This window comes from Heteronotia binoei, chromosome 18, assembly GCF_032191835.1.
Source record: "Heteronotia binoei isolate CCM8104 ecotype False Entrance Well chromosome 18, APGP_CSIRO_Hbin_v1, whole genome shotgun sequence".
Lineage (NCBI taxonomy): Eukaryota > Metazoa > Chordata > Lepidosauria > Squamata > Gekkonidae > Heteronotia > Heteronotia binoei.
This window is the reverse complement of record NC_083240.1, coordinates 27,968,276-28,038,159: the sequence shown is the minus strand read 5'-3', so window position 1 is coordinate 28,038,159 and position 69,884 is coordinate 27,968,276. Positions and strand designations below refer to the sequence as shown.

The window sequence follows — 69,884 nt, the reverse complement described above, 5'->3', positions numbered from 1 at the left end:
AAAGCAAACCACATCAGCCTGTAATTGCAGGTAATAGCAGCCCAGAATTAGTGGCACTCTGGAGGAGTTTGCTTTTGTCAGCTACCATTCAACCAAAGGCTCCCCCACCGCTCCGAAAGGCCGGTTTGAATTGCAGCTTCCCGGTAAAGAGAAGGTCACAAAATGGAACAGGCATCCCGGCAAAGGCATAAAAAGCACCATTTGGCGGAGGGGATTTAATTAAGCGCAGGGTGGCTCGCTGCGCACATGCTTGCGCTCACCTGCTGGCATGTGACTCACCGCATCAGTGGCTTTGGTGAGTCAGGGCCGATCCAGACTGTATTCTCTCAGCATTGGGACAGATTCAGGGCCAATTGTAGAATAACTCATCCATGCCTAATGGGAAAAACGGGGAGCAGATCAGAGTGAACATGACGTGTTTCCAAAGGCCTGCACGGTGCTAACTTTTCAAGTCTGATGCTCCAACTTTGTGAAATCTCAACAATTACTGGTTTATTTTATTTTTTTAGCATGAGCTTTTCCCACTCCCGAATTCACAATAATAATGAGAATAATAGAGTTGGAAGGGACCTCCAGGGTCATCTAGTCCAACCCTCTGCACAATGCAGGAAATCCACAAACACCTCTCCCACACACACATACACATCCCCAGTGACCCCTCTTCCATGCCCAGAAGATGGCAAACACTTCCAAGATCCCTTGCCGATCTGGCCTGGAGAAAAATTTCTGACCAACCCCAAAGTGGCAATCAGCATTTCCCTGGATGTGTAAGAAAGGGCCACATGAACTAAGCACTGACGCAACCCTTCCTGCCCTCCTTCCCATGATCTGCCTAAATTCACAGAATCAGCATTGTTGCCAGATGGCCATCTAGCCTCTGCTTAAAAACCTCCAAGGAAGGACAGCCCACCTCCTCCTGAAGAAGCCTGTTCCACTGAGGAACTGCTCTAACTGCCAAAAAGTTCTTGTGTGCTGTAAAGGCTATGACAGGAGACCCCAGGACAATGGGGTAGGAGGCTGAACAGAGGTGGTTTACGATGGCCTTCCTTTGCATAGTAACCCATCTTCCTCAGTGGTCTCCCATTCAAGTACCAATCAGGACTGACCCAACTTAGCTTCCAAGATCTGACGAGATCAGGTTGGCCTGGGCTATATAGCTGCGGGAGCAAGTCCAAGGAATGTGGAAAGCACTGTCCAGTTTCAGCTAACTTATGGCAACCCCGTAGGGTTTGCAGAGCAAGAGACAAACAGAGATGGTTTGCCATTGCCTGCCTCTGCATAGCAACTTCAGTCTTCCTTGGTGGTCTCCCACGAAGTGCTAACCCTGATCTACCATGCTATGCCGACCTATCAGGATGCTTTAAAACTGATTGGGGCAGATGCCAAAGCAGCAATATCCACCAGGCATCAGCCAGCTACCAAAGGCCAGATGTTCTCCTGCTTCAAAGATGGATTCACACCGAAGAGCCATTGCCTGAGGAGGGGCTTCGCAGAGAAGGTGGAGGAGGAGGTTTGGATTTATACCCCTCCCTTCACTTAGCGCCTCAGAGCAGTTTACAGTCTCCTTCCCTTCCTCTCTGCACAACAGACACCCTGTGGGGCAGGTGGGGCTGAGAGAGCTCTAAGAGAACTGCTCTTGAGAGAACTATGACTGACCCAAGGTCACCCAGCAACTGCATGTGAAGGAGTGGGGAATCAAACCCAGTTCTCCAGCTTGGAGTCTGCTGCACCAAACCAGTACACCAAACCTTAACCTCCATCAATACATGAGTTCTGGGGGGGCGGAAGGCAGTGCTGGTGAACACAGAGAGGCAATCATGAGCCCGCGGGTCTGAGTTACATGAATAATCCAAGCAGGGCTGGAACCAAGGCGGATGTTCTGGAGCAGGAAGTTCTGGTAATAAACAGCACTTCAAATCCACCCTTCAGAAAAATTAGAGTAGTCCATGCCCCCCGTACTCGAATATCACAATCAAATGTCAAATACAGCTATCCAATATTTGGGGACTGCTCAGCACCTACATTTGCAGCAGGGGATTCAGGAAAACCAATGGATTTCAGTTCTAAATGACACCTGCTAAAGGGTACACTTCTATCCTGACCTGAATAGCCCAGGATAACCCCTTCTTGTCAGATCTCAGAAGCTAAGCAAGGTCTACCCTGGCCAGTATTTGGAGGAAGACCACCAAGGGATACCAGGGTTGTGATGTGGAGGCAGCCAATGACAAACCACCTCTGAACATCTCTTGCTTTGAAAACTCCACTAGGGGTCGCCATATGCTAGACGGCCATCTGACAGCAACGAAGATCCCGTGAATTTTTGTTGTTGTTGTTCAGTCGCACAGTCGAGTCCGACTCTTTGAGACCCCATGGAGGTATTTGTGAGTTTCCTGCATTGTGCGGGGGGCTGGACTAGATGACCTTGGAGGTCCCTTCCAACTCTATGATTCTAAGTCAGCTAGGACTTGATGGCACCTTCCACCCCCCGAAGGAGCACCCAATTCGGAGCCCCTGGAGGCCAGCGCCCTAGGCAATTGCCTAGTGGCAGGGCCGGTCCTGCTTTGTGTAAGACACAATCTCAAACCATAGCCCTGAAGACGTAAGGCAAACAAGAACCCACCCTCCCGGACATATAGGCCGGAATGAAATCTCTCCATTGATTTGTCACTCTGAAAGACAATGAGGTCAAACGCTTCCCCACTGTGATGAACAATACTGGAGAAACACAAAGCCGGAGAGAGAACTCTCTGCAACGGGCACCAAGCTGCTCTTTAAATCATGTTTTCAGCCAGCATCCTCATTCCTTTAAAAAAGAAAAGGGGGGGAAAAAGACTAGCTTCTTAGCAAGCAAAAAATAAAAAGGAGAAAAGCTCAACACAGGGACGTTCAAAGGACGGCCGCTTAATCTGTGGGCTTTAAATCTCTAAAAGGGGGAGGGGTGGGCAGAACGAAGCTATATTTGGAAATAGGGGAAAAAAATAAGGCCTGTTCTGTAAATTCTTTAAAAACTGTTCCATTCCCCAGGCAACCATTTTCAAAAGCAGCACTCTCCTGAAATTTCTTGGCTAACAATTCTGGCCAGGGCTGCAAACAGCCGCTGTAGGGCCCCAGGTATAGATTTGCTGTAGTCTACCCCATACGATTCCGACCCAACTCAAATATTATTGAGAAGGCGCCTCATGAACTTGCTCACCTTTAACCCTTCCCCTTCCAGCTTTTTTTTTAAACCCGGGAAGCTGTCTGGTGAAAAAGACACTCCGGGGTTTACCTTCTCCCCACCTCAACCTTCCCTCTTGGCACCATTCAAAAGACTTAGACTAGTCTTCTCCCGCACCCCTCTAAGCCCAGGATAATTACACTTTTGTTCCTTTTACTTCCTGGGAGTTATAAGAGCTGCTTTCATAATTCCCCATGTGTGCTCAGCTTGGACCTGAAGCGAATTCTGCACCCTGGGATCTGCCTTGCTTGCCAAACCCTGGTTGGTATCACATAGGGATGATTCCCCATGGAGCAGAAACGTTCGCAGCAGTAACTGGAGAGCCCCCACACGGTGGTTTTACCTGCTCTTTTCTTGAGTCAGCCTCCTGTGGCTGCCATTCCTTTCCCCACCACTGGAGGGCTCTTGGAGTTTTTAAAAAAACATACCGTAATTGACAAATTGCTGTATCAGTGTGCCAATTACCCGTTTTAAACTGTAGCTATGTCAATTACATTTGGTAATTGATATAGTGCTATAGTTTAGCACAGGGGTGGCCAAACTTTGCTTAATGTAAGAGCCACACAGAATAAATGCCAGATGCTTGAGAACTGCAAGATATTCAACGTCAGAAGTTTGAGGAAGGCAAACAGATGGGGGAGAGGTGGAAAGAAAGTAACTTTAAATGCATTCCCCAAGCTGCTGCTGGCTTGACTCCAGCCCAGGAATCCCCGGCATGGTGCCCATGAGCTCCGTAGCACCTGCCAATGCTTTCTCATGGTGTCCATTGAGTGATTTTATAAAGTGGGTGGGGTCGGGGGGGGGGAATCTTGTTCATCTTGGCCAGGAGGGCTTCTGATTGGCCACTGGAGATCAGATGGGGTGTGCTGGTTAAAACCATTTTAGTGGCAGCTGCCACCACAGCACTGATTTTATTTTCTCACTCCTCTTTCCCAGTGTATTTTGTAAACCACCCCTCTTCTCCCCCGCAGGTGGGCTTCTTCTGTGTGGTTGGCTCCGCCTCCCACAGCAGCCATTTTGTGACTGTGCTCACCACCTGGCTCCAGAACTCCAAAGGTGCCCATGGACTCAAAAAGGTTGGGGGCCCTTGTTCCAGCCCTGATACCACGCTCCCTCTAGAACGCTGTATTCATACAACAAACAGCTTGAACACAAAATGTGTGTGGCTCTTTTGTTCAAAAAGAAGGGAGGGGAGGGAGGTAAATAACAGGCCATGCCTGATGAATCACACACAAAGGTTTCCCTTTTCTTCTCCAGGTGGGATCTCTGCAAATGGGTTATTTATCTTCGAGCTGAAAATGAGATGCGTGGGCAGGGTAACCATGAAGCTCTGGGAACTGTATTCATAGCCTCTCAGGTGAGAAAAACAGCATGAATATGATTTACGGTGCCTCCGCCTGGGCGATGCATTTGGATCGAAGGGGCAGTGCAGAGGAGAATGGGACTCGGTGCGACGGCTCAGGCGAGTCAATCTGGATCACAGCAGGAACAGATTTGGGCCGCTGGCGTCCCCGTTGCTCTCCCAGTGGCACCACAAATGCACAGCCATTCACAGTGGCCAAGAAGACTCCGCACAGGGGTGTTCTCTGTACTGTCACCTCATTCTGCCCCCTTCCACCACTAGGGTGCTTTTGGCCAGCTTTTGCAAAAAATCAGGACTGTGCATATGCATTCCTATAACCATCTATTTCCAACCATTTTTCAAAAAGCTGGTTTAAGAAGGCAGTGTGTGTTGAATACGGCATACAGTTCTCGTCGTCTGGTCACTGTATTTCCAAAAGACCATTGCAGAGCTGGGAAAGGTACAGAGGAGGGCAACGAAGAGGATGAGAGGGCTGGTTCACCTTCCCTACAAAGAAAAGTTGAAGAGTCTGGGACTTGAGAAAAGAGATAACTAAGGGGGGGGACATGAAAGAGGTTAATAAAATTATGCGTGGAGTGGAGAGAGCTGATAAACAGACATTTTTCTCCCTCTTCCAAAATACTAGAACTTGAGGGAATCCAATGAAACTGATGGGGAGTAGATCCAAGAGGGACAAAAGGAAATACTACTTCACACAGTGACTCAAATTTGGAATTCGCTGCCAGAGAACTGACTGATGGTCCCAGCAACAAACAGCTTTAAAAGGGCATTAGATAGATCAGGGCCTTTTTTGAGCAGGAACGCGCAGGAACACAGTTCCGGCTGGCCTGGTGTCAGGGGGTGTGGCTTAATATGCAAATGGGTTCCTGCTGGGCTTTTTCTGGAAAAAAAAGCTCTGAGATAGATCCATGTTGGATAAGTCTATCAGTGCCTACTAGCCATGATGGCTGAGGGGAACCTCCACATTCAGAGGCACTAAACCTCTGAATCCCAGAGCCAGGAGGCAGCATCAACCTCTCTGCCCCTTTGTTGGTCCTCCAGAGGAACTGGTTGGCCACTGTGTGAGACAGGAGGCTGGACTAGATGGACCCTCACTGCTCTGATCCCTCAGGGGTCTTCTGAGGTTCTTCTCTGGGGAAGGCCTTGGTCTCTCTGCTGTGTTGTTGGCCCTCCAGAGGAACTGGTTGGCCACTGTGTGAGACAGGATGCTGGGCTAGATGGACCACAGGTCTGATCCAGCAGGGCTCTTCTGATGTTTTTCTCAGAGGAAGGCCTTGGCCTCTCTGCCCTGTTGTTGGCCCTCCAGAGGAGCTGGTTGGCCACTGTGTGAGACAGGATGCTGGGCTAGATGGACCACATGTCTGATCCAGCAGGGCTCTTCTTATGTTAGGGTCACCAGCTCTGGGTTGGGAAATACCTGCAGATTTTGGGGGTGAAGCCAAGAGCGGGCTGGGTTTGTGGAAGAGAGGAACTTCAGCATATTCCCATGACATAGAGTCCACCTTCCAAAGCAGCCTTTTTCTGCAGGGGAAGTGATCCTGGTTGGAAATCAATGGGGGATCTCCTGGGGGCTGGCAACCCTAGTTGTGTGTATGTATGGGGGGGCAGATGCAAGGCAAAAAGGCACTGAGATGGGCAGGGAGATCTGGAAATCTGCACCATCCCATCCATGTGGTGACCAAACATGTTTTGACCATGATCTTTCCAAAGGAAGAGGAAAAACCCAGAGACTGTACAAAGATAGAGGAAACACCCAGGAGGAGGAGAATTGAACAATAAGATTTTGTGGAAACAATCCCCCCACAAAAAATTCTCAATGAAGTGGGGAGAGGGAGGAGAATGCTGAGCTAAAGAGCGGCATGGAAGAAACTGTAGACTCACAAGAGCTGGACTAGAAGTTCCAGAACTGTGTTTTTCTAAGGTTACTAACAAACTGGAGTGTGTGTGTGTGGGGGGGGGGAATGTCCTGTCACTTTAACAGAGGCTTAACATCAGGAAATGGATAGGTGAAGCTTTTTCCTGGCATGGAGATAAACAACATCACATAAGGAGGCAGGACAATGAGTTTCTCCAGGTTGTCAACATTCCCATTCTTGACCCAAAACTCCAGAGACAAAGTCTGCACTTTTCTCTTAGCAGCAAGGGCCCAGCCTAGCTCCTCTCATCCACCTAGCCCTTCAATTTCTCTACAAAAATGAGCCACACCAATGCAGAGAAAAGTTGTGTATGTAGGAGGGAGGGACAGAAAATACACAAAGGAACAGTGCACAATCAGTCAATATATTAGAGAAATTTCTTAGCAGGCTTTGAGGCAGCTCTCTTCCCAAAGGGGTACTAAAAGAAAAAAAAATCTACATCCATAAGCTTTCAGTGCCTCATGTGCAGACAGGACAGTTAACATCCAACATACCAAAAGAACCATTTACTGTACAGCTTTAGGTTGAAAAGAAATTGCTCAGAAACTGTGGATAATTGCCGTAACAAGATTAAATGTGATACAAAGACCAACTTCTGCCCATATCAGGGATAAAAGCAGCAAGCGGCTCATTGTAATTAGGAGGAAGAGATCAACACCACAAACACTGTGGCCAGGGTACCGTGGTAACAAAAATACACTGGGAGTTCCAGTGACATTTCACAGGAAATTAGACTCATAAGAGTCCTGCCGGATCAAGCCAGTGGTCCATCTCAGACAGTGGCCAGCCAGTTGCTCTGGAGGGCCAACAACAGGGCAGAGAGGCCGAGGCCTTCCCCTGATGTTGCCTCCTGACTCTGGGATTCAGAGGGTGACTGCCAAGTTAGCAGCTCTGGGACAGCCTGTGCATTGCCCACCTGCTCACCTACTGTGACAGCAGTGGCTAACATAGCCAACAGTCTAGAAGGGGGAAAAAAATCTGTCCCTTTAACAGAGACTCAATTGAATGTTAGTTCCCAGGTGATGATCTTGATCTCCATGTCATGAAAAGCTTCACCTGCTCCTTTCCACAAGTTGCATCTCTCTTAAAGGAAAAAAACCCAACATTTCCCAGGTCTGTTGGCAGGGCCTAAGGCAGAGGCAACATCCCGCCCCCTTGGTGTCACTGAGTGAGCCCACCCACGCCCACCCACCAACAGTAGCTATAACAAGAGAGGAGTCACTCTGGAAATACATAAATGAACACAGCCCTACGGTTATAGTGACAAAATAACTAACGTATTGTGACAAACATCGATATAATAAGCAAAACAAGTCCCTAATAGAAGTCCTTGTGAAAGACATCTGTGTCTCATTCTTTAAATGACTCAGCGAGGATGTCTTCTTCTTCATGCAAATAGTTCCTTCAACATATACAGAGCAAAGACTTCCTGGAATTCTCCAGGATTCAACCTGCCCAGGGAATTGCAGGGTGTCTTTGCTCTTTATATGTTGAAGGAACTATTTGCATTAAGAAGACATCCTCACTGAGTCATTTCAAGAACAAGACACAGACGTCTTTCACAAGGCCTTTTATTAGAGACTTGTTTTGCTTATTATATCGATGTTTGTCACAATATATTAGTTATTTTGTCACTATAACCTTAGGGTTGTGTTCATTTATGTACACCCACCAACAGTGGCAACTCACTCATGTATCCACATCTGCCTTCCTCTTCTGTGGTCATGATGAGCATGGCAGCTCAAATGCCAAAAACCTGGAAAGAAAAAAATGTCCTGCCTCTTTAATTGAGGCTTAATGCGTGGAAATAGGCAGATGAAATTTTTCATGGCAGAGAAGTAAATTACAGCATCTGCTAACTAACATGGCAGGAAGACCCTGTTGAAGAGACAGGGAGGCTGAGGAAACGAAAATGGATGGAACTTGTCAAAAGCGACAGCTTGAAGAAGATATTGGATTTATATCCCGCCCTCCACTCCGAAGAGTCTCAGAGCGGCTCACAATCTCCTTTACCTTCCTCCCCCACAACAGACACCCTGTGAGGTGGGTGGGGCTGGAGAGGGCTCTCACAGCAGCTGCCCTTTCAAGGACAACCTCTGCCAGAGCTCTGGCTGACCCAAGGCCATGCTAGCAGGTGCAAGTGGAGGAGTGGGGAATCAAACCCGGTACTCCCAGATAAGAGTACGCACACTTAACCACTACACCGAACTTGCCATCCACACAACACAGAAATATGGTTGGATTGTTCTCTTAGTAAACGCAGGCCTCAGATTCAGCAGGAGCTCACAAGACAGCTCCTGAACCTTTCTGAAGGTTCCCCCTCTTCCTCCCCTCCTCCCTTGTCCATTGAATAGTAGGTGCAGCTGCATAACAATCCCTGGATTAGGAGAGCGGGCAGCCAGCCAGCCACCAGGAGCTTTGCCACACCCCCAGCAGCCCTCATTAACCCCTGGAGAAGCCTGTACCACCTTCTCCACTTCTTATTTGATTTTGGGTGGCGGGTGGCTTGCTAGCCTTTGGGGGGGGGGGTGACCCAGGAGAGTCCTAGGCGAGCGAGGCCTGCTTGGGCTGGCTGGATCTCTAGCCAGCCCAAGCAGGCCTCGTTCGCCCGGGGCTATTTTTTCTTGTGTTGGGTTGCTTTTGGCTGGTGTGGTGTGGTGGTGGCATATGCTAATGAGTTATGCTAATAAGCTCCATCACCTATTTTTGTACAAAACAACCCCCAAGTAAGGGGATCACTCGTGCTTAACCAGGCTTGGGAAAGACAGCAGCGAAACAGCCAAAAACAGAGCAAGTGGACAATTAGGGGACAGTGTTGCATAGCCGCTTCCAAGAAACTTGTTCCCGTTTGGTTGCCAAACTGGAGCAAAACCACTAAGAGGAAGCAGCCAGTTCCCTGAAGGGACAGAACCAGAAGATTTCTTAAAAGGGCTGAATGTCAATGAAGAAAATCTGAACATGCGCACCAGTCCTTGTCCAGTTAAGTAATGAGTGTGCAGAAACCCACTTCAGGTCTAAACCTCTTTCTGGACTGAGTAAGGTTGCCAGCTCCAAGTTGGGAAATAATGGGAGATTTGGGGGGGTGGAGTCTGGGAAGGGCAGAATTCAGGGAGAGGCTTCAATGAGGTATAATGAGCCCACCTTCCAAAGCGGCCATTTTCTCCTGGTGAACTGATTTCTGTCGCCTGCAGGTTAGTTGTAATCCCAGGAAGTCTCCAGCCACCACCTGGAAACTGACAGCCTTAGGACTGAGGGGACTTCTTGTTCCTTAAAAAATTTTGCTTCTCAGGAACATAAAGGAAGAGTGAGACAAATAGTTGGGAAAGACCGCCACCTAGTGGTGAATGTATACCACTTCATCCTTTGTCACTTTTTGCTTTCTTCTCACCGGCGTAACTTCTGCCCCAATCATCGGGGATGAACTAAGGGCGGACGCGGCCTCTCCACGACCCGGTTTTCCTGCCTCCGTGCAGGGGTCACAGCAGGGCTTAACCCGAGCCCAGCCTAAGGAAGGGTGCGCTTCTCTTTACAATCAAAAGCCGTGCTGCTCTGCTTTAAGGAATGCAACGGAATGCTGTCACTTAATGCTCTTTTTAATGTCGTTGTACATTTCAGCTCTTTGTTTTTAAGTTTCATTTATTTTTTCAAAAAGAGAGAAACGAAAAACCCGTGCTGCTCTGTTCTGCTGGCAGCAGAGCCTCCGCAAGGCGGAGCGGTGCCCCTCTCTTGGTCATCGGAAGTTCTCCGTTGCATAACCGCAGCAAAGGCTTCCCTCCCTCCCTCCCTTCTGGAGCCCTCAGATCTGCCCCTCCCCCGCCGGGCATCAGCAGTGCCAACCCGGTGCTGCCATCTAGGGAGGGCGAGGCAAGCAGCAAGTCTGGAATTTACCCAGTGCAAAGGTCGAAAACTTCAATAATCAAAAAAGAGCCACCCACCCCCGCCCCGATAATAAGGCTCTCGCCCAAACGCCGGGCTGGCTGGCGGCTGCAGCGCAATCAGGCCTTGAAGATGGCCGCGCGTTTGTTCGAAGGGAAGGCTCACGCCTCCGTCTACCACCGGTACCGGTTCTCGCCCCCCGAGAAACTCCAAGAGGTGATCTGGGCTTACCTGGAAAACAAGGTAAAAAAAAAAAAAAAAGGCAGGCTCCGCCCGGGCCCTGGAGGCTGCAAAGCAGAGTGAGGGGGAAGTTCCAATGAGAGGGAGCCCCTGGGGCAGAGCTCCCTCCCCCTTCAGATGGTTTGGCTTAAGTGCTAAAGTCGAGGGTTTTCGTTTCCGTTTCGTGGTGTGATTCTATAGTGGTTGATTGGGAGGAAAAAGTATTTGTAGTTGCTTGAGGGGAAGCTGCTTTTTAAAATTATACACCCGCACAGAGTTGTACAATTTGCAGGGGAAGTTGCTGAAGGGATAGACTAGGTTTTAGCTTAAGTTTTTTTTTGTGTGCAAATGCAGAGAGGGCAGAGTTAGGGTTGCCAGATCCCCCTTCTCCACCGGCGGGGGATGGTTTAGGGTTGCCAACTCCAGGTTAGGAAACTCCTGGAGATTTAGGGATGGAGTCAGGGGGGCAGGGACCTCAGTGGGGTACAATGCTGTAGAGTCCACTCCAAAGCAGCCATTTTCTCCTTGGTAACTGATTGATCTCTGTAGTCTGGAGATGAGCTATCATTCCAGGGGACCCCGAGGTCCCACCTGGAGATTGGCATCACTATTTGCACCTGCTCCTTTCCCATGGAGGCCATCCTGTCTGCTGACCTTGTTTTGGGAGGGGGAGCACACTGACCCCAGTGCTGGCTCCAGGATTTGGAGGGTCCCCCAGGGAAGGTCTTTGCAGTGGACGGTCTTAGCCTGGATTCTGGAAGAGGCCTGGTGTGCAAATAAATAAATCAGTAAGTTTCTTACAAACTGCTGCTGGCCAATGCCAAGTGAAAACAGCAAAGCTTAAGTGGCAATGGATCCATTGCCAGTCTTGAGAAATCCAGTGAAGGCCCGATTCTGCCACCTTGTGGAGCTGACATCAATTGGGATAGAGGGTCGGACTGAATGGATCTGACCCTCAGCAGGGCTGGTAGATACAGCAGGACTGGAGGAAGTGAGATGTGTGCAGGAGAAAGCGACTAGGCATCGGACTCCAGCCTTCCCACTCGACCAGGGGGTCCCCAACCTTTTGGAGCCTGTGGACATCTTTGGAATTCTGGCATAGGATGGTGGCTGCAGACACAAAACGGCTGCTGTAGGAGGCGGAGCCAAGCACAAAATGGTTACCACAGGAGGCGGAGCCAACCTCAAAATATTAGGGGGTGAGATTATGCATAAATTGAACAGCAACTCATCATCATTTGAGGCAGAAACTTTGTTTAGCAGGATGCTGTTTAGTTTTAATTAATTCTGATCAAAACAGAAGCCCAGCTGAGCAAAAGTTCTGCCTGCTTTCTATAGACTGGGCACCAAGAGGGTATTGGTGGGCACCAAGGTGCCTGCAGGCCCCATGTTGGGGACCTCTGCACTAAACAATTAAAATGTCTTTGAGCATTCTATGATGTCACAACAACTTAACCAATGGCTGGGGACTCCGTGGGAAGTTTTGGCCTGTTCTTAACAAGAAAGAAATGCTTGCATGTAGAACACAGAGGATTGTGTATGTGAATGGCAGGTGTCCTGCTTTTTCCTCAGAAAGTGAGCTCCTTTCAGCTGGCGGTGGACGTGGGCAGTGGCTCAGGCCAAAGTACGCTGTGGCTGGCAAAGCGCTTTGAGAAGGTGGTTGGAACGGACATAAGTGAAGCTCAGATTGAGGAGGCCAAGCAAGCGGCCCATCCTCCAAATGTCTCTTACCTGTAAGTAAGAGTGGACGACTCACACACACACACCCTGCATATGTGCACCAACTCCAGTGATTCCTTATTGCCTCTCACACCCAGTTGCAAGAATGGAATCTGGAAACGTACCCCATGTCCTACTGAATCAAACCAATGAGGATTAGCTTTTAACAATAACTGCAACACGCTCTCAAGAAGTACGTGTGTGCAGCCCGCTTGCTCCCTGCATAAGCACTGGCTGGCACAGTAATTTCTATGATGACATTCAATCCCCGCCCCTCATGTCAGCATTTCTGGTTAACATAATTGGAAACAGCTGGGTAGGGACATGCCGGTCCTAAGGTGTGTGGTGCCTCAGGCAGGCTCCCAGAACATCACCTTCCCCCGCCTGCACTCTGCAGTGCCGCAACACGGTGTCGTGCTCTGTCACCCGCCCCTCGGTGTGATCAGAGGAACGCCACAACAAGGCTCGGCCCTACCCACTTCGACAGGGCCCAGGCTTCTTCTAAGTTGTTTGAACAGCGTGCTGGAGGAGGCTTCTCCCCCCTCACTTCAGGAACTGGAAGTGAAAGAGGAGCAAAACTCCTCCAGCATGTTCTTCAAATAACTTAGAAGAAGCCTGGGCCCTGTCAAAGCTGATAGGGCTGAGCCTCATTGATCCTCTGATCCAAGGGGGGAGCGCGGCACTGTGCTGTGGAAGGAAAGGGATGGGGTGGGCAGTGGCGGCGGGGGGGGGGGGGGGGAAACAAACAGGCAATTGTATTGGGCATGGTGGGGAGCCCAATTTGGCAAACCCCCTCCTGGCGCCCTAGGCTGTTGCTTAGTTTGCCTAGTGGGCAAGCCGGCCCTGGGTAGAGAATCACTAGACTTGAGGAGCCCCCATGGAAAAGTTCCTGACTCTGGTAGCCTCCCACCTCTTTTCAGAAGAACCCTGTAAGGCAACTCACACATATTGGATTTGGGGTAGAAAAAGTCGCTATGGTATGGCCAAGAGCATGTTCCAGAATCCTCTGCAATTTGCAGAGGCTCTGTTGCAGATGCACCTAAGTTCCTCGGCATCCAGATCAATACAGAAAGTGTTTCCCAAAGGCAGAAAGTTTGCAGACATCTGCTGTAGGTTCTCAAGATGTAGACGGCCTGCACTTAGGCACCGTCTCAGTGAATAATAATTAGCGATACAAGTTGTTTTCCTGCTTCCTCACCCAGCGTGTGCCCTGCGGAAGACCTCCCATTCAAGGATAACTCTGTGGACTTCGTCTTTTCTTTTGCTGCCGTCCACTGGTTTGACATCCCACGCTTCATGAAGGAAGTGCAGAGAGTCCTCAAGCCTTCGGGCTGCGTGGTATTGGCCACCAATTGCATGGACATGCAAGTGCATTACAAAGATTGTACGGGGAAGCTGACCGAGATCTTCAAAGAGGTGAGCCAACAAGTCAGCCTTGCAAAAGAGAATCCAGAATGCTCTGCTTTGCAGGGACTAGAGAAAAAGGTACCAGAGAGGAGATCCAGGCCTGAATCCACATCATAGCAGCTTTGCACGCAGAAGCCTCTGGTCCAGTTCCCAGCAACTCCAGTTCAAAGAATCAAAAAGTAGGTGATGGCAGGGATCGTTTTGTAGAAAAATAGGTGGCAAAGCTCATTAGCATAACTCATTAGCATATGCCGCCCTCCCAGCAGCCAAAAGCAACCCGATGCAAGAAAAGAGAGTCCCAGGTGAGCGAGGCCTGCTTGGGCTGGCTAGAGATCCAGCCAGCCCAAGCAGGCCTCGCTCGCCTGTGGCTCTCTTAGGCCGCCCCCCCCCTTGTCAAAAGGCCAGCAAGCCGCAAAACCACATAAGAAGTGGAGAAAGGGTGGTGCAGGCTTCTCCAGGGGTTAATGAGGGCTGCTGGAGGTGTGGCAAAGCCCCTGGTGGCTGCCTGGCTGCCCGCTCTCCTAATCCAGGGATTGTTATGCGGCTGCATCTACTATTCAATGGACAAGGCAGGTGGGGAGGAAAAGGGGGGGACCGTCAGAAAGGTTCAGGAGCTGTGCTCCTGTGAGCTCCTGCTGAATTCAAGGCCTGGGTAATAGGAAAGACCTTTTCCCTCTTCAGCAGATTCCTGTGCCTTGGCATTCATGTGCATTGACTTTTCAGCATTCACATTTTCACAAACGAGAGCCATCTGTCACCCCTTGAAGGTTTAACTTTAGAAGGGAGGGGGTTGGATTGCAAAGAATGGAAATAGTAGCGGAACACAAGTAAGATTATTGGAACGATTCAGGAGGTAGCTGTATTGCTCTGAAGCAACAGAACAAAGTTTGAGTCCTTTAAGACTAACAAAGGTGAATTCTGGGCACATGCCCAAATCTTATACGCAGAATTAAACTTTGTTGGTTGTAAAGGGGCCTCTGGACTCAGACTTTGTTGTAAGATTTTGGAAAGGCAGCCCCAAAATCTGCTCCACAGAAAAGTTGAGAACAAAGGTTATGATCCAGGAGAGATGGGTTTTGGAATATACTATAGTGTATATAATGGGGACCAAAAATGTATACAATGGTTCTTTTGTGGGGAGAGTCTTACAAATAGGGGGGGGGGGCATCCAGATGTTCAGCTTGGTTTCCATTACCTTTTTTTCCTTCTCAGTTTCGAGCAGAGATCTTCAAATATGCCAATGAAAAAGTTTCTCGTGTAGAAGATGATTACAAAATGGTATTTGACACTCTGCCATTTCAGGACAAGCAGAGGTGAGTCAGGGCTACCGTTTGGGATGGCTGCACACACAGCCCGAGCATTTTTTTTTTTTTTGAGAAGGAACGCACAAGAACACAGTTTCTGCTGGCTTAGTCTCGGGGGCTGGCTTAGTGTCGGGGGTGTATGCAAATTAGTCCCTGCTGGGCTTTTTCTACAAAAATCCCTATGTAAAACAATGGGGCCTGATTCGGCCCCCAAACTGCATGTTCCAACACCCCTGCTCTAAGCTGAGTTAGCATGAGCTAGCTCACAGATTGTTAGCCTCCAGCTCACACATTTTTGTCTTAGCTCAGGAAGGATGACCCCAGAGCGCAATAATTGATGCAACAGCTCATAGCTTTAATGCCAGTAGCTCGCAACTTTAATACCAGTAGCTCACAAAGTAGAATTTTTGCTCACGAGACTCTGCAGCTTAGAGGGAACATTGGCTCATGGGTGCAACCTCAAAATGGCTGTCACAGGAGGTGGAGCCAAACACAGAGGAAACCTGAGTGTAGGAGAGAAGAGGGTAATTTTTAAAATACAATGGGAAAGAGGAGTGAGAGAATAAAACCAATAAAGTGGCAGTGGCTACTGAAACAACCTTACTTTAATCTGCCCAACTAATTGGTTCTCCAGTAGCCAATCAGCAGCCCCACCAGGCCCCACCCTCTTTCTAAAATTACTTGGTGGGTGCCAGGAAAAGTGTTGGCAGATGCCCAAGCAGTCAGGGGCATCATGTTGGGCATTCCTGTTCTGTGCAGAAAACGGCAATCAATCTTTCTACCCACATGCTGATTCTTTTCCGGGATTTGGTATTTGAGTGATCTCTTTCATTCTGCTATTTCTGTGCTTGAGGGCTTTGTTGGGGGTTTTTTGGTGATTTATGGCAACCCCTCATGGGTTAGTATTTGGAAGGGAGACCGCTAAGGAAGTCCAGGGTTGCTGGGCAGAGGCAGGCAATGGCAAACCTCTGAATGTCTCTTGCCTTGAAAACCCCCACTAGGGGTTGCCATAAGTTGCAGTGACATGAGGGGGTGGGGGGGAAGAACTGTGAAAGAAATCCAGGATCCCCCCCTCCCCGCTTATGATTCTGTCTACTATGTTTTATTAAATCTATCAGACCTTTCCCTCCAGTATTGCACAGGTAAGAAGAGGGAGGCCTTTGCAATTTTTCCGATTCTCACATCAAACCTTGGTCTCACACACCATTCCATGTTGTTAAAGGCTTGTCTTCCATAGCTGTGCTCATTTATTCTGCAAGTGCTTCTCCTCCCCAGATTGGAGCACCAAGAGAGCCCGTGTTCTTTGGGTGACAAAGATGTACTAGAAAAACACCGTCTCCCGATAACAGATTATCAGCTACAGTGCGTGAAAGGTCAGCCTGCACACTGTGCATGTTACCATGTCTCACACATGCCTTTACGCAGGAATGTGCTAGAGGTGCAATGAATGCGGACAAGCTTGGAGATTAAAGTGCTGGAGAATGAGGGAACCTTTAAGGGCAACCTTGGCAACTCATACAAACACCATTTTAACAAAGGTGCCCCCTCTTCAAGGGATTTACCAGGGATCGGAAAATAAAGGATAGTTGGAGCATATGGCCTTCACAAGACTGCAGTGATAGGGGCCTACTTGCATGTGGGTAAATCCCGCCAAATACAGCCAGGTCCGAATTCTGAATAAACACACATAGGTTCAGGCTACGAGTTGCCATTCCATCAGTCTTTCATGCAGAAGGCTATCAAATTCTCTGCACGGTTCTTCCCATCCTCAACTGTTCATATTTCTTTTCAGGATCACGGATATCTTTGGCACAGTGCCTTTTACTGTGGCTGGAGCCCTGGGATATTTCCAGTCCTTTTCTATGTACCAAACCTGTCTAAAAGCTGAGCCTGAGGTAGCCAAGTCCCTTATCCAAAACATTGAAAAAAGGTAATTCAAATAATAGAATAAACCTATGTAGGAAGGCCTTAAAGAAAATGTGTTGGTGTTCTTTGATCAGAGATGGTACCCTGTACATATTTTTCTCTTCATGCAGAAGCAAAGAGGGAAGAGGCAATTGTGTCAAGGGAATGAGTGAAACAGAGCCCTCCCCCCCCTTGTACTTTAAATCACAACTCTCACGGTTGCAATCTAAAACAGAAAAATCATGGATCCTCTTGTAGCTTTAGCCACTTTGAAAGTTTGGCCCAAACTCTTCTCGTTTTCCCTTGCCTTGTAAGGACTGATCCCTGGAATCATCCCCTAAGGAGAAAAATGCGGTACCGAATGCCATGTGGAAAGTGGATTCCCCTCAACACAGAGCAACTGCAGCCGAAAGTAGTTAGCTCTCCTGTCTCCAGTTCTCAAAGTCCCCCTGCTAGTGTTAGTGTCAAATGTTTTCTGAATGTTTTAAAATTTGAGAACTGAACTTTTGACATTCTCTGGCTGATGCTAAATCTTGAAGATTTGACATTATCTGCTGATGCAGTAGTGTTTAGAATTTGATATTTGGCATGCAGTCATTATGTAGACTTGCACAGCATATGAGACTTCTGAAGGATTCAAAATTCAATGCTTTGAGAGATTTCACGTTGGCGCTGTGGATGTTGCTGGATGTTGCGGTTCCACAGTTTCGGTCTGAAATGCCCTGTTTCATTTTTGGTTTTCCTCTTTGCAAACTGAGCCTGTGAATCTTTATTGTTGTGCTTTGATTTTTTTTCACAAAATATTTTCCAATTAAATTTTATTTCTGTTCCAGTTGCTTGAAAGGAACAAAATTAATCGGCAAAACCCCCAAAAACAAATTAGAGGAGGCGAAAGGCTTGCAGGAAAGCTTGTGCAAAACTTCTAATCCAAAATTTCCTGGGACGAACGTGGCAAAGTTGGAAGTGTTGCCAGATATCAAATATAAATTGTGACTTGACCAATGACACGTGCCATGTGGCATAGAGTTGCCAACCTCCAGGTGACAGCTGGAGATTTCCTGGGATTACAACGGATCTCCAGGTGACAAAGATCAGTTCACCTGGAGAAACAGGCTGCTGAGGAAAGCGATGGCATTACACCCTGCTGAAGTCCAGGCCTCAGATTCAGTGGCAGCTCACAGAAGCGCAGCTCCTGAACCTTTCTGAGAGTTCCACCTCCTTGTCCATTGAATAGTATGTGCAGCTGTGTAACAATCCCTGGATGAGCTTCACCACCTATTTTTCTACAAAATGACCGCTGCTGAAGTCCTTGCCCTCTCCAGACTCCACCCCTGGAATCTCCAGGAATTTCCCCACCTGGAGCTGGCAACCCTACATCCAGGAGCCAGGTTGGCCAATATAGACATGGCAGCCCTACATTTGGGAGCTAGGCTGGCCAATGTAGACAGTGATGATGAGGATACTGGATTTATATCCCGCCCTATACTCTGAATCTCAGAGTCTCAGAGCAGTCACAATCTCCTTTACGTCCCGTCCCCCCCATAACAGACACCCTGTGAGGTAGGTGGGGCTGAGAGAGCTCTCCCAGAACTGCCCTTTCAAGGGCAACTCCTGTGAGAGCTATGGGCTCACCCAAGGCCATTCCAGCAGCTGCAAGTAGAGAAGTGGGGAATCAAACCCGGTTCTCTCAGATAAGATAACCACTACACCAAATTGGCAGAATCCTCCAGGCACAATTCAGAATTCCTACTTCTTAAAGTCCTATTTTAGCACCCTAAATGGTTTGTGGCCAGGGTACCCAAAGGACCCCCTCCTCCATTATCACTCTGCCTGCCAGTCAAGACCTATTCCTGATGTTCTCTTTTCTGAGGCCCTGCTTTCAAAGGGGAGGCAAACAGTGGCCAGAGATTGAACTTTTTGTGTGGCAGTGCCTCACATTTGAGCTTCTCCTGAAGCCTTTCTTTTAGTCACCAGGCTAAAACATCCCTTTTTACCCAGGCTCTTAACTGAGGAGTTTTTTCTTTTTAATGTTGTATGGTCTGCTTTTGGCCAGGGGATGTTTTATTTAAATCTCTCTTTATGGCCGCTCTGTGTGTATTTTATGCTGTTGCTATCAGTGTTCCCTCTAAGCTGAGTTAGTGTGAGCTAGCTCACAGTTTTTTAGCCTCTAGCTCACACATTGTTGTCTCAGCTCAGGAAAAACAGCCCCAGAGCACACTAATTTATGCAGCAGCTCACAATTTTAATGCCAGTAGCTCAGAAAGTAGAATTTTTGCTCACAAGACTCCACAGCTTAGAGGGAGTATTAGCATAGGCCAGGGGTGGCCAACGGTAGCTCTCCAGATGTTTTTTGCCTACAACTCCCATCAGCCCCAGCCAGCATGGCCAATGGCTGGGGCTGATGGCAGTTGTAGGGAAAAAACATCTGGAGAGCCACTGTTGGCCACCCCTGGCATAGGCCTTTGTTTTAATGGGTGTTTCTTAATGGCTTTGTTAGCCATTTGTTAGAAGTTTTAGCCTTTGTAGGTATCAAAAGATTTCACTTAATGCCTCGTTAACATCTGGATCCTGTTACTACCCAGAACCATTTAGCTACACTGAAGGAGCAAAAATCCAGCTCTTACTAGCTGTGATGCAAATAGAACTTGCCGCTGCTCCCACATTTAAAGCTAATACAGGAGACAATTCATCTGTAGGTTCTCATGTCTCTTTGGAAGTGCCCTGGTTGTTACAGTGGTCAAGGGAGAGGGCCAGCAAGGAGATGAGACAGGGCAGGAGAAGTCATGGCTGTTGCTTCCCTCAGCCTTGTAACTATTAATGGGACATGCCAGCCTGCAATCCAGAGATTCTGCAGCCCTAGCAAATTCATTCCCCCTCATGAAATCTCCATGTTCAGAAGCAGCATATCTTTGATAATCAAACAGCCAGAGGCCGAGCAGTGCAAGATGTCCATTAGACTAGCCTCTCTCAGATAGCTGGCTTCAAGAGGGGATTAGATAACCATATGGAGCAGAGGTCCATCAGTGGCTATTAGTGACAGGTATAGATGGAACTCTCTGTCTGGGGCAGTGATGCTCTGTATGCTTGGTGTGGGGGGGCAACAGTGGGAAGGCTTCTAGTGTCGTGGGCCACTGGTGGACCTCCTGATGGCACCTGGGGTTTTTTTGGCCACTATGTGACAGAGTGTTGGACTGGATGGGCCATTGGCCTGATCTAACATGGCTTCTCTTATATTCTTATGAGTCTGGCGTGGTGATTATTATTTACTATACAGATGAGTTTGAATGCAGGTTTTCTTCTCATTTAACCTTCCCATCTTTTTAGGTTCCTGGAGGTGATGGAAGTTTCCTCACTTGAGACTCCAGTGGAGATCAGGTTTCGGCATGCTACAGTCCTGGGGTGCAAGAAGTCCTGAAAGGAACACAGATCCAGGCAGGAGGTCTGTGCACATGGGGCATGAGTTTTCCCAGTGTTGAAAAACACCTGATTACAATTTGAAGGGAAGGAAAATATTATTCCAAGACGAACAGAAAACAAGTGTCAGAGGCGATCGGAGGACCAGGGGCTGCCGGATGGCTTGTTTATCTTCCAAAGCAATATCGTTTCCCAGTTTTAAAGTTAAAAGTGCCAGTGTGGTTGGAACAGGTTGTAAACCTCCCTCCACTCACCCTTAGAGCTCACGTGGGCCAGCTGCGTGCACTTGGCCTAGCCTCCCTTACCGCGTGTCTCTTAGGATGACACTGGAGAAGCCTCTCCTGATATGTTATTTGGAGGTCTTTGTATAACTAACAGCCACAGTTTCATCCTGCAAACTGGGATTATAGCACCTACCACCACCAAGAGGCCTGTAACAGGAGCTCACCTGTCATATTTTCATATTAATCTCTGCTTTGATTCTACTTATTAAATCTTCCAATTTTCTCATTTTTGGTGGATGATTTTGAGTTATGGTTTTTCTGTCTCAAAAACCAATGCAACAAAAAGATTAAAGAATCTGTAAAAACGCTAAAAAGCTCTTCTGTTGTGTGCTTAGTTTCTTTTCCCTTAAATGGATATGTTGTCTTATTTCCCAGACTGTGCTCAAATCAGCTTTCAGCATCAAATTGAGGGAGGCAGTGGGGGAAAACCAGTATTAAGATAAGAAGATATTACATTTATATCTCGCTGCATACTCTGAATCTCAGAGTGGTCACAATCTCCTTTACCTTCCCCCCTTCCCACAACAGACACCCTGTGAGGTCAGTGGAGCTGAGAGAGCTCTGATAGACAGCTGCCCTTTCAAGGACAACTCTGCAAGAGCTATGGCTGACCCAAGGCCATTCCAGCAGCTGCAAGTGGAGGAGGGGGGAATCACATCCAGTTCTCCCAGATAAGAGTCTGCTCACTTAACCACTACACCAAACTGGCTCTCAAGCACAGTCATACATTCATTTTCTATATAGTGCATATTCAGTATTCTAATAGCCAAGTATACTCCCCCTACAGATCAAAAAACCCACAAGAGGCCATTCGGGAAAGCCCTTTTGGGAAAGGGCAGGCTATAAATCAAAAATAATAAATGTACGTCTAAGGCAGTGATCCAGGGGCTGGGAAGCCATCAGTAGCTCCTCTGAGCTCCATTCCCCAGTGCAGCCCTGCCTTGAAACATTTGGAGGGACTGAAGATGGGTAAGCTGTGAGCCTCCCTGAATTGTGGGCCAAGGACGTCAAGGGCCCATCCTCTCAACTCCTTGGAGTCTCTGCAGCTCTACATCCCAGAACTCAGGCAGCTGCCAGGCGGAAAGCGAGCTGGCCACAGAGAAGAGAGACTCAAATCACCACGGCAGCAACTACCTAGGAAAAGGTTCACCTGGCCACCAGGTGTTAGTGATTTTCTCCACAGCCAGCTTGCTCTTCTGCAGGTGCTTTGGCAAACTCACTTGCTTACCTGAACTACTGTGCCTTACGCTAAGAGGAGAGCAAGGAGGCAGAGAGGGAATTCGCTGCAGATACACAAGAGGTGGCTAAGGTGGGGGGAGACAATTCCTACATGCTCTGCGATCACACACACACTAAGTAATGCACTAACAACCCACTTTTGATGCACTTTCCAACTAGATTTTACTGTGTGAACTGGCAAAATCCAGTTTGAAAGTGCACTGAATGTGGATTGAAAGTACATTATTTAGTGCGTGTGATCGCAGGGTGAGTCTAGTGATCTCATAGAATCATAGAGTTGGAAGAGACCTCCAGGGTCATCTAGTCCAACCCCCTGCACAATGTAGGAAATTCACCCTCCCCCCCCCCCCACACACCCAGTGACCCCAGCTCCATGCCCAGAAGATGGCAAAAACCTCCAGGATCCCTTGCCAATCTGGCCTGGAGAGAAATTTCTGACTGACCGCAAAGTGAAGAGGAAATTATTATTGCCAAGCAAAGAAAACCCCCTGTGCATGAGAAAATATTGCACAGGGGAGAAAAATCCTTTCAGGTAGTAATTTGGCAACAGGGGGATCTAACTTCCCCAGCGGAAGGCTGGGGGAGATAGAGAGGAAAGGAGAAGGACCAACAACTAAAGGATGAGATTGACGGAGACAAATGGGATGCTCAGACAAAGCCCTCTCTGCAAGCAGAAAGCCGGCATGTCAGGGAGAAAGCCATTCAGATCAGTCTTCTTTGAACATGCCGGTTTCTCCAGATATTCTGAAATAGAAAGCCACTAAGAAACAATTTTTATAGTTTTAGAGTTAATACATTCAATTTCAACATAACGTTCTATCACAAGCCAGTGTATATAATCAGAGGGTCAACCTTTTTCTCTTACAGCCTTCCCAAAAAAAAAATTAAGGCCCATAACACAGTCAATTCATGTGCAATCACTGCAAAATAACTGCCGAGTTGTGAAATCACTGTAAAATAACTGCCCAGTTATTCAGTCATTTAGGGAATGAAGTAAATGCTCATACCAATTTTGTATTACAAGATTCATTTATCCTAGAGGGTGTGTATGTCTTTAAACTACCTGTCTCCTGTAGACAAACTGATGGTCAAAGAAAATGGACCCTCCATGACCTTAATTGTTGCTAAAAGACTTGCATCGCAGCACTGGCAAGATAAAAGCTCACCTCCTGTAATCCGATTTTTACAACTTTATCAGCATTTGAGCATATTGATGACAATTGCACAGACATATTTTTAGATATTTGGAAACCTTTTATAGGGGCTTATTTATAAACCTGCCTCTGTTGCTGTTTGGAGTAATTAAAATTTTTTAAAATGCATTTTAAAATCTAGCCTTGTAAAATTTAAACATTTGGGTGTATACATACATTGCATCCTTAGATGGCACTGTGGGGTGGCTTCTTGAATTTTGTCTAGTCATTTCAGACATCCGTTCTTTTTGTCCCTGGGAACCGTCTTTTATCAACGCACGCCTTGATTGATTTGTTTACTTCATTTATACCCTGCCTTTCTCCCTAGTGAGAACCCAAAGTACTTTACACCATTCTGCTCTCTTCCACTCTATCTTCATCACACCCCTGTGAAAGACAGGCACTGCTGAGAGTGTGTGACTGGTCCAAGGTCAACCAGCAAGCTTCCATGCCAGTGTGGGGATCAGGGCCGGTGCTAGGTTTTCTGGCATCCTAGCCGAATCGCCCACTAACTCCCTTCCCATTATTAAAAAAAATATAGGGAAAATGAAGAGCGCCAAACTTGAAACTTTTTACATTTTTAATTTACTGATTTTTAATTTTTTTTTTTAATGTGATATGTTATAAATTGTGAGACTAAGTGCTTGCTGGCCACACCAGGAAAGAGGGAGGCGGGATAGGATGAGGTGGGAGACCAAGTCACACATCAGGGAGAGGGGAGCGGCTTGGCTTTGTTGAGGGCAGCTTGGTGATGGGAGAAGACAAGGTGACAGTGGTCAGGAGCCAGAGTCATGCGTCTAGGCCAGGTGGCGCCCTAGACGACTGCCTACTTTGCCTATTCCCACGCACGAGCCCTGGTGGGGATTCAAACCTGGCTCTCTGAGGTTGCAGCCCAGTACTTTATAACCGCTACATCACACTGGATCCTTCTACAGAGAGCAACAGAAAGACCTCGGGCTTTCCTGGGGCTAGGTACTCCCTCAAAGAGTTTTCCCACTGCACCATGATCCCAGTGAGAATGAAGAAAGTTTTGAGAGGATAGAATCTGGGCCTGGGCAGGGCTTTTTCTAGGAAAAGAGTGCCAGAACTCAAGAGGGAAATGAAGGATAAACACACGGGTGCCCCTTATGGCTTTTAAACATTTTTTTGAGAATTTTGTTTCCACAAAGAGGTTCAGAAACTCCGTTCTGCCGCATTCCCCCAGAAAAAAAGTCCTAGACCTGGATATAAAAAGGTAGTCCCCTGTGCAAGCACCAGTCGTTTCCGACTCTGGGGTGATGTTGCTTTCTCATGGCAGACTTTTTACAGGGTGGTTTGCCATTGCCTTCCCCAGTTATCTACACTTTCCCCCCAGCAAGCTGGGTACTCATTTTACTGATCTCGGAAGGATGGAAGGCTGAGTCAACCTCGAGCTGGCTACCTGAACCCAGCTTCCGCTGGGATCGAACTCAGGTGGTGAGCAGAGCTTAGGACTTCAGTACTGAAGCTTTGAGCCACGGGGTCTGGGTATAAACCTGTCCAAACTGAGGAGGCTAAGGTAAAACCAACAGGTGTAGCAATAAATGATTCCTTCGTTTGTCTTGCTGATTTTCTATGTCAAACAAGCCTTTGTGTATGTGCGTGCTTAAAGTTACATTAATCTTTGACAGTTAATTGAAATACAGAAAAATTAGATTGCTTTTTCTTAGCGGTTAGGAGGCGTTAAGGTTGGTCTTCTTATCTTGCTTTAGCAGCTGCAACTCAGATTCACCTGCTCATTTGCACTTGTGTTGATTGCCTCATATTTAGTTAAGAATGACTTATCTAAGTAGTGATCACATGATTGTGATAGAAGGATTTGGAAAAAGATAAGACTGATATTTTTTCTATAAATATGCTGTACTACTGTGATAAGCAAATCATGTCTCTGTGAATTGAAGTCTCAGAAGATTGAGATTTCTAGATATGTTAGCCCTAAAAGCAATGAGACAAAAACCTCAAACTTATTTGCTTTTAAAGATTACTAAAATGTGATTAAGCTATGTTAGGAACTTTGATAATTTTAGCACATCATTTACAGTAATTGTAGGGTTAATTTTCATATGTCTATACTTCTTACTGTGTTGCCTAATAAAGAGAACTATTTTTTTTTTCAGCAATAGACACAAGTCTCTGCTAGTTTTCAATCAGGTTTGCTAGTTCAAAGACCTGAACTCACACCTTACTTGTTTGTATTATCAGATTTAAAGGTTGATAAAGACGCTTTAAGAAATAAACCCCGCAGAACTTGGCCACTAAACGGTTTGAATTGGGAAAGTCCTTTTTAAAATGGGTTAGTCCAGATTCTCTAATGGGATGTGGGAGTGATAGTATCTCCTTACACGGGGACAAGATGATTTACAACATTTTAAAGAAACAAGAATGATGCATTGATGTCAATACTAAGAACAAGGAGATTGTGTGGTGTCAGGTTTTAAACAGCATGTGCCCAAGGGGGGTGGAATCTATCTTGGGCAAGTTTATTATATTTAAATATAGCACACAGCTACACTTTAGTTACGCATTGGATTTAGCAGACACTGCCGGAATACTGGATCACCTTTTCCTATTACCAGGACAGGGAGACGTAAACAAAGCTCTGATATCTCTACAGATCTTTAATCCACACTCCAGTTAAAACGAATAGCCTTTCAATAACTTTTCAGACACGCCTGCAACCGTCAAAGCCAACCACCAGATCTTAATTTATATCTCTGCTCTCATTGGCTCCCATGTTGCTGGGGGAGATTTCTCTGCTCCCAACGTGTCACAAGCCTTGAACCACAACGGATTTAAAATCTATTCTTTCCCATGTTTCTTAATTCCTCAAAATAACATTATTCAAAACTGGGTGTGCTTTCTCGAGTTAAGAAGGAGAACGAAAGCTGCTTCCAAGGTACCAGAACATCTTCAGTTCCCTCTTTGAGTTTTACAAATCTGGTTTCCTGCAGAAGTTAAAACAATTGTCTTGCTTACAAAACACAGGCTGGATAACACACAAATCCTCATTTCCTTATTGTACAGTTACTGACAAATCGAGGCCAGAGGCAATGAGATCAACTTCTAATAATCCTCCAGAACTGTGTACGAACTATATAGGCCAGCAGGGCGTTATTGGGGGGGGGGGGTTGTAGAAAAAGCCCAGCAGGAATTCATTTGCATATTATGCCACACCCCCTGACACCAAGCCTGCTGGAATTGCATTCCTGCTCAAAAAAAGCCCTGTAGGCCACATTTATATATTCCATTGACGGAGCAGAGGATTACAGCTTCCTCTGCAGCATTTTCAATCAGTTTAGCAATCTGTCATACAAAAAGGTAGCTATGATGTTTGATAGGCTGCTATCTAGGGTTGCCAGCTCCAGCTTGGGAAATCCCTGGAGATTTGGGGGGCTGTAGTTGGAAAGGGGGAGGGAGTTCAGTGGTGTTAGATGACATAACAAGTCTGCTGACACACACACACAACACATGTCCCATCCAGAGGCTGGCAAGCCTAGCAGTAGCAATGGAGTGCATTATAAGTTCTGTTAATTGTCTCAGCTTCAAATGCCAGCACAGTCCCCTTGCCATGCAGGGCTAATAACACCAGGCTACACTGCAGGGTTATTGTCTGCTTCCCTCTCTTAGTTGCAGCCCATTCCAGCAACGGGGGGGGGGGGGGGGCAGCAGGGCTGCAGCCAGCAGGGGGGGCACATGAAGAAGAAGATATTGGATTTATATCCCGCCCTCCACTCTGAAGAGTCTCACAGCGGCTCACAATCTCCTTTACCTTCCTCCCCCACAACAAACACCCTGTGAGGTGGGTGGGGCTGGAGAGGGCTCTTACAGCAGCTGCCTTTTCAAGGACAACTTCTGCCAGAGCTATGACTGACCCAAGGCCATGCTAGCAGGTGCAAGTGGAGGAGTGGGGAATCAAACCCGGTTCTCCCAGATAAGAGTCCGCACACTTAACCACTACACCAAACTGGCTCTCCACACCAAACTGGCATGGGAAAGAAGGTTGGGTGGGGGTGCTGCAGATTATATAGGGGGCACTGCCCCATCCCCCACTGTAGGCTATGGTCCTGGGGGGCAGTGACTTGCTGGGCAGTTTTTTTTAAGTGTGTGGGTGTGTGGGGCAGATCAAATACACACGGAAAAAAGGTGGGAGTTTCAAAAAGGTCGAACACCCGCCTTTGTTCCTACTGTTTCTTGAAAGGGCTGTCCAACCGCTGCTGCCCAAATCTATGCAAACTAAATTAAGAGCATATACACCTGCTGCTTTACATATACTTTTATTGAGGGGAGGGAGGGAGAGAGAGATCTGTTGCAACCTGCCTAATCACCCCCTTGACTTCAAATCCTGGATTTTGGCCATGGTTTCTTAACCCGGTTGCGATCCAGAAACAAACAGCATTCTATGATTGCTGTAGACAAACTTTAATCAAATGCAAGTAACTTAACTCAAAGATATTCCAGAAAGTATAATAGTAAGCTAAATATAGATCAGAAACTAATTAAGAGTCAAACTACTTATTTAAATATATTAAATATATTATATTTCACCATTATGGTGTTATGTTATGCTGTTAGCCATCAGCCGCATGCTGTTTACCATCTATGTCTGTAAGATTGTTTATTGCGCTGCTCCTGTTTCGTAACGTCTGTTTTTATGATATTTTTTTTAACTCTGTTGTTTTATTGTTGTAAGCCGCCCTGAGCCCGCTTGCGGGATAGGGCGGGATATTAATCTAAAAATTAAATTAAATTAAACAACAAAAAGCGTTCCAAATAACCCAAGACTCCCGGCGGCATCCAAACAAAGGAACTGGCAGATCAAATTCGGTTTGGTGGTGCGTAGGTGGCAGCAGAACATCCATTTGCCTTCAATCCTGGCGCGCTTCACCGTCCGGGCCAATCTGGAGTGGGAAAAGGCCCCACCTGTGGACTCCCGCATCCTCCGGCTGGGTGGGAGGCACGTGGATGGGGAAAGACTACAATTCCCAAGAGCCTTTTCGGTAGGGCTCGCAGAAGCCCCAGGTATAAGAGAGACGCTGAGCCGGCTCCCTCTGATAGGTAGAAGGGTTCAGCCGTCTGTCTTTTTAGCGGGGCTTTTGGTTTGAGTAGCTGCTGCACCTGATTGTATCTTCTGTTCCTTTTCTTTGCTGCGGTTACTCAAAGATTACTACAAGCTACTGTCTGACCCCGTTTGTGAATTGCTTGCTTAGCTAAGTAGAGCGGCTGCGGTGAGTGCATTTCATTACTGCCCAGCGGTAGACCCCCAAACCGCTAACTTTTCCTTGCAGGGATGCGCGAGGTCGGGTTTCCTTTTTTTGATACAAACAGATGTAAAGTGCCAAATGAGACGCTTGTGAAGCGTACGTTAGAAGTACAGTATAGGCTGTGCCTTTAATGTTTAATGCATTGTAATAAGTATGTGTGCAATGTGCATGCTTTTTTTCTTTATAGCTGCCGTGTATGGCGTATTTATGAAATGGAACAGCTTGTTTTCCCCTCTAATGTTGGTGTGTTGAACGGAGTTTTGAGTCCAGTGGCACCTTTAATACCATCAAAGTTTTATTCTGGGGATAAGCTTTTTGTGGGTAGGCACACTTCTTCAGATATGTTGAAACCGAAGCCACATATATATGGCTGGCTTGGTGTTAGTAGGTGTGGCCTAATATGCAAATGAGCTCCTGAGCTTTTTCTACAAAAAGCCCTGCCTCCTCCTTCCTCTGTCTTTCCCTTTCCCTCTGCCTTCCTGCTTTTTTAAAAAAAGCCCTGGTAATGGGGAAACATGCACACGAAAGCTTAACCCATGAAAAACCTTTAGACTTAAGTGCCGCTGGGCGCAAACTTTGTTCCGCTACTTCAGGTCAACATGTTGGCTTAATGCTTGTAGGCAGAGTCCCTGCCCAGTTAGTTCAGTTTGTGAATTAAACAGGTTGTATTACCTCCCTTGCCCTGAAACTGGTTGGTCCCCGCCCTAGGTTGCCAACTCTGGGTTTGGAAATACCCTGAGGAGTTGAGGGTGGAGCCTGGAGAGGGGGGTTTGGAGAGAGGAGGAACCTCAGTAGGCTGTAGTGTTACACAGTCTACCTTCCAAGGCAGCCATTTTCTTGCCTGGAGGGCAGTTGTAAATCTGGGAAATATAATAACTTTTTTTTATTTGTATCTTCAGCTCCCACTTGGCGGGTGGTAAGCCTACTCCCACCCCTGTATTTTTTTTTTACTAACAAATGGATGTTGTTTTGAACGGAGCCATTTCTGTGTGAACCTAAAAGCAGGAAGCTACGCAAGTATCCTATTCCTGGCCTATAAGCAAAAGGGAACATCCCCCAAGTGCATATCTCTATCCTGTTTGGTTACATGTATATTTTCATTTTATTTGTATTGTATTTGTTTACTTCATTTATATTCTACCTTTTCCCCCTAGTGGGAACCCAAAGCACCTTCTCTTTATCCTCACAACAACCCTCCGGGGGAGGTTAGCTAGAAAGTGTGGGAGGTGGCCCATGGTCACTCAGCAAGTTTCCACGGCAGAGTAGGGACTTGAAACTGGGTCTGAAACTCTGACCACTGTGGCATGCCCAGACTACAAGATGGTGTATTTGGGTGAGGATGTGGGGTGGGGGGAACGTTTCAGAAAATCTGTACACGCTCTGATTGGGTTTTACTTCGCTTTGGCAGGGCTGGCTTGTGTGTCCTGCAAATGTATGTGGGATTAGTATTATTTGCCAGCAGATATAATTTTCTGCACTTGAGGAATTGGGCTCTTATCTCTAAAGCCCCTTGCGGCAGTAACTCCCATGTTCCTGAATGCCTCTATTGCCCTTTCACAGCCCTCCAAGGCAAGGCCGCTGTCCCAAAAATGAGTGGGTTGGCTGGGGGGACCTTTCTTTGAAGCTCTCTTTGGGGGAGGTTAAAGACCAAATCACTTTTCCTGGAGGGGTGGAGATCATATCCTCAGAACTGGCAGTGTAGTACTGAGTCTTATGCACCTTGTGCACAGGCCTTATTTTTCTTGGCTCTCATTAGAGGAGATTCCTAACTGTCTGGCTCCATGATGCTTTCACAAAACAACCACGATGCGTCTCTTCCTCTGGGGAGCTTATTGTCCAGCGTTTAACCCTTAGGAAGATGAAGGGAGAGACACAGTTAGATTTGCATGTAGCAGCACAAAGTTTTCACCCTGTGGCACTCTGAAGACAAGTTTTATTCAAGATATAAGCTTTCACATGTGTGCACATGAAAGCTTATATCCCGAGTAAAGCTTTGTTGGTCTTCAAAAGTGCTACTGGACTCAACCTTTGTTTTGCTGCTTCAGACCAACGCAGCTGCCCACCTGGATCTATTTGCATGTAGCATTCACAAGAGGAGCTGTGGCTCAGTGGAAGCGCACTGGCTTGGCATGCAGAACGTCCCCAGTTCAACCCTCTGTGTCTCCATTTAAAAGATCTCTAGAAGCAGACGACAGAAAGACCTTTCCTTGCCTGAGATTCCAGACAGATTGTACCTTTTGAGCAGAGGGCGGTGAAGTTGATGTACTGCCACCTGCTCAAAGGTCTGATGGAGGATAGGCTGAGATGGTATGTTTGGGCCACAGCTTTGCACACAGGAATTCCTGGATTCTACCTGCAGTTTAAAAGGCTTTCAGGCACCAACAGTTAGGAAGGACCTTTGTCTGAAACCCTGGGGAGCTGCTGCTAGTGAGAAGAGACAGCTTTGGGCTTATGGGATGTATCTTGGGCATGCAGACCTCTGTCTACCGACAGACAGAGGTCCAGGGCCCTTCAGTAGGAGGCAGTACTTTCTGCAGCATCATCTTCAACCAGTAGTACCTCAGTTGTGACCAGTGTTCCCTCTATGCGGTGTTAATGTGAGCTAGTTCACAGTTTTTAAGTCTCCAGCATTTTTGTCTTAGCTCGGGAAAAATGGCCACAGAACAAACTTAATTTCTGCAGTAGCTCACAATTTTAATGCCAGTAGCTCACAAAGTAGAATTTTTGCTCACAAGACTCCACAGTTTAGAGGGAGCATTGATTGTGACATTAACCTTAAGAAGTGAGATCTGACCGCAGGTAATCACGGTTCTGATAACATCCAGGTTTGGCTACTGTAATGAGTTCTGCACAGGGTGGGGAGGCTTGCCTTTGAAGACTGTGAGGAGGCATCAGTTGGTCTGAAATGCGGCTACCGATGAAGATCTGTGCTTGGAGCACATCTTGCTAGTCTTTTAAGAACTCCCTGGATGGATCTGACATAAATGGGCGAGGCCATGCGTGTCATAAAATGTAATGCCAGAAAGTGGATATATAAATGTTATAAAAGACACTGACAAACACAAATGTTTTTTTTAAAAAACCCTTAAGATATGCTTAAAATAGTAGCGCATTCATTGGTCTTAAGGGTACTTTCTTTGTATCTCTCCCATGTGATCCAGGGAACTGGATAAAGGAGGCTCTGGCTCTTTCCTTCCTTCCCCAGGGGAACAGGAGGGGGTGTAGCCTCAGCCAATAGAAGGAACAGAAGCTTGGATGAGTAGCTGTGCTGTGCAATTGAGAGAGCCTGGCAAAGCAAGCTACCCCTCCCCATTCTTCCTCTCCAAGGGAGGAGCCTCAGCCAATGGAGAAAATAGAGGCTTTGTAGCTCCTGTGCAATTGAGCAAGCCTGGCAAAGCAAGCTGTGATGCAGAAGGAAGCAAGAGAGGGAGAAGGAAGCAGATGACAGCCAGTTGTTTGGGCGGCTGATTTGACCCCCCCCGGGGCCAAATGTTTGACACAACTGGCTTTATTTGACTGAGCAGCATACCTTTGTGTATATCCTGTCTACCCCTCTCCACTTTTCTCTGCTTTGATGTGGCTCTTATTAATTAAAAAATAGTAATTTTTGTAGAGAAACTGAAGAGCTGGGTAGATTGGGAAGACCTATGCTGGGCCCTGGTTGATAGGAAAACAGTTCAAACTTTCAGTCTGGAGTTTTGAGGTGAGAATAGGATTCCCAACAACCTGGAGAAAAACACAGCCCTACTCCCTTCTGCAGTGTTGTTGCAGTGAGCAGTGACTCTCAAAAGCTCATACCCTGCCAGACAATTTTGTTAGTCTTTGAGATGCTACTGGATGCTTACCCTTTTCTACAGTTCAGGTTGGGTGCAGTTCAAGGTGTAGCTGCTTGCCCTGAATGGGCTGGGACCTTGGGATCTGAAGGTCCATGTTCTTGATCCCAACCTATCGCCAATGAAAATCAGTGTCTTTTGTCTTAGTTTACGTGGTGCCATCTTCCAAAGATGAGGTGGGTGGGGGTGATCGGAGACAGAGTCTTCTCTGTGGTGTCAGCTTAGGGCATGCCGTTCTGTATGCAACTGAAGTAGCAAAGTCTTAGGGGCCAGGAGAAACATGTGGCTGTTTGCCCAAGGGATCTGCTAATTATGTAACTTGAATTCTGCTGGGGTGTAATTTAGTTTTTGAATAGCTTACCGAAATAATTTCATTGGGCCCTTTAAATCAGGGGTGCCAAACTCATTTGTTATGAGCGTCGGATCTGACATAAATGAGACCTTGTTGGGCTGGGCCATGTCAGGTTGGGCCAGGCCATGTGTGTACCTATTTAAGATTAGGGAACAGAGATACAAATTTTATAAAGAACACAAACACAAATATATATATTTTAAAAACATTAGCACTCATTGGCCTTCAAGATGCTTTCTTTGTATTTCTCCCATGGGATCCAGGGAATTGGGCAAAGGAAGCTCTGGCCAGCTCTTTCCTTCCTTCCCCAGGGGACCAGGAGGCAGAGGAGCCTCAGCCAATAGAAGGAAGAGACAATTGGCTCAGTAGCTCTGCTATGCAACTGGTAGAGCCTGGCAAAGCAAGCTGTTCCTCCCCCTCCCTTCCTCAAGGGAGGAGACTCAGCCAATGGAAAAAATAAAGGCTTTGTTCTTTAGCTCCTGTGCAGTTGAGCAAGCCTTGCAAAGCAAGTTGTTATGCAGAAGGAAGCAAGATATAGGGAGAAGGAAGCAGATGACAGTCAGTGGCTCAGGGGCCTGATAGGAGCCCTCTGGGGGCCTGATTCAGCCCCCAAATGCATGTTTGACACCCCTGCTTTAAATGGCCTGCTGAAGTTGTCTTATGCTCTTTTCATCCTCTTGTACTTCATCTTTATTACAATTTACTTTTTATTTATTTATTGTGTGTATGCATTGCTGCTTAGGCCTTCCTTAATGGAGAATCCTTTTTAAAATGCCTTTCTCACTTTCCTTCCAGGGCAGATAGTAACCCTCCCCCTTTCATCTTCCATCTTGGCCTCCGAACTCTCCCACCCACCTTTTTACCAGTTTTAACTGAGGCCAAGGCTTGGTCTTTCTGCCTGCAAAGGTCTTTCTGCCTGATTGCTTTGTGTTGACTGAACATGGCTGACGAGTGTCCCATAATGACTCTTCAGCGGGAAGTGACCTGCCCCATCTGCCTGGACTACCTCACAGACCCGTATACAGTTGACTGTGGACATTATTTCTGCCGTGTCTGCATTAACCGCTGCGTGATAGAGTCTACCGCGAAAGCCACCTGCCCTCAGTGCAGAGCAGAGATTCACCCGGAGAATTTTTCGCCAAACAAGGACATAGTCAGGTTTGTTGTAATATCAAAACGGATGAGCCGCTATAGAGATTGGGGACCAGACAAGAGGGATACATGCGAGATACACCAGGAGCCCTTGAAGATTTTCTGCAAAAACGACCAAGTACGCATCTGTTCAGTGTGTGACAGATCAGAAGAACATGAGAACCATGACACGATTCCTGTGGATGAAGCTGCTCATGAGTTGAAGGTAAGAACCCACTCCTTGAGAAGTACTAGTGAAGTCACTTTCCATTTGTGTGGGCATGCAGGGGCTTGTGTGGGTGTACAGGGAGAATCCAAAAGCAACGGTAATCTAGTACTGGGGTCCCAACCTTTTTGAACCTGCAGTCACCTGTAGAATTTTGACACAAGATAATGGATGCAGCCACAAAACGGCTGCCACAGGAGCAGAGCTGGCTCACCCGTTAGGCAAACTAGGTGGTTGCCTAGGGCGCCAGCAGGGCAGGGGCACCAAATTCGGCTTCTCCCCTAGGCAAACGTCTAGTTTGCCCCCACCTGCGCCGCTTCCTCCCTCCATTCCCCATCCCATGTCTATTTCAATGCTGGAATGGGGCTCCAGTGCCACATTCCTGGCTATCTGAACACCACCACCCCCTAAAATCGTGTGGCCATGCTCACTGTCTGTCAGGGCCAGTGTCCTGAAAGGGCGGCCCCGCTGCCTCCTCTCTACTTCCTTCCTATCCAGGAAGTGGGGAGGAGTCAGCGGCAGCAGGGCCGCCCTTTCAGGACGCTGGCCCTGACAGACAGCGAGCACAGCCGTGTGGCATGATTTTACCTGTCGATCAGCTGATTGGCGGGGGAGCATATTAGATAGTCGGGAACGCAATGCTATAGCCCCGTTCCGGCATTGAAATAAATATGGGGTGGGAAAGGGAGCGGGGAGGAAGAAGCGGGGAGGGGGGGAGTTGGGGGGGGCATGGAGCCACAGGGAGGGAGGCACGGGGGGACGCCATGGAGGGGGGCGGCAGGCAGCGAGTCTGCCTCGGGTGCCATGCGGCGTTGGGCCGGTACTGCACAGGAGGTGAAGCCAGCCACATAATGGCTGCCGTAGCTGACCTTCGGCTAAACAGTGAAGATCCTTCTGCTAGGTGATAGATGTTGCTGAAGTGAGATCTTTTGAGAAACTGCAAAGCCAGTCAATCTCCAGTGGCTGGTTAGAGGCCCTGCTCGGCAAAAGCCTCACCTGACCTATCTCCCACTTCAAAACCGCTTGGTGAGATCGTGGAAGGTGTTGATGGGCACCCCAATCTAATATCTTCATCAAGACAGGCTTTAAAAAGTCACAACATGGGAATGCTTTTGATTCACGGGGCTGGCTACGAAGCAAAAAAAGTGGGTGCTTGTGAGGAAATCTTCTTTGCAAGAAGGCAGATCGATTCCTTTTAGATAGAAGGGTTTGTTGAACGAGTTTGCATCAGATCTCTCATCTGGCCCTGATAACAGTTTCACCTGCTTGGATACAGTTACATAGGACAGGTGACCTTGCAAGATTGGGAGACCATGGATTCTCCCCCAACACACCCTCACTCACCAAATGATGGTGGCAGCAGTGATTTTGATAGCGACCGCTCTGATGTTTAATGAAAGCCACCAAGCTTCTGACTTCCTTTTTCTTTAGGGACTGATTTTTACCTGCCTGCATCACGTGAGGCAGGAAAGAGACAAAGTTACGCACTACAGGACCTCCACTGAGGAAGAACATCATGAGTTAAGGGTATGTACGAAATTAACTGGGAGGCAGCTATTGAAAAGACTAGCATGCTTAAAAAAAACCCAACCCTGCAGCTACATATGGATCTTTTCATTTTGAGCATCTGGAAGTCTCAAGTCAGCAACCTTTGAGGGAGGATCTCCACGGGTTTGTTAGGCACTGCCAGAGGTGGAATTCTAGCAGGAGCTCCTTTGCATATTTGGCCACACACATGGGTAGCCAAAGTAGCTTAACATAAGAGCCACAGAGAATAAAAGGTCAGATGTTTGAGAGCCACAAGACATGAACGTCAGATGTTTGAGAGCTGGAAGGAAGGAAAATAGATGCGGAGGAGAGGAGGGAGTGGTGGAACGAAAGCCACCTTAACTTGCATTCTCCAGGCTGCCTGTTGGCTTGGAGAAATGATGTAAAGAGACAAACGCCTTTTCCAAGTCAGCAGACAGGACATTAAGGGCTTCGAGAGCCACACAATGTGTGTGAGAGAGCCACATGTGGCTCCAGAGCCGCAGTTTGGCTATCCCTGCTTTTTTAGTCTTGCTCATGAGTCATGACTTATTTGAATATGACCTGCTGATTCCCTTTTTCCTCTCTTCTCTTGGTCCTTTTGTAGTTGAAGATGACCGAAGGGAAGGAAAAAATAACGACCGCTTTCAGAATACTGCGGGAATTTCTGACTGACGCAGAACTCCTTGTGGGTAATGAGTTGAGCCAACTGGAAAAAGAGATTGGGAGGACAATGGAGGAGAACTTGAACCTAGCATGCGAGAAGCTCGCCTCTTTTGAGCTCATCCTTGAGAACATGGCAGATATGTGTCGGTTGCCGGAAGATGAACTCCTGCAGGTAAAGGAGAGGGCAAAATGATGCTCCTTGACCTGAAACTGTTTGTGCTTTTGAGGAGGTTTTCCTTTAGAAGTTAAAGAGACATTTGTGGATACACAGAAGGCAGGTATGTAAGTATCTCTCCTAGCGAGGAATCAGTCATTTTGTTTGCTATTGTATGGTTACTGAATTAGTCTAATAATTACTAAAATGGCACAATGAGACACGCCCCCCCCACAAACAACACAGGGTTTTGCTCAGGGGGGCTCCCAGGTATGTAAAAAAGGAGGTGGAAGCAATGCTCCCCCTAAGCTGTGGAATCTTATGAGCAAAAATTCTCCTTTGTGAGCTACTAGCATTAAAGTTGTGAGCTACTGCATAGATTAGTTTGCTCTGGCGCCTTTTTTCCCTGAGCTGAGACCGAAATGGGTGAGCTGGAGGCTAAAAAACTTGTGAGCTAGCTCACACTGACTCAGCTGAGAGGGAAGACTGGGTGGAAGTTAACTGGAAGAATTTGCCCTGCTGAGGGCTGTGCAGTGTTCTAGGAGGCATGGAGCCACGAGAGCACGGTGGAGGATAAGGAGAGGTAGATAACAGGCACTGGCTGGCTGCAATACTGCAGAAGAGGAATTTTCAAACTGTATGCTGTCCATACATGCGGTTCTCAGCAGCTCCTCCCCCAAACCCCAGCTTGTAGTTCTGAAAAGAGGCATCTTTTGCTGCTGTTTTGCACGTATTGCAAGCAGGACTGGTCTTGGAAGAGAAAATTCCCTCCGCATTAGAGAAAGGGGATGGTGTTCTCTGTTAGTCAAGGGAGGCCTGTTCCGCTAGGCAACCCTAGGGTGTCAGGGGTGGAGGGACCCCAACCAGTCCCTCTGTATCAGCCCCAGTGGGCTGCTCCCTCTTTCCCTTCCTCACTGGCGGGAGGGAAGCAAGGGGTGTACAGGGCAGGCCTAGCCCCCCCTCCCTCTTTGTCTCCTGACAGTGGAACTGGCAGTGAAGCAGACGGTGGCTTCCTGGCACCTTACTGGGGGAACAAGCAGGGCTTTTTTGTTGTAGTAGGAACTCATTTGCGTATTAGGCCACACCCCTATTATGTAGCCAGTCCTCCAGGAGCTTACAGTAGGCTCTGTAAGAAGAGCCCTGTAAGCTCTTGGAGGATTGGTTACATAACAGGGCAATATGCAAAGGAGTTCCTGCTACTAAAAAAGCCCAGGGAACAAGAAAGATGGTCACTGCTGCACCCCACTGCTGGGAGGGGCAGGGAAGCCAGTTTGGTGTGGTGGTTAAGTGTGCGGACTCTTTATTTGGGAGAACCGGGTTTGATTCCCCACTCCTCCACTTGGCACCTGCTGGGATGGCCTTGGGTTAGCCATGGCTCTCATAGGAGTTGTCCTTGAAAGGGCAGCTTCTGGGAGAGCTCTCTCAGCCCCACTCACCTCACAGGGAAAGAAGATAAAGGAGATTGTAAACCGCTCTGAGACTCTGATTCAGAGAGAAGGGTGGGGTATAAATCTGCGGTCTTCTTCTTCTTCTTACCACAGCATGGAGGATGGGTGCCATGCTGTCTTCCCACCTCTGTGCAGTGGTGGTGGGTCAGCTGGGTTGCCCAGATCCATGAGCTGGCTCTGCTTTTTAGTTTCTGCAGGTTCAGTGGTTGTGTTTGCAAACCCCTTGTATTGGAAGAATTAAAAAGCCAAACTGGCATCCTGGACGTTAACCGTTGCCACTGTACCCTAAAAATAATCTTGAGCTGCTTTTGATACAAGTTGTCGGGGGGGGGGGGCGGTGGTTCAGTCTCTGATGAATCTTAAGCCATCTGTTCTCTCTCCCATTCCTTTTTAGACTGCTGGGAAGAATTTGCAGAGGTAAGTTATTCTGGGTTATTTTTTGTTTTTTAGACTTCAGTGCTTGGTCCTAGTTGGGACGCATTTTTTAAAAATAGTATTCAAAGAACACCCTCCCAAGCTGGGTGTGGAAGACTTGGAGAAGTTGTCTCTTGGCACAGAGATCCTTCTCCCTTTGTGAAAGAAGGTCTTTGAGGCTGTTGCTAGGTGATAAGCATAGCTTTTCTCTTTCCCCGCACCCCCAGGAAAATGCAAGACTGCCTTGGAGCAAGAATACTGATTCCACAGGCACAAGGACTTTTGCCTGTGAAATTGGATTTTCCCCCCACCTCCTCTGGCAGCTCACAGTGCCCCCAAACTTGTGGGGGGTTGTTTCTCCCCCAGGAATAGGATTTCTAGCTACCACAGAAGAAGAAGATTGCAGATTTATACCCCGCCCTTCTCTCTGAAGCAGAGACTCAGAGCGGCTTACAATCTCCTATATCTTCTCCCCCACAACAGACACCCTGTGAGGTAGGTGGGGCTGAGAGAGTTCTCACAGAAGCTGCCCTTTCAAGGACAACTCCTGAGATAGCTATGGCTAACCCAAGGCCATTCCAGCAGCTGCAAGCGGAGGAGTGGGGAATCAAACCTGATTCTCCCAGATATGAGTCTGCACATTTAACCACTGTACCAAACAGGGAAATAGTGTTCTGTGTGTGTTAAGGCTTTCCACCAGTCAATATGCAATCCTAGGACTGGGATCATAGAAACTGGGGGCAGCAAATTTGCTATAGACACCGGGCTTCTAGTCTCCTGTGTCTGCCCCTCACCTTGTGACCATTATCGCGGTGCATTGCCTGTCACAAGTACCTTTAGAGATGCTTAATCATTTTGCCCCATCAGCTGTTCTTATACATTCTCCTCTTTAAGGCCTAGGGTCAGTCTTAAGATGCTAAGTGCGGCAACTTTTTGACCCCACCCCATCCTGCCTTTCAGAGTATAACAGCTGGAGTTCAGTAGCAGCTTAGAGACCAACATGAATCTTGGGGAATAAACTTTTGGGAGTCAAAGCTGTCTTTGTCAGATACAAGATATCTAACGTCCTGTGCAGTTCATCAGGGAAGCTTCCTTTATCCATCCATGCGTGGCAAGGGTCTGCTACTCGGGGTGCATGTGGGGGTCCTAGTGGGGAACTGTGTTGTCATCTTCTATTTTTGTGTGCAGAGGTCCAGGGCTTTTTTGAGCAGCAACGCACAGGAACACAGTTCCGGCTGGCTTGGCACCAGGGGGTGTGGCCTAATATGCAAATGAGTTCCTGGTGGGCCTTTTCTACAAAAAAGCCTTGTGTGAAACAATGGTGACATCAGGGGGTGTGGCCTAATACGGAAATGAGTTCCTGTGGGGCTTTTTCTACAAAAAAAGCCTTGCAGAGGCCTATGTTCGTAGGTGGTCTCCTACTCTTCTTCCCCAGCATGGATGGGCATGAGCTCAGTTTCTGAGCATATGATTTATGTGCAGAAGTGGCAAAGTTCAATCCCTGGCATCTTCCCATTAGCAGGACCTTATTCTGTGAGAGCTGGCAGTCCAAATCGATGCTGCAGAGTTAGATGGACTGTGGGGCTGAGTCAGCATGAGCCATCTTATATCCATTCTACCTCCTCTGCTGCATTTAATAAACAGGGCAAGGGTGGGGGGGTCTGGATGGGACAGACAGCAAGTAAATATTGGTTTTCCCACAGGTGGGCGAGGGAGAAATTTGACAGACCAGTGGAATACGCTCCTGCACTGAAATGGAGAATATGGGAGCTGTGTGATCTTCATAACTTTATGGAGATTTCTGTGAATCATATCCAAGGTAAGGAGCAACAACCTGCCGGAAAGATTAATGCTGGTAGGGCTTTTTTTGTAGCAGGAACTCCTTTGCATATTATGCCACACCCTCTTGATGTAGCCAATCCTCCAAGAGCTTATGGGGCTCTTCTTGCAGGGCCTAGTGTAAGTGCTTGGAGGATTGGCTACAACAGGAGGGTGTGACTTAAAATGCAAAGAAGTTCCTGCTACAAAAAAAAAGCCCTGAATGCTGGAAATGATATTGCTCTGAAATCAGGAGTAAATAAACTTGTGATGCCCTGGCTTGGATGGTCCAGGCTAGCCCTATCTCATCAGATCTTGAAAATAAAGCAGTGCTTGCCCTGGTTAGGACACGGATGGGAGACCTCCATGGAAGTTTAGGGCTGCTATACGGAAGCAGCCAATGGTGAACCACCTCTGAACATCTCTTGCCTTGAAAACGCTAGAGAGTCAGCTGTGACTTGATGGCTCTTTCCCCCACCAGTGGCAGCTGGGGTGGTGAATGGGAAATATGCATAGCCATGGGCAAGAAGCTGTTGTCACCCTGTGCACAATGTTAGAAACAGATTGAGGCTGTGGAAACAGGTTGGAGTGACCTTGACTCTTCTCCCCCATGCTCTGCGTTTTGGAGTCATGTTCAGAAATCAAAACCCCAGCAATTTAAAACAATCTATGAAACAGCAGATAAGGGACTCAAGAAGATACCCTGGCCATTTTAACATCCCAACCTGCACCTGGTGGCCTCATAGCACCTCCTGGAACAACAATCAAAAGTGCCATGAGGATAGATCCAGGTGGGTAGCCAGGTTGGTCTGAACTCTGGTTTTTAAACCAGAGACTGAACAACAAACATTGCAACGGACTCTCATTTATTGCACTTCATTTCAGGATTAACTAATGGGCTTAGTACATGGACATCAATCTGCTTTAGGACATGGACATCAATCTTGTTTATATTACCTGTTGTTGTTTCAGCCCAGTTAACACTAACAGACACCAGACCCCAACTTATGATTCTTTTAATCTGCTAAAAAAACATTCCCATTACTCTGCATACTAGCTCACTGCCCACATTCTCTATATTTAAGACTGCTTGCCATTCCATACTATTGAAGTGTGCTTAGAGCACACGAAAGCTTGCATTTTGAATAAAACTTTGTTGGTCTTAAAGGTAATACTTGACTCCTGCTTTGTTCAAAGTGCCATCAAGTTACAGCCAGCTTACAGGGGCCCCTCAAGGGGTTTTCAAGGCAAGAGATGAGCAGAGCTGGTTTGCTATATATATAGCAACATAGCCAAAAAAGGTTGGACCAAAGGAAAGTGAAATACTACTACACAAGTAGTGCAAATGTGCAAAATATTGTACATAATTTAATAATACAGTCAGAATATCATTGGAAAACCATCATCCTATAGTTAGCATAAGCACCTAACCCCAGTATACAGGTTGAAAATATATTGTCTCCATATGCAAGAACCAAGACAAATGTGCTTTGGAACCTGAGCACTCCTGTTAACTTTACAAAAACATACATAAAACTGATCATCTACAGAATGAACCATACACAAAGATGTTTACCCATGGAGTAAATGGTGTCAGATTTTCTTGTGATAACTCCATGAGTGACTCATCAAGATGTAAAATATATCCTTTGCCGATGGATTGTTTCAGATGCAATCTGAAATACTCAAAAGCTCCAGTGGAGTGCTTGGGTGCAACTATAAAAAGGATCAGCTGGAAACAATATGTACCCTTAAACCTGTATTTATGTAAACAGACATTTGTCTTTATATTAGGATTAGGTATATGCTGAACCATAGGATGGTTGTGTTTAAATGATATTTTAGCTCATCGGAATGTATTAAATACATTTTTATATTCTGTATGTTTGCAGTATGTGCATAGTTATATTTTACTCTTCTTCCTTCCAGTCTTCTTGGTTACCATTCTCATGCAGGGTTATAGTCCCCCCCCCTTTTTTTTTTTGGTTGTACTGCTTTGCTTACAGCAACTCTGGTCTTCCTTGGTAGTCTTCCACCCAAGTAGTTAGGTCCAACCCTGCTGTGCTTCCTACCTTGGGCTACTTAGATCTTAAATTTCTGGGCAGGCTCATACAGAAGTAACCCTATGCTTGCTTCTGGACCATTTAATCTAGAACACGGGTGGCCAAACCTGCTTAACGTAAGAGCCACATAGAATGAATGGCAGATGTCTGAGAGCTGCAAAACATGAAAACCAGATGTTTGAGAGCCGGAAGGAAAGGAAATAAATGGGGAGGTGGAGGGAGGAGAGGTGAAAAGAAAGCTACTTTAATTTTAATGCATTCTCCAAGCTGGCCAACGGGGCGGGGGGGGGGGCCTCGAGAGCCATGCAGTACGTGTGAAAGAGCCACATGTGGCTCCCGAGCTGCAGTTTGGCTACCCCTGATCTAGAACTTCACTGGAGATTGGGATAGCCAGCAAAATCAATGAAATTAAGCTAGCCAATAGTTGTGGTGTGATGCTTTCTTTTGGCTTCCGCTTAATGGCTCTCTCCCCCCCCCCCCTTTACTTTTGCAGTCCTGTTTGACTCCGGATTTCGGGTACATTACAATAAAGGTAAATTAATGCCTGCTGTTTTGTTTTAATCCGTATTGTCTTTCTCTACCTGTCAGTGCCCCCCTTGTCTCGGGCAAAGTCTTGTGCCAGAGGGAAAGCACAGGTTATTAGAACCAGGCGGTTGTGCTTGTATCACCTCCTGAAATGACAATCAAATGCCATCAAGTCTTTCTGAGCCTTTCCAAGCTAGAAATTCATTCTGCTAATGAGAGAGATTTCCTGCTGAAGCGTCATGCTTAAGCACATAACGGTTGGGAATGTTTTATTTGTTACTAAATTTACGTCCGCTCTCGTTGCCAAGCAGTTTTGAGGCAGCGGACAACAGCAAAATATTTACAGATATCTATTAAAAATGCACGGTATAGTGATCTTTTGATGTGCTTCGGAAGAAGTGTACATTCTTCTCCCAGCAAGGACAAAATCCTAACTTCTTTCCCCCTGCCCCTTTGTCTACAGTAAATGTGATTCTGGATTCTGCTACGGCCCACCCTAGACTGGCCGTGTCTGAGGACTGTAAAGTAGTCAGATGGGATCATCAGGATCGAGGGGTTTTCGACAATCCACGGAGGTTCAACTTGTGTCCTTGCGTGCTTGGCTGCGAAGGGTTCAACTCCGGCAAAGTTTATTGGGAGGTTGATGTAGGGATTGAGGGCGACTGGGCCATTGGCGTGGCCAAGGAGTCTTTAAAGTGCAAGGGTAAAGTGGTCCTGAATTCTGAGAAAGGTATCTATGCTATCGGGAAGTGTGGAGACCAATATTTTGCTTTTGAGCGGATGAATTTTACTTTCCCATGGCGGGTTTTGAAGGCCATGAGAATCAGAGTCTCCTTGGACTACATTGGGGCAGGTGTTGTGTTTTCCGATGCTGACGAAGCAGTACAGCTTTTTGAGTTCCGAGAGGAGTCGTTCCACAACGAGAAGCTTTATCCTTTCTTCTGGTTACATCGTGGTGGCCAACTCAAAATCCCTTCTTAGGGACAGCCCAAGTAAAACCTACCTAGCAGAAACGGGATTCTTTTTTAAGCCTGTGACCTTTTCAGTTCTAGTTAGTTAAACAAAGTTTGCTGACAACAATGGGGTTTTTTTGCTTGTCCAGTTGTTAAACCAAGTTTGTGGATTGCTGCTGTTCAAGTATGGGTCTCTGAATACTGAATAAAGTTCAATGATATCTTAAATTGTCTGGTTTTTAAAGTACAGCTTTTTGGGGAGCAGGAGTACTACAAGAGATGAATACGCTGTCTGTTTCTCATTTCATTCGGCAAGGTAACACAAAGCAGACAGGCCCATGTTAAGGTACATAAGAAAAGCCCTGCTGGATCAGACCAGTGATCCATGGAGTACAGCAAACAGCATCCTCTTACATAGGCAGCCAACCAGTTCCTCTGGAGGGCCCAGAAGGTGGCCTGATGTTGCCTCCTGGCACTGGGATTCAGAGGTTGACTCTGAATGTGGAGGGTCCCTTTAGTCACCATGCCACTAATAGATCTATTTTTCATGCATCTACGTAATCTTTAGAGCACCTATTGTTGCGGCCATCACAATTTGGTGTGATTTAAGAGTGCAGACTCTAATATGGGATAAATCCATTTGATTCCCCACTCCTCTACATGCAGTTGGCTGGTGTGACCTTGGGTTAGAAGAAGACTGTAGATTTATACCCCACCCTTCTCTCTGAATCAGAGTCTCAGAGCGGACTCTCAGTCTCCTTTATCATCTTCCCCCACAACACCCTGTGAGGTAGGTGGGACTGAGAGTGCTCACAGGAGCTGCCCTTTCGAGGACAACTCCTACAAGAGCTATGGCTGACCCAAGGCCCTTCCAGCAACTGCAAGTGAAGGAGTGGAGAATCAAACCTAGTTCTCCCAGATAAAGAGTCTGCACACTTAACCGCTATACCAAACTGGTTCTCATAACTCTTTCGGAACAGAACTCTCAGAAGTAGTTCTGAGAGCGCTCTCAGGCTGTCTGTTGTGGAGAGGGGAAACGAGATTGTAAGCCATTCTGAAGGGTGGAGTATAAACACAATCTCTTCTTCTTTACAAAAGAAAACACTTTGGTACCCCCAGAAGGCTAGCACCCTAGGCAATCACCTAGTTTGCCTAGGGGCAGGGCCGGCCCTCCTCCAGGTCTCTTTAGCTGCCGCCACTACACATTCTGAGCCTTTTGAGCAATCTGTTCCTTAAACTCTTAGATCTCTTGGCTCAGTTTATCCATGAATGGTATTACATGAGAGCGAACAGGGAATTCAGTACACAGAATCTCTTAAAACAATTAGGCTATCATGTATTAAAGGACTGCTGTTGAGTAGCTGTTTAATCACATGATTGTAATGGCTATAACATTTACAACAATCTGGTAAAGCAGGTCAGTGTTATCTTTGTCCAGGGGCGGGGAGTGTGCTGGGAAGAAAATGAATAGCTTGAATAAGCACATTGTGTGCATGTGGGGCAAAGTGGGACTGGGGGCCTCACCAGTCCACCTCTATAGCTACTAGTTTTATTTGTATAACCCTTTCAACCTTAAAAAGGGGCCTCGAATTACTGCTTAAACACAGGAAAGGTAGAAAATGAAAAGCTACCGCATGAAGTTAAATTCCATGTTAACACGTGGGATTCACTGCTGCAGGAAGTAGCAGCTACAAGCATAGACAGTTTCAAGAGGGGCTTGGATAAACATGGAGCAAAGGTCCATTGGTGGCTATTAGCAAAGTATAGCTCAGGGGTGGCCAAACTTGTTTAATGTTAAGAGCCACATAGAACAAGCATCAGATGTTTGAGAGCCACAAAGAAGGAAGGCAAATAGATGGGAGGGAGGAAGACATGAAAAGAAAGCAACTTTAACTGTAAATGCACTGTCCAAGCCACCAGCTTGCTTGGGGGAATTATTTAAACAGAGAAATGTCTTCTCCAAGCCAGCCAACAGGGTGGTGGGGGCTTTGAGAGCTACACAGTACGAAAGAGCCACAGTTTGGCCATCCCTGGTATAGATGGAACACTCCATCTGGGGCAGTGATGCTTTGTATTCTTGGTGCTTGAGGGGCAACAGTGTTAGGGCTTCTGGGTTGCCAGGTTCCTCCCGTAACTAGTGGGGAATGGTGAGATAAGGTTGCCAGATCCAGGTTGACAAACTCACTAGAAATTTGGGGATGGGGTGTGGGAAGGACGCACCTCAGTGGGGTGTGTTGTCATAGACTCCCTTTCCAAAGCATCCATTTTTTCAAGATCTCTGAACTGTAATTCTGGGGGGGGGGGGTCCCAAAATCCCACCTAGAGGCTGGCATCACTAGGTTGGTGCCTGGGTTTTGACCACTGTGTTGCATATAGTGTTGAAGTGGATGGGCCATTGGCCTGATTCAACATAGCATCTCTTATGTTCTTATATATTAAGTAGCCTTAAAGTTAGGATGAATGAAGTTAGTCTCTGGGTTCTAACTCATAACAGAAAAGTCTTATCTTTTAAGGCCTATTAACTCTGCAGGACAAAAGGCCCAAGGCAGAAGATGGCTGCACTTCTGCCCACTTCCCTTTTCACTGTCCATGGGCTCTGTCTCCTCAAATGCCTTCCTGCAAAGAGAAATCCTCACCTCCTTACCTTAGGACCCGTGTTCCCTCTAAGCTGAGTTAGCGTGAACTAGCTCACAGATTTCTAGCCTCCAGCTCACGCATTTTTGTCTTAGCTCAGGAAGGATGACCCCAGAGCACACTAATTTATGCAGTAGCACACAACTTTAATGTCAGTAGCTCACAGAATAGAATTTTTGCTCACAAGACTGCAGGTTAGAGGGAACATTGCATAGGACCTTTGTCTCTGTTTCAGAGTTAACCCCTCCCCCTTTTTTCCCCTGGCCTGTTGCCAGGAAACCCCTTGCAGCAGTGGTTCAAGCCCAGGCTCTGCTATGCTGGAGAAACAGCTCACAAATATTATAATAAAATAAATTTAAAATGTTTATGTTAATAGACAAACTGAGGGACCTGTGAGCAATGTTCCCTCTAAGCTGCAGAGACTTGTGAGCAAAAATTCTGCTTTGTGAGCTACTGGCATTAAAGTTGTGAGCTACTGCATAAATTATTGTGCTCTGGGGTCATCCTTCCTGAGCTAAGACAAAAATGTGTGAGCTGGAGGCTAAAAATCTGTGAGCTAGCTCACACAAACTCAGTTTAGAGGGAACACTGCCTGTGAGGAATCCCCCCCTTACCTGTATAATCTCCCCCTTGAATATTCTATCATTTGAGTGCTATTTTCACCAGTTTTTTGCTTGTGTGCGAGAGACACAAACATATATTACTCCCAGGGTTGAGCACTGTTAAAAACTCTGTTAAGTTTGAAGTACAGATTGTCTGGCACCCCGGTGTCATCAACAAGAACCTTTCCCCTATCCTTAGAACAAAGAAAGCACTTTCAAAAATGTAGAGACAGAAAAATATGAACCTTCAAAAGTTATACTTCAAAAGATATGAAATATGTACCTTTAGACTGGGATCCTTAGTCTTGTGGAGTCTGTGTGTACTTTTGAGATTTTGGGAATGAGGTGGCGCTCTTACAAAATGGCTGCCATGCAGTGGGCTCAAGGCCTATTACAAAATGGTTGCTGTGTGGTATTGTTGTAGCCATCAAAATGGTGGAAAGTTGGGTTGCAAGCCAATGGAAGTGGTGCTGGTAAAAGTGATGCCCTTTTGGCTTCTTCTGAAGCACCTCCTCCTTCCAATCCTCAAAGAGGTTATCAATTCCCAAGTGGGGGCAGAAGATCCTCTGGTTTGGAGGTTCTCCCTCCGCTTCAGGGTCATCAGAAAGTGGGGGGAGGGAGGGAAATGTCTGCTGGGCACTCCATTATTCCCTATGGAGACCGATTCCCACAGTAGGTTGAGCCAATCACAAAATGGCTACTACAGGAAGTGCAGCCAACCCCGAAAAGGTTATATATAACTTTAACCAGGGGTAGAATTCTAGCAGGAGCTCCTTTGCATATTAGGCCACACATCCCTGATGTAGCCAATCCTCCAAGAGCTTACGAGACTCTTTTTTGTAAGCTCTAGGAGTGTGTGGCCTAATATGCAAAGGAGCTCCTGCTAGAATTCCACCCCTGACTTTAGCAATACCTCTTCAACATTTCAAGCAGGAGCTTTGTCTACCAGGATGCCTTTTTAAAAACAACTTTTCCTTTAAAGATTCCAAATACAAAAATGTACTTATAGAAAAACCACAAGGTGCAGATGTGACAAATTTTCAAACATTAGGAAAACAGGCTACATACCAATATGAATACATATATTAATAACAATATGCCCACTATTAATAGCCTAATTAGAGTAAACACTGACTACGAAGAAAGGCAGAACAACACAAGTTAAGAGACTTATTTATAGCTTCATTGTATTATTCTATCTAGGATGGAGGCTGTGATGGCTTTTAATCTAAACAACCAACCAGAAGCCCCCCTAGGCAGAAGCCTGGCCCACTTTCCAAAAGCATTTAGAAGGGGCCTGAAAAGGTGTAGGCAGAGGTGCCAATGTTTCCGTGGGTACCACATTGGGGACCCCTGATACAGAGCAAACCAGGACTGACTCTTTGCTTTGGGGAAGAGCTGCTTTGCTGAAGGAACACCCTCCCACACTGCAGGTTCCAGGGCACCTGCAGGCACCATGCTGAGTATTAACGCTTTAGAGACCATTCTGGAGATTTTTGTTGCTGGCGTACACTGGAGATAAGGATCAATGGCTAACCTATCAGTGGTTTTCCTGCCTGCAGCAGATATCTGATCCTGCCCACTGCTGACATTGGTCGCGATTGCTCCAAAGTGTGTATTGTTCTCTCTCCAGCTGGGAAGTTTGCAGTTGGAAAAATCTCACCCAACCAGCAGTGGTACAGATTGGCCAAGGGTGGCCGACCTTCTCTGACCATCAGTCATTCTGTGCTACTGAAAGCAAGATGGGATGTGTGCATAGGGTGATAGCAAATCTCCAAACAAAGGCAGCTGCTTTAAAGAAATAAATGGAGAACGGCTGATGAAAAGGCCTCTAGTCAGCTGAACCTTGTAAATCATTCCTCCCTTTTTTCCCTGCACTGTCAAAGTGTGTGAGCGTCACAATTCCGCCCTGTTGCTCAGAGACCTACCATCTTTTCTTTGACTGCAACCTTGGACGAGCTGTCTACCAGGTAATTGGTCTTCTGCCAGCATTACCCTTATAAGGCAGATGGGGTGGCAGAATCGAGAGAGAGAAGACATCTGGGTTCATTTCAGAAAGAAGCTTAGAGCAAAGCTGACAGGATAGAGCTTGCCCTCTGCAAATTGTGCAGTTGAATATGAAGCCCTGAAGCTTTGAAGACATTTGGCTGAAATTCTGGAGAAGCAAAGGTAAGCGGAGACTTTTTAAAGCAGTGTTTTTCTGGATCCAAAAGAGGAAGTGGTATAGCCAAATTCATTGACCTGTTCCTGTCCTCCTCACACCAGTCTTTGCCACATGGTTTTTAAAGACTGCAGAAAAGGACAACTAGAATGATTAAAGGGTTGGGACACTTTCCCTATGAAGAAAGGTTAAAATGCTTAGGGCTCTTTTGCTTGGAGAAACGTCGACCGAAGGGTGACATGACAGAAGTTTACAAGATTATGCATGGGATAGAGAAGGTAGAGAAAGAAGTACTTTTCTTCCTTTCTCACAATGTGAGAACTTGTGGACATTCAATGAAATTGCTGAGCAGTCGGGTTAGAACTGATAAAAGGGAGTACTTCTTCACCCAAAGGGTAATAGATGGAATTCACTGCCACAGGAGGTGGCGGCAGCTACAAGCATAGACAACTTCAAAGGGGATTGGATAAGCATATGGAGCAGAGGTCCATCAGTGGCTATTAGCCACAGTGTATTGCTGGAACTCTCTGTCTGGAGCAGTGATGCTCTGTATTCTTGGTGCTTGGGGGGGCACAGTGGGAGGGCTTTTAGTGCCCTGGCCCCACAGGTGGACCTCCTGATGGCACTTTTTTTTTTTTGCCACTGTGTGATACAGAGTGTTGGACTGGATGGACCATTGGCCTGATCCAACATGGCTTCTCTTATGTTCTTATGTTATATTCCTTAATGTTTGACATGGACCCAGTGGTGGATTTTGCAGACAAATCCATGGGGGACAGGTCTGATCAATGCCTATCAGGTGTGATGGAGTCTCCATATTCAGAGGCAGTCTACTGCTAGATACGAAATGCTGGGGAGAAGCAAGGCTGTTGCCATTGTACCAGGCATATAAGATTCCCTGAAGTATCACAGATAGAAACAAGATGTGGGATTCGTGTAATCTAGCGGGGGTTTCTGATGGCTTGTTTTCTGTCTTCCCCCATTGGCTTGCGTGTGTTTGCTTTAAAGAGGACATTACAGCAATGGAGAAGGGTAGTGTACCCCCTGAAAATACATATGTGGGGGATGGGGAGTAAAAGGACCTACAACATGGCATTAAGGGGTAACTTTATCTTCATGGAATCATGAAGAAATGCATTTTTTGGTTGGAGGTTTGAAATGATCAAATCCTCCAATCTAGGGTTGCCAGGTCTGGGTTGGAAAATACCTGGACACTTTGAGGGTGGAGTTAGGAGAGGGCAGGGTTTGGAGAGAGGGGCCTCAGCATGCTCCAGTGCCATAAAGCCCGCCCTTCCAAGCAGCCGTTTTCTCCAGGGGATCTTATCTCTGACAGCTGGAGAGCAGTTGTAAAAGTGGGAGATCTCCAGGCCCAACCTGAAGGGTGGCAACCCTACTCCACTTTGAGTTTTTAAAGTTTTGCCTTCTCATACCTGGAATGCATGCCATTGAATTATTTTAAGCCCTTTTAACCAGTTTTTTTCTCTGCACAGGGCAGAATCAAAGTGGGAGGACTGAGATCCCATCTACCTACTCTTCTTTCCTCTGCATTTCCAGGCAGTGCAGGAGTTCTACATGACACCCATTGCTCTTCACAATACAATGGATCTTTGTGCTCAGTCATGCATGCCAAATAGGGCTGCCAGGTCTTACCTGGCTGTTGACAGGGGGAAGCCTCTCTCTTTGGTACCATAGAGTTTTTACCCAAATGCTAGAGCATCCTATGCATGATGTGTCCGATGCAATGGTGTCACTTTTGGGTGATGTTATCACACCATGCCGGTTGGGTGTCAATGGAGCTTTTCAGGGGCAGGTATCCCCCTGCTGGCCAGTTCCATGCCAGCAGGATAGAGGCCCCCAAACTGGGGGAAAACTCACCCCCAGCAGGAGGCGGGGAACCCTAATACCAAAGGCACAAATCCCTCGCAGGGCTGAATAGAGGGGCAGAGATCCCCTGGTGGTACCCACAGATATTTCCTTGAAAGGTCCCGATCCTCAGGCACTGGAAAAAGATTGCAGCAGATGGATATGATGGGCCTTCAAGGAGGTGTATGGGGCAGCCTCACTGATGGTCAGCAAGTTTTTCACAATTCAGCATGAATTCACAGTTCAGAGTTGAGTTTTTCTCTCAACGTTTAAATGGCAAATTTATGAAATGTGAGAGCAGCTCTCTTTCTTTAAACAAATGCATTGCAGCTCATAGAGAAGATCTCTAACCATGTGGTTACCTCTTCAACTTTTCCAGAATGAGCCAGGGTAACAAAAACCTGATAGATTCCTCTCCCCAGGCCTCATTTTGGGCAGGAGTTCACAGGAGCAGAGCTCTGGAATGCCTGAATTTTATTGTGCTCTTTCTTTCTTATCCTCCTCCACTCCCTCCCCCCCAAAAAACCTTGCTTCTGGGCTCCATTGTTCAAACCCCCTGTGAGAATTTTGCTGAACTCTTAAGATCTGACAAACTTTCTAATATTTCCCCCCATAAAAAATGGGAAATAACTAAAACATATGAAACAGACAGATGTGGCTGTTGCCACATAGGAGAAAGTACCGTAATTTTAAAATTATGATGGGACTTTCTTTGTAGTAGGAACTCCTTTGCATATTAGGCCAATCCTCCAAGAGCTTACTTTAGGCTCTGTAGAAGAGCCCTGTAAGCTGTTGGAGGATTAGCTACATCAGGGGGTGTGCCCTAATATGCAAAGGAGTTCCTACTACAAAAAAAGAGCCCTGGATAGGAGTAAGGTTTTATGCTGACAATTATAATTCAAGAAGCATTATGAGGTCAATACTGAGCTGATATAATTTAGTACACCATCCAGTGATGTCATGGGTGTGTGGCATATACAGATGAGCTGTGCAATTGTGCTAATGAGCTCTGGCCCCTCTTTTTCTACAAAATGACCTCTGCCTCTCCCCACAGGAAGATCCCAAGCTGAAATGAATGACAGAAAGAGAATGGAGCCAAGAGAAGACACACAGGAGTTCTGAACTTTCTAGATGTCCGGTTGGAGATCTTTCTGCGAAGCTACCTTTGTCCACCAAGACTCCTCAAGGCCCCATATTTTGTGGTGATTTAGGAACAGTTGATGCTGGCCATGTCTGAAGAGATGGGACCCTTGGGACTTATGACCAAAGTCCTTCAGCATACCCAAAGGATCCTGGCTTGTTTCTTAATCCTGTACACCCTCCTCTTAGGGGGTCTCTTGTGTGTTGGGTTGATATTGCAATTTTTAATTGCACAGTAAAGTTTGCACTCAGTTCTTTCGTTAAAAGTCATGTTCCCTGGGTCAATATTGCTGCTGTATCATGGGATCTGCTGCCATTTTAAACCGATCTGTGTAATTCAAACTCATTTTTAAAATGTCCTCTTTCCATTGAACTGGGAAACCACTTTTTAAACCAAGTAATGATTTCGAATAATGTTTCAAGATAATACTGGAGGTGGGCTCTCACCTGAGAAAATACATTTTATTGATCTATGGCTTACATCAGTCTTCTCTCCTCCTCTTTATCCTCACAACCATCCTGTGAAGTAGGTTAAGGTGACTGAACATGATTGATCCATCAGGTCACCCGGTTAGCTTTACGGCTGAGCGGAGATTTGAATCTAGGTCTCTCTGGTCCTAATCAGCGACTGCACCACCCCGACATTAGCCCTTCTCTCTGAAGTGGGTGGGAACTGGGAATGCCTCTCTAGAGGGTGATTGTTAGGATTTTGTTCAATATTTCTTTAATTGGGTTTCAGAAGCATCTTTTGCGCGACAGGCTGGCAAGACTTGTGAAGCTAATTTTCTAGTAAACAGACTCTTCTCCCTTCCCATCTTGCAATGATGCCAGCTTTTGATGTCCAGCAATGCTAACAATTGTTACCAGTCCTGGGTGCCAGCCACAAATGCACCAGATGCACTGTTTATGTGAGAGAGCCAGAACTGATGACAGATGTCAGGCACAGGGCAGAGTGTCACTCCTATTTGATGCAACTAGGGCAGGGATCTCCAAAGTAGTACCCATGGGCACATGGCAGGGTTGCCAGCTTCCAGGTGGGGCCTGGAGATCTCCTGCTTTTACAACTGATCTGCAGCTGGCAGAGATCAGCTCTCCTGGAGAAAATGGCTGCTTTGAAGGATGAACTCTATGGCACCGCAGCCCCTTCCTTCCCCAAACCCCACCGTCTCCTAGCTCCACCTCCAAAGTCTTCAGGTATTTTCCAGCACAGACCTGGCAACTCTAGCACATGGTGCTCACAAACACCTTTTCTGATGTTCACCAAGTGTTTTGGGAGAGCGGATGGGGCCACATGGAGCATTTGCCAGCAAGGCTTCTGATTGGCCATTGGAGATGTGATTGGCTGTGCAGATTTTTTTTTTTTAAAAAAATGTTCCTTTGGTAACAGCTGCAAAGGTGCCCACAGGATTAAAAAGGTTGGGGACCCAGAACTAGGGAGTATGGAAATATGGGGGTATCCATTATGTTCACAAGTACTACGAAAGGCTTTTTGTTTTGGTTGTTGTTTAAGGAACAACCCTTTAAAAAAAAACTTCTCTTAAAAAAGAAATTACTGAGCAGTTTGGAACCAGTTCACAAGCAGAGATTCATTACTCAGTGCCTGTGAGGGTTTTCAACTCACTAGACCATTTAGTGGCTAGGCCAGAATTTCATCCTACTTTTGTAAGTTAAATTGTTTCTCCAAAGGGATTCTTTAAAGATAATTTATGTATGCTCAGAGGCCTGTACTTCTGCTTTTACAACCAGAATTAGGTTCCTGATTCCAAGTAGACGGACTCTGACTGTACTCAAATATACTTTGGTTGAAAACATGGTTGCCAACTGTGGCCTGAGAAAATCCTGGAGATTTGGGATAGTGCCTGTGGAGAGGAGGGGCAATCCGGGGTGGGGTTTCCCTGGAGTCCTGAGCTTTTTGTGAGCAGGAAGGAACACACAAGAACACAGTTCCAGCCGGCTTGGTGTCATGGGGTGTGGCCTAATATGCAGATGAGTTCCTGCTGGGCTTTTTCTAAAAAAAAAAGAAGCAAAAAAAGCCCTGGTGGAATCTAGACCCTTGTGATCTGGTGGTCAGCAGTAATTCTGGAAGAACTCTAGGTCCCATCTCGAGGTTGGCTAAACTAGCTGAAAAGCACTCTTGCAAGTCTTCACAGGCACTTGAGGCATCAAACAGTTTTGAAAATAAAACATCTGGCATTCCTCACGTTTACAGACCAAGAGATAACACAAACCATGTTCAAACTTTGTGAGATCATTAGCAAATAGTGCAAGCACAATTCCTCTGTGCAGCTGCCGCAATTCAACATGTGAAGAGAAGGCAGGTCTTGGCCTTCCCTTGGTTGGATAAATTGGCTCTTAAGGACCAAAAAGAAGTTAAACAGAGTATCTGCGCTACAGACTGAAACTGGCTGAACAGCCTTTCTTTCTCCCTGGGGAACTCTAGTTCCGTGAAGTACTAGAGCTTAGAATTACCACCCGATAGTTCTCAGCACCTCCCTCAAAACTACAGTCCCCAGAATCCTATGGGTCATGGTTAAATTGGTATCTAACCAATGGAATTTAGTGACACCCCCATGCTTAGATTTCAGTAGAAGAATATTACTCCCATCTTCCTGTTCCCCACATTTTAGTTCTGCTATAAAGACAAAAGTGTTCGTTCTAGATGTCCTACTTCAGAGGTCAGCTGTCCAGTCATGGTCCTAATGAATAGAGGAGGAGGGAGACTGAACGAAGATGTTGAGGGATGGAGAAATTCATGACTTGGATGTAGGATGATTGTACATATGGTGGGTGGTGTAGCGGGTCATCGTCGCTGCATCCCGTATGCTTGAGATTTCAGCATTGCCACAATTGTCAGAACTGAAAAAGAAAACACAGAAAGTGAATGCAGATTGAGGATAGAACATGATGTTTGGATTGGTCTATGCTACATCCACCCTCGAAGGAATCAGATGTCTTTCCACCAACACTGAAACCTCATCCAGCTCAATCACAGAAAGAACAGTCAAAAAGTTCTGTTCAGTTGTTAATTCTAAAAAAAAAAAAAGGCCTGTCATTGCACTGACAACATATCACCGGAAGTGATGTCACATTGCTAATGAGATACTTTAGGTTTTACCACAGAATTTCATCAGAATCCTAGAGCATTGCACCAACATCACACCAGCAATGTGACATCACTTCCAGGTAGTCAATAGAAGAGTCATCTTGCCATGACTGTTCCTTGCCCTGACCTACTCTGCCTTCAAGTAACATTTGGCAAACAACACATCTTATCTGGTTTGGCCATGAGTTTACTGATTTACATTGGTGTTGTGTTTCTGGTTTTGGTTACTGCTAGATCCCATTGTTAACTAATTAATGCATGTATTTATTAAAACACTTGTACCCTGCCTTTCCTTGTGGTTCAAGGCAGCTGTTAACCACTGTAGGTTATTCTATTCCCCCCCCCCATTTTTTTTAATTATATTTGCATTTGCTGTTCTCAGTGTCTCTTGCAAAACACTGGTTTTAAGCTCTGGCCAAGAGCACTGAGGGGTAGAAAGTTTTACATAATTCATAAACAAGAGGCCCTACACTGTGCTACCCCAACTTCAGCAGAGAAGACTAGGGGCAGGGCTTTCTCTGTGGTAGTCCCTTAACTCTGGATGTCCTTTCCCACATTGCTTCACTAGGCACCAAGCTTATTAAAGTTTAGGTACCAGAAGAAAACTTTATTTTAAAGAAAGCTTTATTTTCAAGGGAGGGTATGTTGAGAGGATTTTTGTGGGGATTTAAAAAACTCTGTTTCTGTCATGATCTGCCCTGGCTCTGCCTCAAGGTGAGAGGAAGACTACTAATAAGACAAAGATTTTTGTCCCAGAATTGGGGAGGGAGGGGTTAGGGCAGATCAGGACAGTTTCTGCAATTTGGGTTGATGCTTGTGTCTACTGGGCAAACTTATTGAGAGGGCAGTGGCGATGCAGCTGCAGACTTTCCTGGAGGATGCTTCCATCCTTGACCCATTTCAGTCCGGCTTTCGCCCGGGACATGGGACGGAGACGGTGCTGGTCGCCCTAGTGGATGACCTTCAACGGCATCTGGATCGGGGCGGCTCGGCGGTGCTGATGTTGTTAGACCTGTCGGCTGCGTTCGACACGGTCGACCATCGGCTACTGAAGGGTCGCCTCGCCGACGCAGGGATTCAGGGGTTGGCTTTACAGTGGCTTTCCTCTTTCCTTGAAGGTCGGGGACAAAGGGTCGCAGTTGGGGGGGAGCTGTACCGGAGGTGCACACTTGACTGTGGTGTGCCCCAAGGGGCGGTTCTCTCCCCGATGTTATTTAACATCTATATGCGACCTCTTGCCCAGATTGCCCGAAGGTACGGGCTAGGGTGTCATCAGTATGCTGATGACACCCAGCTCTATCTACTGATGGATGGCCAGCCGACCTGCGTCCCGGAAAATCTAGATCGGGCACTATATGCCGTGGCTGAATGGCTCAGACTGAGCGGGCTGAAGCTTAACCCTGCGAAGACAGAGGTCCTTTGCTTGGGTCGCCGCGGTCCGGAAAGGGGAATCCCCCTACCAGCCTTTGACGGTGCGCCGCTGATAGCGGCGGACAGGGTCAGGAGCTTGGGGGTGCTGTTGGAGCCTTCCTTAAAGATGGAGGCTCAGATAGCAGCCGCTGCCAAGTCCGCGTTTTTTCATCTTAGGCGGGCAAGGCAGTTGGCCCCCTTTTTGGAGCGCGACGACCTAGCAACAGTGATCCATGCCACGGTCACCTCGAGGTTAGACTACTGTAATGCCCTCTACATGGGGCTGCCCCTGTCCCGAACTCGGAAATTGCAGCTGGTGCAGAATGCCGCGGCCCGGCTGTTATTGGGTCTCCCAAAGTGGGAACACATTCAGCCGGGTCTTCGGACCCTGCACTGGCTTCCAGTAATATACCGAGTCCGGTACAAGGTGCTGGTTATCACCTTTAAAGCCCTATATGGCTTGGGACCTGTCTACCTGAAGGACCGTCTTTCCCCGCACGTTCCCCAGAGAGTACTGAGGTCGGGAACACAAAATCTCCTTACTATCCCTGGGCCGAAGGAAGCCCGTTTGAAATCCACCAGAGAAAGGGCTTTCTCTGTTATGGCCCCTACATGGTGGAATCAGCTGCCGGAAGAGGTGAGGGCCCTGCGGGACCTTGTACAGTTCCGCAGGGCCTGTAAGACGACCCTCTTCCGGCTAGCCTATACCTAGCTTGAGAATTTTAATGTAACTTGCCGGATTTCTTTTATATACAGTTGAAATATTTATTAATATTTATTGATAACCATGGTTTTATCTGTTTTTATCTGTTTTAAATGCTGATCCCTTTATATGTTTAAATACTGTAATTTTGTTGGATCTATCACTGGAAGCCGCCCTGAGCCACTTGTGGGAAGGGCGGGATATAAATCCCAAATAAATAAATAAATAAATAAATAAATACTGCAGTTTTCCCTAGGTCATGTGATGGGTGTTAATTGATTATTAAGCAGGTTTTTATATTATCGGTGTATGTTTAATAGTGGATTGTGAACTGCCTCATGTATTTAACAGGGCATGTGGGTTACATATATTTTAAATAAATTATGAGAGAGACTGTTGGGAGGCACTGATTTCTCTGATAGATTATTCTCATGAAATTTTTTTTTAAAATACTATATTTATTTTCTATTTATTACATATCTTATGACATTGGCAAAATCTGTACTGTTTACTTGTGTTTATAACTTAGTAACAGAGACCTGTCACTGGAAATACTGAATTATTGTGCACACTATACAACACTGTATTGAATAGTAATGTGGGTAGTTTGTACTGAACACAAAACAAGAAAAACTAGATAATCAGTAGCTTCCGCATGAAAGTTTTGCTCCATCTTGGCTTCTTTACTGCAGTGCTTTCTGGGGGAGCATCTACATGACATCATCTTCTATTAGGCCTGTTTTCATGTGCTTAGCTACAGTCTTTCCAAAACCTTTTGGTTTTGGTACAGTCTTCTCAGAAACATCACAATCAAAGCATCTTTGACTGTAGATGGGAATGTATTTTCACGGGTCCTGTCCACATCAATGCCATTTTTCTTTACTCAGCCCACATGGCTGCTGTTTTCCCCTTCTAACAGACTTTGGTTTGGTGTCTTTTAAAAAAAAAAATGGTAACTGACAGTTTGGTATCTAACACAATAATGTTAATAAGACCTGTAGGCATGATCTGCTAGTTCCCAGACTTCATTTTTAAAAAAGTCTCCCTTTCATTGAGGAGATCGAAGGGAAAGGTGAGGCTGGACCTTTCCCTTTATAACTCTACAATGAAAATGACCAGACTTTACTTAAAAAAAAAAAAGAAACCTGGGAACTAGAATATGGTTAAAATAAATCATTATAATGTCAGTGAGCTATGCCACTCAGTCAATTAGCAGTTTTTTAGAAAAAAAAAAATCCCCTAGGAGTGCAAGGGCGAATGGTGGCCGCAGGTGCTGAGACAAGAACACTGCAGGGAAAGTGCCACATGCCTCTGAACTTGCAGGGGCATGGAGAATTATCCCTGTGTGGAAATAGCCATCCACAGGAAAGCCAGGATGTTCTACATACTCAGAGGACTTTCCGGAGATGCAGAATGCTTTGATGCTATACTTAAAACAAAAAAGGCCTGATTATGATCCAGTGGCATGGAACGTTGAAAGCAGCTGAGAGCCACTTAAAGGACAAAAATTAGAGGGGAAAGTAAGTCTATTGGATGGAAGATTTTGGAAAGGGGTATTTCCAAATTATTTCCCTCACAATGTGCTGACTTTTCAACTTTTTTGTAACAATAAAAACACATACTATTTATAGATCAGGACAGCAATGAAGTAGGCCAGCAGAATAGCAGAGAGAATCGAGAGGATGGAAGTGAGGGCAATCATTCCTTTTCTGTTTCTGGGCGATGAAGTAATAGTGGTATAGTCTTTCCCTATCAAAGAGAATGATAATTATAATCAGCATTTCTTTTATTTACAGTATTCTCAAAAGTTCACCATCATTTCTCTAATCCAGGGATCCTCAGCCATTTTGAGCCTGCAGGTGTCTTTCGAGTTCTGGTGCAACCACAAAATGGCCGCCGCAAGCGGTGGAGCCAACCACAGAACCTCAAGGAGTGAGGTTGTGTGTTAACTCTAATAGTAGCACTTTAACATTTCAAGCAGAACTTTGGTTAACAATATGCCTTTTCAAATCATCCTTCTGTTGTGGGCAGTTGCTCTCAAAGCAACATTTTAGAAAAAAATCTGTTCAGCCAACCCAATTTCCAATAGCCAATCAGAAGCCCTCCCAGCAAAAGCCCCATCCAGCCCCACTCACTTTCTAAAAACACTTGACAGGTACCAGGAAAGGTGGGGACCCCACCTTTTAATCTGTCCAACAACCCTATAAGACAGCAGTAGCTCCTCAGTTTGGTGTAGTGGTTAAGTATGCGGACTCTTATCTGGGAGAACCGGGTTTGATTCCCCACTCCTCCACTTGCACCTGCTAGCATGGCCTTGGGTCAGCCATAGCTCTGGCAGAGGTTGTCCTTGAAAGGGCAGCTGCTGTGAGAGCCCTCTCCAGCCCCACCCACCTCACAGGGTGTCTGTTGTGGGGGAGGAAGGTAAAGGAGATTGTGAGCCGCTCTGAGACTCTTCGGAGTGGAGAGCGGGATATAAATCCAATATCTTCTACATCTTCTTCATCTCATCCTCCTCCTCATTCCTGGAGAGCTGAGATTGGTTATACATGGATGGGAAACCATCACAGAAGTCCAGGATTGCTACATGGAGGCAGGCATTGGCAAACCACCTCTGAACGTCTCTTGCCTTGAAAACCCTACAGAGGCACCTTAAGTCAGCTGTGATTTGATGGCACTTCCTACCCCCCAAATAGATGCTTTCTGTTCACAATTACCTTGAATTAGTGTGATATCATCTGACCATAGAGACTCACGCATGGTGCCATTGGGGTTTATTGCAATAAACTTGACTCTAGGGAAAGAAGAAAGAGATGGTCAAATCAGATTTAGGGCTCTCCTCCAATAGAAGCTGACTAAAGCCTTCCCTTTCCACATCACCATTATGACAACAACTGTGGAGTGTTGAATATTCAAGAGTGGATCTCCCCTTGGCTTTAGGGTTAGGAAATACCTGGAGATTTTTGGAGTTAAGTCTGAGGATGGTGGGGTTTAGGGAGAGGAGGGACTTCACTGGGGTATAATGCCATAGAGTCCGCCTTCCAAAATGTTCATTTTCTCCAGGTGAACTGATCACTGCCCCCTGGAAATCAGTTGTAATAGCAGGAGATCTCCAGCCACTACCTGGAGGTTGGCAACCCTACTTGGCTTGGATTCAGAGACCTGCTGAGGCAAGGCCAGAACCAGTATGGTGGTATTTTCATTTCTGCATGCAAGAGAAATGCTCCAGATGTTTGGGGACCTGGGGCTGCTTCACCTGTAGGGCCCAGGGTCTGGGAGGGGGCCGTTGCAGTCTGTTTCCCAGGCCTTGTTTATGCACGAAGTGTCGGCTCCAACCCTTAGAACAGTGATCTCATCTGGTGATGTTGCACAGGGGTAGTTGACAGCAGCAGTGTCCAGTGTCATATAATAGGAGTTAATGCTGAAAGAGTGGTAGGATAAATTCTGAGGAGCTTCGGACTGCTCAAATTTTCCAGTAGCTGTAAAGAAAATGTGGAAAGTAATTAATTCTTTGTGGGGGGGGGGGGGGATGCAACAAGAAGTTGACAAAAATATGAACTGTGTGAGAGAACAATGAGAAAGGAGCAGCTCAAGGGATAGAAAAGAGCAAGAGTCCAGTCGCACCTTAAAGTAGGATTGCCAGAGCCTGTTCAAGAAATATATGGGGACTTTAGGGGTGGAGCCAAGATCAAGGCTGTGATAAGCATAATTGAACTCCAAAGGGAGTTCTGGCCATCACATTTAAAGGGGACCGCACACCTTTTCAATTCCTTCCCTCCATTGGAAATAATGAAGGATAGGGACACCTTCTTTGGGGTTTCATAGAATTGGACCCCCTGGTCCAGTCCTTTTGAAACTTGGAGGGTGTTTTGAGGAGAGGCATTGGATTCTTTGCTGAAAATGTGGTGCCTCTACCTCAAAAAACAGCCCCCTCAGAGCCCCAGTTACCTGTGGATCAATTCTCCATTATACCCTATAGGAATCCATTTCCATAAGGAATAATGGAGTGCCCAGCAGACATTTCCCTCCACCCCCTCCCCTTTCTGGTGACCCTGAAGCAGGGGGAGGGCTTCCAGACCGGGAGATCCCCTGCTCCCAACTAGGGATTGGCAACCCACCTTAAAGACTAACAAAATGTTTGGCAGGCTATGAGCTTTTGAGAGGTACTGCTCACTTCTTCAGATACTGAAGAAATAGGCAGTGATCATTTGCCAAACTGCAGCATGAGTCAGTGGGGCAGACTGATGCTCTCAGAAAGATTTTAGATCCCTTGAGCACCATTAAGAGCATCAGAGGGGAAGAGACAGCCACCTCGTGGTCTCTCAGACTACTTTTCAGGGCTCTGAGTTGGATGTGGCTCTTCTTGTTCCCACCATTGGCATAGAGATGCCATCCTCCAGGTGGAACCTGGAGATCTTCTGGAATTATAGCTCATCTCTAGACTACAGAGAAACGGAGGCTTTTGCAGGGTGGGCTGTGTGGCCTTGTACCCCAATGAGGTCCCTGTTCTCCCCAGGCTCCATCTCCAAATCTCCAGGAGTTTCCCAGCCTGGAGCTGGCAATCTACTCCCCCACCTCTGGTGATCAGGTGGGACCTGACAATGCTACATTGGCATCTACAGGAATCAAGGAAAAAACAGTAACGAGGCTGTGTTGGACTTGAGGTCCTCAAAAGTGGATGGAGACCTATCATCTCATGGACCGAAACATGTACCTACCTCTGTTTAAAAGGTGAGCGACCACACCTTGAGTTGAACTTTGAAGCACATGTACAGATTAAATACCTTACCAACAGAGCAGACATGGCTAGTGAATAGAAAGTATGTTCCAAGAGGGCACCTGATCCCTTTGGGGAGGACTTACAACAGGGGACATAATTCAAACCTACCATTACTGCGGGCAACCAGCAGCCAGATTCTGTCTTCTTCTTCTTCAACATCAAGGAAGTTGCAGCGTGGTTGCTCCAGGACAAAAGTGGTGGCAGTGATCTTCCCTTCCAGCTCCCGGTTGGTGATGTGAGGGGTATAACCCTTGAGAGTTCCTGGGGAGAGACAGGGAGGATCTTCAAGACAACTTTGTATTCCCATTGTAAAGCCCTCGAGGAAGGGCCAGCCTACACGGGACACTGGAGAACCATGATAAAATTCATGTGATGTCCAGGGCTAGCCCTAGACCAGGGGTAGGGAATGTTAGCTCTCCAGATGTTTTTTGCCTACAACTCCCATCAGCCCCAGCCAGCATGGCCAATGGCTGGGGCTGATGGGAGTTGTAGGCAAGAAACATCTGGAGAGCTAACATTCCCTACCCCTGCTCTAGACTGTCCGGCGCCCAAGGCAAGGCTAATTTCTGGTGCCCCCCCCCAACGCACTGAGTCACATGGGGGCATCCAATTTGGCGCCCCAGAAGGCTGGCACCCTAGGCAATTGCCTAGTTTGCCTAATGGTAGGGCTGGCCCTGGTGATGTCTTGATAATTTGAGGGGGCTTTGGATACAGACCATATCATTGGGAAGGAAGGGTTAATTCCTTTCCCTTTGGACATGCTGAAAATGCCTCCCTCTCACCCTGTGGCTGCTTTTATCATGGCACCAGTGATGTGGGATGGAAAATTTTTTCCAATGCTGTATTTTAATTTGGAATTTTTGTTTTTGCCCCACATACATAAATACGGTCTGTATATCTAGTGTTTTTATGCTGTTGCACTACAAATGTGGGATTTGGAGTGTGGGCAAACACTGTGCATGTACCCTCCCCGGGCTTGTGCACGGTATTTGTGCATTTGCCTCCTTTTGCTAGCATTATTTAATATTTCAATCATTTATTTAAATTTTAACTGGAATTTTTTCCTGAAAAATAAGTGCTCAGTGAGAGCCAGTTTGATGTAGTGGTTAAGAGCAGTAGATTCCAATCTGGAGAACTGGGTTTGATTCCCCACTCCTTCACATGCAGCAGCTGGGTGTCACGGCCCGAGTCTCTGACACGAAGCTGCGGCTGCTATCGTCCTGGCAACGAGCCAGGACCTCTCGCAGACAGCCCAGGCGAAGCACAGGGAGTGGTCGTAAAACAGTCCAGTTGATTGATAACGTAAACAGGCAGGCTGGAGGGTGAGACGGAAGCTTGGTCAGGGAAGCCGAGAGTCAGAAGCCGGGGAGCCGAGCCGAAAGTCAGAAGCCGGGAAACAGAGCCGAGAGTCAGAAGCCGGGAAGCAAAGCCGAGATCAAACGATACCTAAGCCAGTCCGATAAGCAAAGCCAGAGTCCAGAATACCAGTCTATGGGTCAGGCCGGGTCAGGAATGCACAGGTTCTTTCCGAAGCAAGGGGTGCGAGACGCAGACACATCCAAGGGTGTTCGCTTGTTGCCAGCACAGTTTGGCCTGAGGCCAGGATCCCAGATATACTGCTGGCTAATTGGCTCGTTAGAACTCCGGGCTCAGATCTCTTCTAGCCCGCATGCGCGCCTCTCTACGCCTGTTCCTGAATTCCAGGCGTCTCCTCTCGCGCAGGCGGGCCCCAGGTGTTGGTGAGTCTGGGGGAGATGAGCTAGTACCTGGTGTGGCCAGATTGGTTTCAGGTGGCCCCTGCTGCTGGCTGGCTCCTTCAGGACTTACGTCCTCTGTTGCTGAAGGCATCTGCACAGCAGGGGCGGGGTCAGAAGCAGGCACCTGCTCTGAGTCAGCAGGGGCAGGCATGACACTATCCCCCCCCTCAGGCCCCCCCTCATCCAAGCCGCCTGGCTTATCTGGGTAGGCCTCATGAAACTGCCGGAGCAGGTCAGGGGTATGCAGGTGGGCAGCCGGTTCCCAGGAGCGATCCTCGGGAGGGTAGCCTTCCCAGTCCACCAGGTACTGGAGTTGACCTCGGTGCAGCCGGGAGTCTAGGATCTGGTGGACTTCAAACTCTTCCTCATCGTCCACCAGCACCGGTGGCGGAGGCGGTGGTGGAACGTCCCGGTTTGGGTCCGGCGCTGCCGCTGGTTGGAGGAGGGAGCGGTGGAATACGGGGTGTATCCGGAGGTGGGCCGGAAGGCGTAGGCGGAATGCCACGGGGTTGACTTGCGCCTCTATGGGGAAGGGCCCGATGAACCGATCGGTTAGCTTGGAGGACCGGCCAGGAGTCCGGAGGTACCGGGTCGAGAGCCAGACAGAATCTCCGACCTTGAGGGGGGCTCCGTCCTGGCGATGTCGGTCCGCGGCCAGTTTGTAAGCGTCCTTGGCGCGCTGGAGCTGAGTGCGCAGGAGGGCGTGGAGCGCGTGGAGTTCCTCAAGTCGGTCGGTGGCTGCGGGAACGTTGGCGGAGGGGCCGAGCGGAGGGAAGAATCGGGGGTGCAGTCCATAGTTGGCGGCAAACGGCGTGGTCCGCGTAGAGCTGTGGACTGCGTTGTTATACGCGAACTCTGCCAGGGGTAGCAGAGTGGCCCAGTTGTCTTGCTGATAGCTGGTATAGCAGCGCAAGTACTGCTCCAAGGTGGCGTTGGTCCGCTCGGTCTGCCCGTCGGTCTGGGGATGGTAGGCGGAAGACAGGTGTAGTTCTGTCCCCAAACCGTGCTGGAAGGCCTGCCAAAAGCGGGATGTGAATTGTGGGCCCCGATCCGAGATGACCTGCGTGGGTAACCCGTGCAGGCGGAAGACGTGGTTTAGGTACAGCTGGGCAGTCTCCGGCCCGGATGGTACTCTGGCACAGGGGACGAAGTGGGCCATTTTGGTGAACAGGTCCACCACAACGAAAATGCAGGTGTGGCCCTGGGATCGTGGCAGGTCTACGATAAAGTCCATGGACACCACGTCCCAGGGACCGGCGGGAGTCGGCAGGGGTTGCAGGAGACCAGAGGGCTTGGCCGGTACGTTCTTGGCTCGGCGGCAGACCTCGCAAGAAGCCACGTAGCGACTAACGTCCGCTCGGACGCGAGGCCACCAGAAGTCCCGGGTCAACAGATGGGCGGTCTTGTGCTGCCCGAAGTGCCCAGCCGGGGGGGCATCGTGGGCCAGCCGGAGGATGCGGGATCGGAGAGGCCCGGGAGGGACGTACAACTGCTCCCGATGGTAGAGCAGCCCATCCCGGGTGGATAGTTCTCCGGCAGGGTCTTGCTGCGGTTCCTGCAGGTGTTTCTGCGCCCACGGGTCGGTGTCTTGGCTGGCCTGTATCTCGGCCACCAGGGCGGGTGCGGTCAGAGTGGCGGCAAAGACCGAGGGTGGCAGAATACTAGCCCTGGGGGCTTCGGTGGCACTAGAGGTGTTATAGTCCGGCCGGCGGGACAGAGCGTCGGCTCTCTGGTTCTGGGAGTGCGGGACGTAGGTGATGGTAAAGTCAAATCGTGAGAAGAACAGGGACCACCGGATCTGCCGCTGGTTCAGCCGGCGGGTGGTCTGCAAATGTTCCAGGTTACGATGGTCGGTGAAGACTTGGACCGGATGCCTGGCCCCCTCAAGGTGGTGGCGCCAGACCTCAAAGGCCACCTTGATAGCCAGGAGCTCTCTCTCCCAAATGGTGTAATTGCGTTCGGCAGCCGAGAGCTGCCGGGAGTAGTAGGCGCAGGGCTGCCATGGCTGGCTAGGCTCGTCCCGCTGGGAGAGCACGGCTCCGAGGGCCACATTGGAGGCGTCCGCTTCCACCATGAAGGGCAAGCTCGGGTCAGGGTACCGCAGAAGGGGACTGGAGGAAAAACTCTGCTTGAGCTGGCGGAAGGCCCGGTCGGCTTCGGGGGTCCACTGAAAGGGCTCCTTCGGTCGGAGGAGTCTGGTCAAGGGCTTGGTGAGGTCGGCGTAGCCCGCGATGAATTGCCTGTAATAATTGGCGAAGCCCAGGAGGCGCTGGATGTCCTTCCGACTTCGAGGGGCCTGCCATTGAAGGATGGCGTCGACCTTCCGCGGATCCATCTGGGTTCCCTGGGGGGAAATGATGTGCCCCAGGAACTCAACGGACTGGAGGTGGAAAGCACATTTCTCCAGCTTGGCATACAGGCGATTGGCTCGGAGTCGCTGTAGCACCTGGCGGACGTGGTGGATGTGCTCCTGTTCGGATGCAGAGTAGACCAAAATGTCATCTAAATAAATGATCAGGAACCGGTCTAGCAGGTCACGGAAAACGTCATTCATAAAATGTTGGAAGACGGCGGGGGCATTGGTGAGCCCAAAGGGCATGACCAGATGTTCGTATTGGCCATACCTGGTGCCAAAAGCGGTCTTCCACTCATCCCCGGCTTTGATACGAACCAAGTTGTAGGCCCCGCGAAGGTCGAGCTTGGTGTAGATCGTGGCCCCTTTGACGCGGTCGAGGAGCTCAGGGATCAGTGGGAGCGGGTAGCGGTTCCGAATGGTAATCTTATTGAGGGCCCGGTAGTCGTTGCAGAGTCGCAGGTCCCCGGTCTTCTTCTTAACGAACAGGACAGGTGAAGACAGGGGCGAGGTGGAGGGTCTAATGAACCCTCGGGCCAAGTTCTTGTCCAAGTACTCCCGGAGGGCAGCCAGTTCCGGGTCTGCCATGGGGTACAGGCGGCCTGCGGGTAGCGGAGCGCCGGGCACCAGGTCGATGGCGCAATCGTAGGGCCGATGTGGGGGAAGCTGGTCTGCTTCCTTCTCATTGAAGACGTCCGCGAACTCCTGGTAGGGAGTTGGGAGTGTGGTGGCGGCCCCCAGGAGGCTGGTGGTGCGTGGGGAACCGGGTTGGTTGACAGGCGGCACCTGAGTCGAGTCGGGTGGTAGCGGGGAACAGGGTGCGAGGGTACTCGAAAAGCTCAGTTCACGTTGCACCCAGTCCACATGGGGGTTGTGGGCTTGCAGCCAGGACAGGCCCAAGATAACAGGGAAGCGTGGCATGCGGGCCAAATCGAAGGTCTGCTTCCCTTGGCGCTGTTGGACCCACAAAACGAGTGGTAGAGTTTCGTGGCGGACCGGCCCCGAGCGCAGCAGACGACCATCCACTGCCTCGACCAGTGTAGGAGTTCCCTTTTCCCGAACGGGGACGCCATGCTCCTTGGCAAAGTGGCTGTCCATGTAGCAGCAGGCAGCCCCTGAGTCCAACATGGCATGGACGAAGATCCACCGGTCGTCGGGAAGCTGCAGGCGGATCGGGACCAGGAACGGGGTGGGTGGTGGATGGACGGAGCTAGAGGACCTCAAGGAGTGCCCCAGGCCAGGAGATCCGGCTAGACCTGGGGCTGGCCTTTTACCGAGGCAGCGGAGCTCGGGGTGCGCTTTGATTTGGCCGGGCAGGAGCTTGCAGAATGCCCGTCCCCTCCACAATACAGGCACAGGTTGTGGGTGCGCCGTCGGTCCTTCTCCTCAGGGGTCAGGCGAGGGCGGGCGCCGCCCAGCTGCATGGGTTCTACAGCCGGCGGTAAAGCTGGGGTACCTGGAACGGGAGCCGCCGGGGGGGGCCTTGTTGGAGTAGTGCCCCTCTTCTGCCTCTGGCGCCGACCTTGCAGTCGCCCATCAATGCGTAGACACAGCAGGATCAGGTCCTGGAGGGCGGCTGGGCGGTCGGTGCGTGCCAGTTCGTCCAGGACGGCATCGGAGAGGCCTTCAGTGTACTGGTCCACCAAGGCAGCTTCATTCCAGGCCAGGTCTTGAGCCAGCAGCTGGAACTCTGTGGTATACTGAGACACAGAGTTCTGGCCTTGGTGCAGAGCCCGTATCTTGCGATTAGCTGTCTCAGCACGCACAGGGTTGGCATAGGCGGCCTGGAAGTGTGCCTTGAACCGTGTGTAGTCTGCTAGCAGCGGCGAGGGCTCTAGCAGCAGAGGAGTGGCCCACTTGGCCGCTGGCCCTTTAAGCAGGCTCAGGATAAAACAGACTTTTGTTTTGTCTGTAGGGAAGTCGCCCTGCCTTATCTCCATGTATAGTTCACACTGGGCGAGGAAGGCAGGGAACTCTTCCAAGTTTCCTGCGAATTTCTCAGGAATGCTCACCGGGCAGCGAGAGCGGGGAGCAGCGGCGGCAGCCAAGGCCACGGCATTGGACGCAGTCTGCTGCTGCAGAGTAATCACCGCTTGGGTTAATTGCTGCACCTGGTCTAGGAGCCCCGGCAAGGGGTCCATGCCTCCTGCCGCTTGGTCCGTCATGAGCGTGCCTGGTGAGTTTTGGGTGCTGGCAAGCTGTCACGGCCCGAGTCTCTGACACGAAGCTGCGGCTGCTATCGTCCTGGCAACGAGCCAGGACCTCTCGCAGACAGCCCAGGCGAAGCACAGGGAGTGGTCGTAAAACAGTCCAGTTGATTGATAACGTAAACAGGCAGGCTGGAGGGTGAGACGGAAGCTTGGTCAGGGAAGCCGAGAGTCAGAAGCCGGGGAGCCGAGCCGAAAGTCAGAAGCCGGGAAACAGAGCCGAGAGTCAGAAGCCGGGAAGCAAAGCCGAGATCAAACGATACCTAAGCCAGTCCGATAAGCAAAGCCAGAGTCCAGAATACCAGTCTATGGGTCAGGCCGGGTCAGGAATGCACAGGTTCTTTCCGAAGCAAGGGGTGCGAGACGCAGACACATCCAAGGGTGTTCGCTTGTTGCCAGCACAGTTTGGCCTGAGGCCAGGATCCCAGATATACTGCTGGCTAATTGGCTCGTTAGAACTCCGGGCTCAGATCTCTTCTAGCCCGCATGCGCGCCTCTCTACGCCTGTTCCTGAATTCCAGGCGTCTCCTCTCGCGCAGGCGGGCCCCAGGTGTTGGTGAGTCTGGGGGAGATGAGCTAGTACCTGGTGTGGCCAGATTGGTTTCAGGTGGCCCCTGCTGCTGGCTGGCTCCTTCAGGACTTACGTCCTCTGTTGCTGAAGGCATCTGCACAGCAGGGGCGGGGTCAGAAGCAGGCACCTGCTCTGAGTCAGCAGGGGCAGGCATGACACTGGGTGACCTTGGGTCAGTCCCAGTTCTCTCAGAACTCTCTCAGCCCCACCTACCTCACAGGGTTAGGTCTGTTGTGAGGAGAGGAAGGGAAAGGAAACTAAGCCACTTAGAGACTCCTTTGGGTAGTGAAGGGCAGGGTATAGAACCCTCCCCCTTCCTCCTCCATGCTGGTATTTGATTTCCTTGCCAGGGCCTAATGGAGACCTGCTCAGACGGCATCTAACCCACAGTGGCCAAACAGATGGGCCAGAAGCCTCCTGAGAAGCAGGGCTGGATTTACATATTTTTTTGGGGGGGGGGGGGAACCAAAAAATGGTGCCCCTACTCAAAAAATGAATTTAAACACCAGGTGTTTAAATGGAGAGAGGAAGCACTAGAGCATTTTGAGCCCTAGCCAAAACTAACTGTGTGCAACCTCTGTAGCGCCACACCAAAGAAGGAGTTTAAAGTTTAAATCCCCTTCTCTAGAGCCATGCTGCAGTGGCGCCCGATCCCTCCTGAAATAATGGGCCAATAGAATAAAATGAAGGGGGAGGGAAATCCTGTCCCTGCTTTTGCACCCCAGGGGTGCAAAGGCAGGGAGAAAGCCTCCACTGCCCGGGTGCCTCTCAGGAGATTATGAGAGGCGGGGGGGAGGGGAGAGAGATCCTCTCCTTGCTTTTGCACCCCCTTGCAAAGAGGTGGCAAAAGCATGGGATCTGACTCTCTTCCCCATTTAAACACCCTGCTGAGCAGTGGCACAGAGACCAAAGCCTTTCACTATTGTTCCTCCTCCAGCACCTGGTGTTTGCAGGTATACTGCCTAAGAACATAAGAACATAAGAGAAGCCATGTTGGATCAGGCCAACGGCCCATCAAGTCCAACACTCTGTGTCACACAGTGGCAAAAAATGTTATATACACACATACACTGTGGCTAATAGCCACTGGTGGACCTGTGCTCCATACACTGTGGCTAATAGCCACTGATGGACCTGTGCTCCATATTTTTATCTAAA

General features: G+C 47.9%; 3 protein-coding genes across 4 annotated transcripts in view; 2 read left to right on the top strand and 1 right to left on the bottom strand.

Moving 5' to 3' along the window:
- The first annotated feature begins 9,815 nt into the window (after nt 1-9,815).
- Nucleotides 9,816-20,938, top strand: LOC132586765 (putative methyltransferase DDB_G0268948). Its single transcript, XM_060258856.1, has 6 exons — nt 9,816-10,615; nt 12,164-12,324; nt 13,513-13,726; nt 14,930-15,030; nt 16,814-16,951; nt 20,251-20,938. Exons 1-6 carry the CDS (start codon nt 10,505-10,507, stop codon nt 20,339-20,341), a joined length of 816 nt encoding a protein of 271 aa, XP_060114839.1. The 5' UTR covers nt 9,816-10,504; the 3' UTR covers nt 20,342-20,938.
- Nucleotides 20,939-28,013: 7,075 nt separating this feature from the next.
- LOC132586685 (zinc finger protein RFP-like) lies at nt 28,014-43,673 on the top strand. 2 transcript variants are annotated; one of them, XM_060258730.1, is made up of 8 exons: nt 28,014-28,299; nt 33,316-33,877; nt 35,309-35,404; nt 36,012-36,242; nt 38,067-38,089; nt 39,790-39,905; nt 42,461-42,499; nt 42,956-43,673. In XM_060258730.1, exons 2-8 carry the CDS (start codon nt 33,461-33,463, stop codon nt 43,471-43,473), a joined length of 1,440 nt encoding a protein of 479 aa, XP_060114713.1. In that variant the 5' UTR covers nt 28,014-28,299; nt 33,316-33,460; the 3' UTR covers nt 43,474-43,673. The 2 variants fall into 2 exon arrangements, with proteins under 2 accessions (XP_060114713.1, XP_060114712.1); XM_060258729.1 differs by lacking the exon at nt 38,067-38,089 and having other exon boundaries at nt 28,016-28,299; nt 39,761-39,905.
- A 10,867-nt stretch (nt 43,674-54,540) lies between these two features.
- LOC132587267 (uroplakin-3b-like protein 1) overlaps nt 54,541-69,884 on the bottom strand; it is an 18,021-nt gene continuing 2,677 nt past the window's right edge. The window contains exons 2-6 of the mRNA XM_060259541.1: nt 61,947-62,099; nt 60,315-60,537; nt 59,776-59,852; nt 58,684-58,810; nt 54,541-54,701 (exon numbers count right to left, since the gene is read on the bottom strand). Coding sequence (XP_060115524.1) covers nt 54,596-54,701; nt 58,684-58,810; nt 59,776-59,852; nt 60,315-60,537; nt 61,947-62,099 — 686 coding nt within the window. The 3' untranslated portion in view covers nt 54,541-54,595. The remainder of the gene's footprint in view (nt 54,702-58,683; nt 58,811-59,775; nt 59,853-60,314; nt 60,538-61,946; nt 62,100-69,884) is intronic.

Excerpts from the sequence above, each read along its gene's own strand:
- LOC132586765 (XM_060258856.1), top strand. The coding sequence starts at position 10,505 with ATGGCCGCGCGTTTGTTCGAAGGGAAGGCTCACGCCTCCGTCTACCAC. Across the intron at positions 12,325-13,512 it reads CCTCCAAATGTCTCTTACCT|CGTGTGCCCTGCGGAAGACC; the intron begins GTAAGTAAGAGT and ends TTCCTCACCCAG. Across the intron at positions 15,031-16,813 it reads CCATTTCAGGACAAGCAGAG|GATCACGGATATCTTTGGCA; the intron begins GTGAGTCAGGGC and ends ATTTCTTTTCAG.
- LOC132586685 (XM_060258729.1), top strand. The coding sequence starts at position 33,461 with ATGGCTGACGAGTGTCCCATAATGACTCTTCAGCGGGAAGTGACCTGC. Across the intron at positions 35,405-36,011 it reads AAGAACATCATGAGTTAAGG|TTGAAGATGACCGAAGGGAA; the intron begins GTATGTACGAAA and ends GTCCTTTTGTAG. Across the intron at positions 39,906-42,460 it reads TTCTGTGAATCATATCCAAG|TCCTGTTTGACTCCGGATTT; the intron begins GTAAGGAGCAAC and ends TTACTTTTGCAG.